The sequence below is a fragment of the Bos mutus genome, chromosome 1 (assembly GCF_027580195.1).
Source record: "Bos mutus isolate GX-2022 chromosome 1, NWIPB_WYAK_1.1, whole genome shotgun sequence".
Taxonomy (NCBI): domain Eukaryota; kingdom Metazoa; phylum Chordata; class Mammalia; order Artiodactyla; family Bovidae; genus Bos; species Bos mutus.
In genome coordinates, this window is record NC_091617.1 from 120,523,217 (window position 1) to 120,595,305 (window position 72,089).

Here is a 72,089-nt window from a genome sequence, read left to right on the forward strand (position 1 = left end):
ATCCCTGGGTCAGGAAGATCTCCTGGAGAAGGAAATGGCAACCCACTCCAGTATTCTGAGTCCATCTAGTATTCCAACCCACTCCAGTATTCTTGCCTGGGAAACCCCATGGACAGAGGAGCCTGCCAGGCTATAGTCCATAGGGTCACAGAAAGTCGGACATGACTTAGTGACTAAAACAACAGCAACAACAATAACCCCTGCAAGGGCAAGGGGTAGACACATGCTGGCTTCTCTAATCTTCTTGCCCTCTAATTCTCCTGGTATCATCCCCTGGCTGAACTCAATTAGGAAGTGATTTATATGGGAGCCTGGGACCACACCACACAGCTCTAAAACAGAGCACGGCCAGGGAGGTTTGAAGGGTAAATTTAGACACACAGGACTATGCACAAGCAAATATCGGAAATAAATTTGACATCAGCAGGTTAAAAGAGAGATGGACTCAGGAAGTACTTTAGTTAGCATTTGTGAAAGAATCAAAAACAGTAAACAGAGCTTGTGAAACAGAAAACAGAAAAAATCACCAAAATGTAGACAAAAATCAGACCAAATTATAAAGACAAATATGTTTACCTTTCCTTCTTTGGACATCTTTTTACCCTTTTGATGACCTTTCTTCCGCTTTCAGTTATTTACTCATTGATTGATTCACTCAACAAATACTTATTGAGCACCTACAGTTTTCCAGGAACTAAGCACACGTAGTCTTTATTATTCTATTCATGTACACACCACGTTTCTTTTCCCTGGACTTCTTTCCTTCTAAACACTCTTCTAGTAAATTCTTGTCCTTCAAGACCCAGTCAACAGATCCTGCCCTAAGGTTTCTAAAATCCCTCTAAACCCAGTTAAGAACTTCCTTCCTATTCACTTCAAACACTGAGTTTGTATGTAATTTAGCACTTGTCACAGCAATTATTGGTCTTATCTTTATTCTCCAACTGAGATAAAAATATTTTGAGAGGAAAGACTATAAAGATCACTTCTTGATCTTTGTCAGAGTTTATTTTACAAAAATATCTGTATATAAGTTTTAGTGAATTTATGCTGATTTTTGGAAAATAAAATGAACTAAACAACGGTCATCTGCCAATTCCTCTGAACTGCTTGACTATAAAAACTGTCAGCGTTTTTTAAGCAATTACATAAAAAAATCTCAAAGTGGAAATTTTTGATTTTGTAACATTGTGATACATTGGACCGAATTTTTCCTTCAAATTTGTCTGTAGTTCCAATGGGGTTTGGGGGTAATTACTTATTAATGGTGACATGTAGCTTCTATGTCTAATTGCCCACTTTTGAATCTTTATACTGTTTACTAAAACCATAAGAATTGATAGCTAACTTAGCTGAAAACCAACTACATGTTTTCTTTTTTGTCTTTGTTTTTAATTTACAAAGACTAATGTAGAGAGATATTAAGAATCAAAAGGACAATTTTTTTTAATATAAAACATTTGTCTTTGTACAAATGGCAACAGATTGAGGGATTATGGTATGAAACATTATAATATGGGGGACATTACTTACTCCTTAATATATCCTATACACTATTTAGCCCCTCTATATTCCTTGCATCATGTTACCCACACTACAGCTTTATGAGTTAATAAATAATTTTCTGAAATACATATATAAACTAAAGTTTACCTAAGAAGTCATAGTTAATATAAAGATTCAATAAGTCAATAAAAATCATAAAATGCACAGTTCAGACTGGGAACTTATTCTTCATTCATAAGCACCAAAACTTTTTGTTTTAAATAAAAGAGGTACTGGGGTGGCTAAAAATTCTAATGTTATAGACCATTTAAATTGTCTCCAGAGAGGCACAAACGTGTCCTTGAGCACACGACTGGGATGCCATATTGCTGGTATAATTTAAATTCCCTTGCTTTGAAACATTTATGCTGGAGCTTTATCATTACAGCTGGGGCATCCTACATGACATGAATATTTTCAAAAAACACCCTGAAATACACATCTTAGTGATCAATTCAGCACTTGCAATTTCCCAAACTTTATTTTAATCAGCAGTTAATGATGTATGGCACTTCTAGTAAGTAAATGAATGTTTGAATTGCTGTAAATTATTTTAATAATTGCTCAGCTAACCATTTAAATTATCAAAGATCTTTACTTGTGCAATGTCATATAAATGCTGGAAATTAAAAATTAATCAACACAATTTACGTAACTAAAAGCTGCCATCTAATGGGATATTTTTCAATAAGACGACAGTAGTAATTATGCTGAAAAATATTCATTCCTGTAGTTTGAACGATTATAGCAATTTCCACCAGGGGATTTCGCAGTCAGATCCTAGTTCTGGGCAACAGTGATTAATATAATGGTTATTAATGAGAAGTCATTTTGATACTTCTAGCAGTGTTTAGGTGTCAATGCCTTGAATGCAATGTGTTTAGCATATTAATAATAAAGACTGCTTTGTACTGAGTAAGTAATTTTATTGATATTTTCCCTTATCTTCTATAATGTAGAAGGTCAATTAGATGTATAGAAACAATGGAACTTTTCAGAGCAGGACTTACCATTTCTCTGTGTTGACATCTTTTAACTACGTTCAAAGTTTATTAAATGTGTAAAGGTAGTACAGTTACAGGAAGAAAGTGGCAGGGTCAGAGGTCACAACCATGACAAGGTGACAATCGCTTGTGGATGCACCCGAGGAGTTGAGTTAGAGTGAGAATTGCCCTTCCGGTTGCCAGTGGAAAATGAAGAGAATAACGCCATCATTAATTATTAGTATCAAATTAACTAAAATGAATAATGACAGAGATTTTGTTGGCTTTCTATCAGACTGAGTATAGATAAGGTACTACAGAGTAATCCCTGAGTATAGATAATCCCTTATCAGATTCCAGATTTTGCATAGGTGCAAAATTGCAGATTAAGAAAAAGATTATATATGTTTTGGGTTCAGTTCAGTTCAGTCGCTCAGTCGTGTCTGACTCTGTGACCCCATGAACTGCAGCACGCTAGGCCTCCCTGTCCAACACCAACTCCCAGAGCCCACCAAACTCATGTCCATTGAGTCGGTGATGCCATCCAACCATCTCATCCTCTATCATCCCCTTCTCCTCCTGCTCTCAATCTTTCCCAGCATCATGGTCTTCTCAAATGAGTCAGCTCTTTGCATCAGGTGGCCAAAGTATTGGAGTTTCAGCTTCAACATCAGTCCTTCCAATGAACACCCAGGACCAATCTCCTTTAGGAATACTGGTTGGATCTCCTCGCAATCCAAGGGACTTTCAAGAGTCTTCTCCAACACCACCTTTCAAACACATCAATTCTTCCATGCTCAGCTTTCTTTATAGTCGAACTCTCACATCCATACCTGACCACTGGAAAAACCATAGCCTTAAAGACAGACCTTTGTTGGAAAAATAATGTCTCTGCTTTTTAATATGCTGTCTAGGTTGGTCATAACTTTCCTTCCAAGGAGTAAGCATCTTTTAATTTCATGACTGCAATCACCATCTGCAGTGATTTTGGAACCCAGAAAAATAAAGTCAATCACTCTTTCCACTGTTTCCCCATCTATTTGCCATGAGGTGATGGGACCATATGCCATGATTTTAGTTTTCTGAATGTTGAGCTTTAAGCCAACTTTTTCACTCTCCTCTTTCACTTTCATCAAGAGGCTCTTTACTTCCTCTTCACTTTCTGCCATAAAGATGGTGTCATCTGCATGAGGTTATTGATACTTCTCCTGGCAATCTTGATTCCAGCTTGTGCTTCTTCCAGCCCAGCATTTCTCATGATGTACTCTGCATATAAGTTACATAAGCAGGGTGACAATATACAGCCTTGATGTACTCCTTTTCCTATTTGGAACCAGTCTGTTGTTCCATGTCCAGTTCCAACTGTTGCTTCCTGACCTGCATACAGGTTTCTCAAGAGGCAGGTCAGGTGATCTGGTATTCCCATCTCTTTCAGAATTTTCCATAGTTTATTGTGATCCACACAGTCAAAGGCTTTGGCATAGTCAATAAAGCAGAAATAGATGTTTTTCTGGAACTCTCATGCTTTTTTGATGATCCAATGGATGTTGGCAACTTGATCTCTGGTTCCTCTGCCTTTTCTAAAACCAGCTTGAACATCTGGAAGTTCATGTATTGCTGAAGCCTGGCTTGGAGAATTTTGAGCATTACTTTACTGGCGTGTAAGATGAGTGTAATTGTGTGGTAGTTTGAGCATTCTTGGCATTTCCTTTCTGTATAACCATATAAATATAGATATATATTTGCAAACTTCCAGTCTGTAACAATATGTATATATTTATATACATCCAAATCTATTGGCCCAGAGTTAGAAAAAAATATTCTTCCACTTTATGGCTCCCTTTCCTAAAATTTTGTCAAACATATTGTTCCCCTATCTATTTGAACTCTATTCTTTGGACACATAATATATAAGAATACAGTAAAACTACATCACAGAGTTTGTGACAGGGAAAAGGATAAAACTTGTGTCATAGAAGTTCTATGATGTGAGGAGACAAACCTACACAGCATATTAAAAAGCAAAGACATTATTTTACCAACAGAGGTCCGTATAGTCAAAGCTATGGTTTTTCGCATACTCATGTATGGATGTGAGAGTTGGATCATAAAGAATGCTAAGTGCCAAAGAGTTGATGCTTTTGAACTGTGGTATTGGAGAAGACTCTTGAGAGTTCCTTAGATGGCAAGGAGATCAAACCTGTCAATCCTAAAGGAAATCAGTCCTGAATATTCATTGGAAGGACTGATGCTGAAGCTGAAGTTCCAATACTTTGGCCACCTGATGCAAAGAACTGACTCATTGAAAAAGACCCTGATGCTGGGAAAGAGAAGGAGGGAGGAGAAGGGAATGACAGAGGACAAGATGGTTGGATGGCATCACTGACTCCGTGGACACGAGTTTGAGCAAGTTCCAGGAGTTGGTGATGGACAGGGAAGCCTGGCATGCTGCAGTACATGGGGTCACAAACAGCTGGACACAACTGAGAGACTGAACTGAACTGAACTGAATGTGAGGAGAAAGATAAACTAGGTATCACTATGGATAAAAAGTATGACCTCATCTAACACACAAATTAGTCCATGAAATATACTTCTAATATTTTATTAAAAATACATAATCTAGGGTTTACCTGGTGGCTCAGTGGTAAAGAATTTACTTGCCAATGCAGGAGACACGAGTTTGATCCCCGGTCTAGGAAGATCCCACATGCCATAGAGCAACTAAGCCCGTATGCTACAACTACCAAGTCCATGCTCTAGATCCCAGGAGCCACAACTAGTGAAACCCATGCACCCTAGAGTCTGTGCTTAGCAATAAGAGAAGCCAGTTCAGTGACAAGCCCATGCACCACAACTATATAGTAACCCCAGTTCACTGGAACTACAGAAAAGCCCATGAAGCAATGAAAACCCAGCACAGTCAAAAATTAAAAATAAATAAATAAAATTTAAAAATACATAATCTAAAGAAACTTCAAATAGATTAACACCACTGGCAAAATCAATGTAATTTATTGCCAATTCCAAATGTAGCATATTAAAAATTATTGTATGAGAGTTACAAGAAGAATTCTTTTGGAGTTTCATAAAACTAGTAGTCTCAATGGTATTATTTCTTCAGGCTGAGAAATTTCTTTATATCAGTATATGGTATTTTCGTTGTTTTCATTCTCTGGGTGTTATTACTGACTGAAAAAATATTTATATATATGAAAACTCAATTTTGTTTATTTTAGCAACTTAAGATCACAGATAATGTTAATTATATCAGGAAGCTTGTATGTGCTTGAAGTGGTTATTTTAACAATCATTTTCTTGAAGTCTCATAGTGCGGTAGAGATCTGACATGGAGTTGCATGTGATCGCTCTTTGATTTCACAATCAATGCCAAGTTCTTCATATAGTGTTAGCAAACAGACTTTCAAGCTTAATTTCTTCTCCCTGGTCTCCTCCTCTTTGTATTTGTATATCAAACATCAAGGTACTATACATGCATCATTTTCTGACACAAGGTGGGTGAAAAACACAAGCACTAACACGACTATTTTCTGACTCTTTCAGAACAGACAAAATAAAGCTAAAAGATAACTGTTCTGTACATATAAGTCAGATATCACAGAGTAGCTTGGGAGCATAAAAGTAACTAAACAGGTAGGTAGGTAGGTAGATAGATATCTCATCCCAACATAAGGGATTAAAAAATTAATGAAAAGTACATTAAAATTTTTTTTGGTTATTTCGAGTAAGAGCAAGTGGCACTGAAAATTCTGTTTTATTATTTTATCATATGGAAATATCACTGTTATCTTCAGGTTTTATGATAAAAGTTAACTCTAACTTAAGCAATGGTTGTACACCATTTTAAATGGCTCTGCATCATTATCAAATTTCTAAGAAAATTTTTGAGATTAATATAATTTTGGCTTTTGAATATTAAAACTAATAAAATTATTGTGACTGTATTCTTTTAATTTAATTGTCCTTTTTTTAGTGTTTTTTCTTTTTAAAATACAAATATTCCACAAAAAACATGCATAAATATTAAATAAAAAGTCCAGTGCAAAATAAAAACTGTACTGTAAAGATACATATTTTCAAGGTTTTTATGATGAGAATCCCACATTAACCATGTGACAAGCACATGCCAGAGATACTTGTAAGAGTAATGACTCACATTTGTGTAGCACTTGACACTATAAACAGAGATATCAAATATACTCATTTCATCTTCATAAGAATTTCAAACCCCTGTTTCATAAATGAGAGGTATGAGAGTAATATAGAGCAGAGCAGTTACATCTTATGATTATGTCAGCCAACGATGCAGGGCATTTGTGCTCTTCTGGAAGAGGGAAGAAGGAAAAATCCATGAAAATCATGAACACCCTTTTTTCCAGTTTCAATAGTTCATTAATATTAAATTTACGAAAATTGTTACTATTGCCTTCGGTTATATGTTTCTAGAATTGGCTCATGATAGCAGTTATCACACTTTATTGCTATTTCTCATTATCTCTCTGCCTGCTGGTACTGTGTTCAGTAAGGACGTGCCTTGCACCCTGCACTTCTGAATACTTTGCAGAGCACAAGACCTTACTGAGGCTATCTGTTGAATGTATGTAATGTCTACATGTCAGTATACACTCAAAGTCACTTGAAAATAATTTTATCTAGTACTTAAGTTTGTGGAACTCTTTTTCTTATTTGTATTTTTTAAAGAACATTTTAAGAATACGTTTATCCTCTAAAGTAGGCTAAAGAGAGAATCACTTAAGGTATTCTCCAATGTTAACTGATACCATTTTAGTTGTGATTGCTTCTTTTATACCTGCTAGCTGCATTTTCCATATTTTATTAATTCTTTTTAAGTGATAAATATCTATTCTAATTTAGGCAAAAAGCATTTACTTTTAGAAACACTGAGTAATATAGTCTCACAGGTAATAATCACATAATGAATTTTTTGTAATTTTGGTAATACCCCTAAAACTGCTTTAATAACTACACATTTGAATATAAATATACCTTTTACTTTTCTCTGCTTATCTTTTAATTTTTTTAAACCTATTTTTTTTGATGAAGGGTAATTGCTGTACAAAATTTTGTTGTTTTCTGTCAAACAACAAGAATCAACCATAGGTATACATATGTTTTTCTTTCTTTTTGCCCTCCTTCCTTTTTTCCTTCTCTCTATGCTTCCTTGCTTCCTTCTTCCCTCCCTGTCTTTATCAGTAAGAAAACAGTTACTGAGCTACTACAATATACTCATTCTTCCAGGAATCTCAGAGACAAGAACAATCCTTACCTGCCTGGAGCTTAGATTCTACTGCTAGTATTAAGCATGAATCAACTTTTAGAAAAATGCTGCAAATATACAAATCTAAAGACCAAGAACGAGTCAGGAATCTCAGTAGCTGCTTTGATAAAATTATAGAATTAATAATATACATAATTTTAACTGAAAGCATCTATGACAGAGTGTTCATGAATTAATTATAATTGAAAACCAGTTGCTCGAGCATAATAAGGGAAAATTCCTTACTTTCTCCTCAAGTGACAATATCTGTAATACATATTTGATTTTTTTTTTTCAATTTAAATACACCCAACACCATAGCATTTGTAAATTTTAAAAGAAAAATCTATCTGTAAAATACTGGTATTGAAATAATTTTCTATGAAATTCTGTCAATGTCAAATCTGAGAAAAGTATTGGAAGAGTAAGTAGATGATGAATCAGATTCTGATTGAGAAAACCAAAACATTCCACATAGCAACGTAACAATCACATACAGATCTATTAATCAGTTTCTTTTCTTTATTAAATCCATATTTCAACTAATAGTTCCAACACCCTCAGAGAAGGGAAAGTTATGTACAAATGATCCCAGTCTGAGAAAAGCTGTGATCTGAATGATAGTGAAAAGTGCACAAGATTACACTGAAATGAACACAGCAGTTGTTCCTCCTTTGTATGTTATTATAAAGAGAACTGGGGGTCAAATTGCATGAATGATAAATGGAAGGTGCTTGAATTGGGTTGGTTCTTTTATGAACATTATACATTGACCTTGGCAGTTTTGACAATTACATCCATCATGTCTAGGAATCCATTCCAACACCCAGCCTGTTCTCTAATGTGACCAAATAAACAGGGTTTGTGAATATAAGAATCAAAGATTGATCTTCTGTGCCATTGCACTGATTAACAGTTTGTTACTTGCTGAAGGTTTTCATTCCATGGATTATGCGAGGATCATAATTCACTATGGTACACCTGTAGGTAGCATGTGAGAATGCTTTAATCTTCACTTATAGGCTTCAAAAGGCTGAATATGAGACTTTTAAGTTTGATAGTCAAAATGAAATAAAACCTTTAAGGAGTTCTTTGCATACTTCTAATGTGCATTTTATTATTTCCATGTTGCTTTAATAGAAACAGCTGGTTGAAGAAGGAAATACACCAAGCTTTTTAATTTTTACACTATTTTCACTTGTGAGTAACCTAAACATCAATTTTCAAGTTTAAAAAAGTTTTTATTCTTCAAATATCTTTGACATGAACAGAATTATGTGTAGGTTAAGAATCAGGTCTTCTTCCCAACCAAAAACATTAAATGCAACATTATTTGAAGTGATAAAATTTTCCCCAGAAAGTTTATTATCGACCCTATAACAGTACCTTAAAAGGCTATGGCAATGTATGTGTTTGTGTGTGAGCACTGGGGAATTCTAAAGTATCTGGTGTTTTCAAATCCAAGAACTTACAAAATAGAGTTATTTAATAAAGACTCAGGTTTCTTTAAAATGATATGGTTATAACTGCTCCATATCATAGCTGGCTGGGTCATCTCACTGGCAAAAGCCTCATATTTGAACTGACAAATAAATTCTCAAAGTCAGGTATGTGGCATGTATTTACAAGCCCTCATTTCACCTTGGTTTCAGATAGATAATCTGGATCATATCAAGCACTCAGTCCAATTGAATGATTTCTAGATTCAATGTAAATTTCATTAATCGGTAAACCTCTTCCAGGATTCAAACCTCTTCTACATGTAGGTGTTTCCTTTATCCCTTTCCTGGTCCAGCTTCCAATCTCTGGATTGCACAGTCCAAGAATCAGTTGTGTCAGGACTCTGGTATAGGAAGCCTGTATAAACTCTTCCTTAGCATCCATCAGTTGCATGCTTCTTTGCCCTGCTGAGCAGATCCTATCTCTGTGTCTGCCCTGGATTTGTGGGACTATTAACATCTCTTCTAAATTCACAGCAAACATAGAAACATGACAGGACTACTTCCAGTGCCCTATCTTCCTTTAGGATACAGTTCTGAATCTACTGCTAGAGATGGAAAGGAGAGTATGTGACTTTCACTCTTCTAAAGTCCCTGTTTCTCATCCTACTTTTCCTGACTCAGAGAGGGTGAGAGAAAGTATCTAAACATCACATTTCCTATAATCAGGCTTTATCTCCTCCAAGTTCTACTACTCTCCAGCACTATTTCCTGTCTAATCTGAGCTAGGAGGGAATTAGTGTGCAAGGTCTTAGACCAAGGGCAATGTCCTTTTTACTTATTAATTTAATAGTTGTCTTTGCTTTCAGGAATGCATCAGTGAACAGGCTAGGGATCTTCCTCTCTGCCCTTTTAATCTTCTCCCATTCATCCCCTTGTCCTCTTCTTGACCTCATGCAGAGATTACTGGTAAAGGCAGTGAAGATAAACAGAATCCACAGCAGGGCTTTCCTGCTGGCTGAGTGGTTCCTTTCCTTTCCTGCCTGTTCAGGAGACATGGGTTTGATCCCTGATCTGCAAAGATCCCACATGAGGTGGAATAACTAAGCTCGTGTACTACAACCTACATGCCACGATTACTGAAGCCCATGTGCCTAGAGCCCATGCTCTGCAAAAAGAGAGGGCACTGAAATGAGAAGCCCACATACCACACCTAGAGAGTAGCCCCCATTCATCACAACTAGAGAAAGCCTGTGCATAGCAACAGAGACCCAGCACAGTAAAAAAATAATTAATTAAATTAAACTTAAAAGTATTCACAACAAAACCTCTAAACTCTATTTAGAATTATGACTTAAAACAGCACATCTATGTAATTACACATTTAATTTACATTACTACTTCATATCATTGCATTACATCTACATTAGATAACATATCAAAAACAAGCTCCAGTTCCTACCCTAAATGCTTTTGATTTAATAGAGCTCCTAACATTATCACTTTCTCAAAATTGTATGAATTGTATGAATTATATGAATTCTCAAAATTGTATATTGTTGCTTCAGAAAGATACCTGTTAACAACTCTCCAGGCTGAAGAATTTTCCTTCTGCCCCATTGTGACTGTGTGCTACACCACTTCAGTAGTGTCTGACTCTTTGTGACCCTATTGACTATAACCTGCCAGGCCCCTCTGTCCATGAGGATTCTCCGGGCAAAAATATTGGAGTGAGTTGCCATGCCCTCCTCCAAAGGATATTCCCAACCAAGGGACGGAACCCGCCTCTCTTAAATTCTGCATTAGCATGCAGATTGCAGATTCTTTACCACTAGCGCCACCTAGGAAGCCCCATTGTGACTTATAGGATCTCATACCTTAGATTTTTTTTTACCTCTTCCAAATAACCATTAAGATTGAACTAGAACTGATAATTACCTCTTTTTGATGATTTCACATATGCCATCAGTTCTCAAGGATTATCTGACTTGTTCATATGAAATTCTTTTCAAAAGCCATCAGTCATAGTATTAGCATATTGTCAACAAAAAACACACCAAATTCAAATAATTAATAATTCAATAAAACTTTGACTAACAGTGATATTATATATAAGTTTTCTACACATGGTTCCTGCTTTAATTCCATAAATTAGGAATATATTCATGCTTTAAAATTATAAAGTATTAGAAGAATAATGCGGAGAAGGCAATGGCATCCTACTCCAGTACTTTTGTCTAGAAAATCCCATGGACGGAGGAGCCTGGTAGGCTGCAGTCCATGGGGTCGCTAGAGTCAGACATGACTGAGCGAATTCATTTTCACTTTTCACTTTCATGCATTGGAGAAGGAAATGGCAACCCATTCCAGTGTTCTTGACTGGAGAATCCCAGGGACGGGGAAGCCTGGTGGGCTACTGTCTATGGGGTCACACAGTCGGACACGACTGAAGCAACTTAGCAGCAGCAGCAGCAGAATAATGATTCTCAATTTTTCTTTCATCTGTTTTTCTTCTAGTGAGTATATTACTAAAAGAACAAAAATAATTGCCTAGTGGAAATAAGAAGAATTAAATAACTTACTGGAAGTGGCACTAGGTATAAATCTCTGAATGTGAATTAAAATTAAATTGGATGAAAGTTGGCCTCAAGCATAGATCATATTATACACAAGATTATTATTGAATACCAGCTGTGATTTTCTTTGAAGTAGCAGGTTTATCTCTTTTTAAAAAGTGAATGTCATTGGTTAATTTGATGCAAAAATTTTTGTGATTTCCAGATAGCTTAAATGTACTCATTAAAAACATTTAAATAATTAAATGGTTCTCTTTCTATTCCAAGTTGATATTATTGAATTAGTGTTCTCATATTGGCTCTTGGCTGGAACACACCCCTGCTCTGTCCCCTCAAGGTCAAGAGTTTTGCAACAACAGCTCTTGTAAAGGGGCAGAATGCAGTTTACAAAGGTTTGACATCATGGCCCGCACTATATCAATAGCAAAGAGATTATAGTATGCACTTGAATAATAAAATCGTTAAATATTCTATAAAATGAATACCATAAATACACACTTAAAGATGGAAGGAAAAACAATTTAATTGGTAAAGGAAATTCAACCCACCATTTTATTCAATGAGTTCAGTTCAGTTCAATCTCTCAGTCATGTCCAACTCTTTGTGACCCCATGAACCACAGCAAGCCAGGCCTCCCTGTCCATCACCAACTCCCGGAGTTCACTCAGACTCATGTTCATTAAGTCGTTGATGCCATCCAGCCATCTCATCCTCTGTTGTCCCCTTCTCCTCCTGCCCTCAATCATTCCCAGCAACAGGGTCTTTTCAAATGAGTAAGCTCTTTGCATCAGGTGGTCAAAGTATTACTTTCAGCTTCAACATCAGTCCTTCCAATGAACACCCAGGACTGATTTCCTTTAGGATGGACTGGTTCAATCTCCTTGCAGTCCAAGGGACTCTCAAGTCTTCTCAACACCACAGTTCAAAGCATCAATTCTTCGGCGCTCTGCTTTCTTTATAGTCCAACTCTCACATCCATACATGACTACTGGAAAAACTATAGCCTTGACTAGACCGAACTTTGTTGACAAAGCGATGTCTCTGCTTTTGAATATGCTGTCTAGGTTGATCATAACTTTCTTTCCAAGGAGTAAGTGTCTTTTAATTTCATGGCTGCAATCACCATCTGCAGTGATTTTGAAGCCCCCCAAAATAAATTCACCCACTGTTTCCCCATGTATTTGCCATGAAGTGTTGGAACTGGATGCCATGATCTTAGTTTTCTGAATGTTGAGCTTTAAGCCAACTTTTTCACTCTCCTTTTTCACTTTGATCAAGAGGCTTTTTAGTTCTTCTTCACTTTCTGCCATAAGGGTGGTGTCATCTGCATATGTGAGGTTATTGATATTTCTCCCAGCAATCTTGATTCCAGCTTGTGCTTCTTCCAGCCCAGCGTTTCTCATGATGTACTCTGCATAGAAGTTAAATAAGCAGGGTGACAATATACAGCACTCCTTTTCCTATTTGGAACCAATCTGCTGTTCCATGTCCAGTTCTAACTGTTGCTTCCTGATCTGAATACAGGTTTCTCAAAAGGCAGGCCAGGTGATCTGGTATTCCCATCTCTTTCAGAATTTTCCAGAGTTTATTGTGATCCACACAGTCAAAGGCTTTGGCATAGTCAATAAAGTAGAAACAGATGTTTTTCTGGGACTCTCTTGTTTTTTTGACGATCCAATTTGATTTCTGGTTTCTCTGCCTTTTTTAAAACCAGCTTGAACATCTGGAAGTTCACGGTTCTTGTATTGCTGAAGCCTGGCTTGGATAATTTTGAGCATTACTTTACTAGTGTGTGAGATGAGTGCAATTGTACGGTAGTTTGAGCATTCTTTGGCATTGCCTTTCTTTGGGATTGGAATGAAAACTGACCTTTTCCAATCCTGTGGCCACTGCTGAGTTTTCCAAATTTGCTGGCATATTGAGTGCAGCACTTTCACAGCATCACCTTTCAGGATTTGAAATAGCTCAACTGGAATTCCATCACCTCCACTAGCTTTGTTCATAGTGATGCTTTCTAAGGCCCACTTGACTTCACATTCCAGAATGTCTGGCTCTAGGTGAGTGATCACACCATCATGATTATCTAGGTCATGAAGATCCTTTTTATATAGTTCTTCTGTGTATTCTTGCCATCTCTTCTTAATATCTTCGGCTTCTGTTAGGTCCCTACCATTTCTGTCCTTTATCAAGCCCATCTTTGCATGAAATGTTCCCTTGGTATCTCCAATTTTCTTGAAGACATCTCTAGTCTTTCCCGTTCTATTGTTTTCCTCTATTTCTTTGCATTGATTGCTGAGGAAGGCTTTCTTATCTCTCCTTGCTATTCTTTGGAACTCTGAATTCAAATGGGTATATCTTTCCTTTTCTCCTTTTTTTTTTTTTTTTTTTTTTAACTTTTAATTTTATTTTATTTTTAAACTTTACATAATTGTATTAGTTTTGCCAAATATCAAAATGAATCCGCCACAGGTATACATGGATTCTCTTCTTTTCACAGCTATTTGTAAGGCCTCCTCAGACAGCCATATTGTTTTTTTTTTTTTTTTTTTGCATTTCTTTTTCTTGGGAATGGTCTTGAATCCTGTCTCCTGTACAATGTCACAAACCTCCATCCATAGTTCATCAGGCACTCTATCAGATCTAGTCCCTTAAATCTATTTCTCACTTCCACTGTATAGTCGTAAGGGATTTGATTATCCATGTCATAATGAGTGTACTACTGAAAGGATAACTCAGTTCTTCTCTTGATCCATAATAATGTCTTTCTTAAGGTGTTAGTAAATATTTTTTCCATGCAAAATGACCCATAATGATGATAAATTCTTTATCCAACATTCAAATAAAGAAATAGAACCTAATGTGAGACTATTAACTTGTCTGAAAATACTGAGAGACTGAATGTTGAGGACCAAGGTAGCGTGTTTATAAGGGATTCTCAAGGTTAGTTTTGACGTTAGTGACCCTTACTTAGGCTGAAGACTTCATACCAAAATCCTCCAGAGTTGTACCACCAAAAAAGTTGACACAATTTAAATATGAATTTCATGTCCCATCCAAATCCATCCTATCACAATGAACTTTTGCTCTGTCATAGAGTCATGGTGCTTCTCTTATTTTATCCTCCATTTTAGACTACTTCACATGGGAAATCATAGCTATTTGGTCCTTCTAGTATTCTCTTGGCCAGAATCTCCCATTACAGCTGTACTCTTTAGATTTCTGTCAGAAATTCTATGGCATCAATATCTCCTCCTTCAATTAAAAATAAATAAATTTAACTTTTTTAAAAAAGATCACCTGTACCTGCCCAAGAAGCTAACATTGAAACTCATATTTGTGACACAGTATATTTTCACATAAAATATATTTCACATAAAAAAATTTGCTCTGAGCTCCAAATTCCACATGGCTTCTATATCACTGTGGGCTTCCCTTGTGGCTCAGTTGGTAAAGAATCTGCCTGCAATCCAGGAGACCTGGGTTCAATCCCTAGGTTAGAAGTATCCCCTGAAGAAGGGAAAGGCTACCCACTCGTGTTTTGGCCTGGAGAATTTCATGGACTGTACAGTCCATGGGGTCACATAGAGTCAGACATGACTAAGCAACTTTCATTTTTCTGTATCACTGAAAATTACCTGAACTACATCTAATGAGTAAGTTGTTGTTGTTCAGTTGATCAGTTGTGTTCAACTCTTTGTGACCCCATGGACTGTAGCACGCCAGGCTTCCCTGTCCTTCACAATCTCCTGGAAGTTATTCAAACTCATGTCCATTGAGTTGGTAATGCCATCCAACCATCTCATCCTCTGAAATCCCCTTCTCTTCCTGCCTTCAATCTTTTCCAACATCAGGGTCTTTTCTAATGAGTCAGCTCTTCACATCAGGTGGCCAAAGTTTTCATAATAAGGCCAAAGTTTCAGCTTCAGTGTCAGTCCTTCCAATGAATACTCAGGATTGATTTCCTTTAGAATTGACTGGTTTGATCTCCTTGCAGTCCAAGGGACTCTGAAGAGTCTTCTCCAAAACCACACTTCAAAAGCCAGTAAGTATTCATCCTTAAATTCCAGGAGACTTTTCAGAATTCTTTTTACAACTTCCAGGCAAATGTATGAAAGTATCTAGCCCCCAAAGGAAATTTCATCTCCCTCAACTAAGATTTTCAGTTGTCAGTCTCCTATTACAGCAACCAGCAAAACCTACTTATGAAAAACGTATGTAAGAGAATACAGTATTTTATTTCTTTTGTGAAGGCTTCTTATTGATTGGTCCTGAGGGTACAAGAATGGGTGATATTTATACCCTACTCTCTAGAAGTCATAATAGAAAAGAGTAAAGCAGATTGTAAAAGTTTATTTCAAATATTTAAGTGATATAATGGAGACATGGGAAAGGCACCCTAAGAGTCTAGACAAGAAAGGATCCTATCGTGCTTAAAGGAATTTGTGGTAACATAGCAGAGATACAGTGAGCAGGTATTTGAAGGAAGATGATGACTTTTGAAGATGATGACTTTTGCCAAACAAGGAGTGAAGAGCATCTATGCACTGGGCAGAGGCAAAAGTGTGGAGATGTAAACAAGCAGGTTTACAATGGGATTAGCACAAACAGGGTGAGACGGAAACCTATGTATGAGAGACAGAAGAGTGGTGGGAATCAATCATTACCACATAGATCCCAAGATACAGATCACTAAGATTATAGAGTATTTATCCAAAACAGACATCTAAGGGGTTTTAAAACTGAAAAAAGATGTAATAATGTGAGTATTCTGACAGAAATGTGCAGGATGAATCCAGTAGGGGGAAACAAGATGATCTGTTTCTATAATCCAAGTAGGAGATATTCACAGCTATTACTAAAGTAATTAGTAGTCAAAATACAGCAGATGTTAGGAAACAAACTTATGGTTACCAAGGAGGAAAGGGGAAAGACACAGACTGGGAAATTGGGATTGACATATGCAGCCTACTATATGTAAAATTGGAGAAGGCAATGGCAACCCACTCCAGTACTCTTGCCTGGAAAATCCCATGGATGGAGGAGCCTGGAAGGCTGCAGTCCATGGGGTTGCTGAGGGTCGGACATGACTGAGCAACTTGACTTTCACTTTTCACTTTCATGCATTGGAGAAGGAAATGGCAACCCACCCTAGTGTTCTTGCCTGGAGAATCCCAGGGACGGGGGAGCCTGGTGGGTTGCCGTCTATGGGGTTGCACAGAGTCAGACACGACTGAAGCGACTTAGCAGCAGCAGCGTATATAAAACAGATAACTAATAGGAACCTGCAGTTTAGCACAGGGAACTCTAGTCAATACTCTGTAATGACTTACATGGGAATCAAATCTAAAAACAAGAGTATATGTATATGTATTTGTATAACTGATTTACTTTGCTGTATAGCAGGAACTAACACAACATTGCAGATCAACTATATACACTATATATATGTGTGTATATATATATATATATATACACACACACACATATATATTCCAACAAAATTAATAAAAACACACAATTAGTAGATTATGGAACAGGATCAACAGAAATTTAGAACTAATTTTATCTGGGAAATGAAAGAAATGAATGAATTCAGTATTACTCAGAATGTTTGTAGTGAGGTGTGGTGGTTTACTTGCTAAGTTGTATCCAACTCTTGTGACCCCATGGACTGTAGCCCACTAGGGTCCTCTGTCCATGGGATTTTCCAGGCAAGACTACTGGAGTTGGTTGCCACCTCCTTCTCTAGGGAACCTTTCCAACCCAGGGATAAGACCTGGGTCAGAACCTGTAAATAATAATTTTGCCAAAAGAGGAGAGTGAAAAAGTTGGCTTAAAGCTCAACATTCAGAAAACAAAGATCATGGCATCCGGTCCCATCACTTCATGGGAAATATTTGGGGAAACAGTGGAAACAGTGTCAGACTATTTTGGGGGGCTCCAAAATCACTGCAGATGGTGATTGCAGCCATGAAATGAAAAGACACTTACTCCTTGGAAGGAAAGTTATGACCAACCTAGATAGCATATTGAAAAGCAGAGACATTACTTTGCCAACAAAGGTCCGTCTAGTCAAGGCTACGGTTTTTCCAGTGGTCATATATGGATGTGAGAGTTAGACTGTGAAGAAAGCTGAGTGCTGAAGAATTGATTCTTTTGAACTGTGGTGTTAGAGAAGACTCTTGAGAGTCCCTTGGACTGCAAGGAGATCCAACCAGTCCATTCTAAAGGAGATCATTCCTAGGTGTTCTTTGGAAGGACTGATGCTAAAGCTGAAACTCCAGTACTTTGGCCACCTTATGCGAAGAGTTGACTCACTGGAAAAGACTCTCATGCTGGGAGGGATTGGGGGCAGGAGGAGAAGGGGATGAGAGAGGATGAGATGGCTGGATGGCATCACTGACTCGATGGACGTGATTCTGAGTGAACTCCGGGAGTTGGTGATGGACAGGGAGGCCTGGCGTGCTGTGATTCATGGGGTCGCAAAGAGTTGGACAGGACTGAGTGACTGAACTGAACTGAACAAAGGAGAACACAGCTGAGGGAAGGAAATGAAAGAATGAAGATAAAGAGATAGATATTGTAAAACATCCAGGTAAAGATACATATCCAGTACATAGTTGGAATATTTTCATGAGTTTATTTTCAATATTGCACATTACAGATATTAGAAAAATATAATACTAAGTTGGAATTTAAATGCTTACTTATGGTTTCCACATAAAATACTCTGCATAAACCAACATGTGTAAATTACTCATGACAGTTGGTATACCACTTCAAATAGTAAAACATCTGAAAAGTTTATATTTAGAGTTACTCTTTCCTTAAAAGGACATTATATTTTCTAAAGTTTTGTTCCATAGAACAATGGTAACTTTATAAGCGTCCAGGGCAATTGGTAAGCAGTTAGAAGATTGTCTTGAATCAAGTAAAAAGTCCCAGAAATTCTGATCCGTTTGCCCTAAATATAAGATTAATAAAATAATCCTAAGCAACTATATAATGTCATCAACATTGTCCATACTGGTCAAGTTCTTTACATTTTATGTCTTTGCTAAATTTATGTCAATTTCCTAATGGGTAATATGACAGTGAAGCCATAATATAGAGGTTCTATGAGTCAAGACGAGCTAAGTTACATTGTGGTAAAATACGAGTATTCCTAAATCTTAGTTGCTTAAGCACAGTTAAATATATTCTCTCACCCACACAAAGTCCATTTGGGGACAATAGATATTGTTCTCCCTTTGAGAACATATAAATAAAAATTCAAGCCAACCCCTATGATAATCTGAAATTTGCCATCTCAATATGTGTAGCTTTCTATGTTTCCTCTGTGGGAAAAAGAAAGAGCAAAAAGAAACACTGTAATAGGTACTGAACAGAAGTGACTCATCTCTTCCACTTATCTTCCTGTTGCACATGGTCACGTGACAAGATCACATGGTCATAACCCAACTACGACAGGTTTTGGAAAATATAGAGCTGCACGTGGATGTTTAATAAGCATTATTTGTGTCTGTCATAGAGACAATCACAGGTGAACACAGGGTTGAATGCTTCAATAATCCCTTAATTGTCACTTATAGGAACTAGAGAGTATCAGAAATCTGAGCTCTTTAGTCACCAGAGATTCAGTCCATTCTTTTAGAGACACTTGTAAAAGAGCATCAGGTGATAAGACTCCAAAGGAGAAAGAATGAAGAATCCAACTTGTTCACATTTTATCATTTCCAAATATTACATTCATGGGATTTTTAGAATGAGAAAGAGAGTATTTAATCTGCTCATTTAAGTATGAAGGAAACTTTAGTTCACAAGAAAAAAAATGAAGAACTTACCCTGTGTCACAAAGTAATTTAGTGGAAGAGACGAAATGAGCACCAGTGATCGTTTTCACTACACAGGATCCCCTTAGAAGAGCCACTGATTCTCTATCTGAAAACACAAAATTCTAGCATTAGTAGAAATTACACCCAAGACTATCTGGCATCAGTTAGTTCAGTTCAGTTTAGTCGCTCAGTCGTGTCCGACTCTTTGCGACCCCATGGACTGCAGCAGGCCAGGCCTCCCTGTCCATCACCAGCTTCTGGAGTTTACTTAAACTCATGTCCATTGAGTCAGTGATGCCATCCAACCATCTCATCCTCTGTCATCCCATCTCCTCCTGCCTTCAATCTTTCTCAGCATCAGGGTCTTTTCCAGTGAGTCAGTTCTTTGCATCACCTGGCCAAAGTATTGGAGTTTCAGCTTCAACATCATCCTTCCAATGAATATTCAGGACTGATTTCCTTTAGGATGGACTGGTTGGATCTCCTTGCAGTCCAAGAGACTCTAAGAGTCTTCTCCAACACCACAGTTCAAAAGCATCAATTCTTTGGTGCTCAGCTTTCTTTATAGTCCAACTCTCACATCCATACATGACTACTGGAAAAACCATAGGCTTGACTAGACGGACCTTTGTTGGCAAAGGATGTGAGAGCTGGACTCTGTTGTTCCATGTGCAGTTCTAACTGTTGCTTCCTGACCTGCATACAGATTTCTCAAGAGGCAGGTCAGGTGATTTGGTATTCCCATCTTTAAGAATTTTCTGGCATCACAATATATAAAAATTTGCTTTTTATATCATTATTGTTCGAGTTGACATTCATGGTTATTTCCTAAAACATTTATTGAGGAAGAAGAATCAAAGAATTAAATAACCCAATTACTCTTACATGCAACTGATCAACTCTGATAGTCCAGTAAATGTTATTCATGAATTAGACTTGAATATTGGATCTCTAAATACTTCCTCTGACACTTAAATAATAAATTCACCTAATTATTTATGCATTTAATGACTCATGTGGCAATCATTTGTGTGTATGTACGTGTCAATCTCTTAATCCTTACAAATAAAGAATAAGACAGATAGCTCCCCCAGAATTTTACTTTATGATGATGAAGTCAGAGCCAATAATATGCTGAGAAGAACTTGAACCATGAAATCAAGAGACTCTCATTCTAACCCTGCTTCTATCACTGACCTTTAATCAAATTCCACAATTTGCTTTGAGTTGGATTCCTCTACAGAAGGAAAGATGAGTGGACCTGGAGAACTCCATCCTGAACAAATAGCCTTAGCACTCCACCCTACAGTTCCCATTCTCAATTCCTGGACATCATATTCTGTTCCATCTTTTAAACACTACTCTCTTTATTTGAGTTAATTCTAATAAATGTTTATACAAGTCAGAGATTTTTGACACAAATAAAAATAAAACACTTGATTTTAATGGTTTCCTACTAAGAAAAAAGTAAATATAGCAAAATACAAGGAAAAATCAGTTTCTTTCTCTCTCCCTCCTTCCTTCTCTCCTTCTTTCCCTCTTTTCCTTTCTTCCTTCTTCCATGTGTCTTTTTCCCCTTTCTCTGTCTCCCTGTCTCTCTTTCCCTCTATCATTTATTCGTCATCTTGTTTCACTACTGACATCAAGTGTGCTTTTGAAAGTACATGGAATTTAATTTGTATAAAAGACCATGAGAAAGCAAAACAACTTAGGATTTCCATTAAATCATTGTGAAACATCACTTGCAGAAAAACTTACTTCTAGAATTTCCCTTAGGATATAACTTGGGACAAGTTCAGTGACTTAGACACAATGATGTGCTTTTTACCTTGCTTTTAACATCAAAAAATGTGGTATATTTACACAATGGAATTCTATTCAGCCACCTAAAATAATTATATTAAAATATTTTATAGCTTGTAAAATACTCGACTTGTTTGGTAGTTAAAATATTAATATTAGAAGCATTATATGCAATTTGATAACATTTTAAACATATATATATATATACACACACACACACATACCTGAAAAGAGAAACATCAAAACTTTAATAGTGTAAATTTCTAGATGAGAGATTAAATTTACTTTTAATTTTTGTTTTTTGTACATTTATATTAGAAATATGCAATATACCTGCAATTGAAAAAAACTAACTCAAATATCAAAATGGAGCTTTACAAAAATATGCTATAGATTTAATGTTGGAATAATATTTATAGAACTGTGACATAAAATACACATCATAAAGCAAAAAATATAGCAACTAAAAATTTATTGAACTCTCCTAGAAAAGTGGAAAAAAAAAAAAAAACTCTTAGAAAAGATTTCTCAAAAGAAATACTACTGGCACCTTCGGTGGTATGATTCTTCCAGGGGCTGAACTATCCCAGAAATTATGGGACATGTAGCACTCCCGGTTCCCACTCACCAAATGCCAGTAAGTTTTACTCGCTCAGTCTGATTCTTTGCAACCCCATGGACTGTAGCCCACCAGGCTCCTCTGTCCATGGGATTCTCCAGGCAAGAATACTGGAATGGGCTGCCATGTCCTCCTCCAGGGGATCTTCCCGACCGAGGGACTGAACCCAGGTCTCCTGCTGCTGCTGCTACTGCTAAGTCGCTTCAGTCGTGTCCGACTCTATTCGACCCCATAGACGGCAGCCTACCAGGCTCCCCCGTCCCTGGGATTCTCCAGGCAAGAACACTGGAGTGGGTTGCCATTTCCTTCTCCAATGCATGAAAGTGAAAAGTGAAAGTGAAGTCGCTCAGTCAAGTCTGACTCTTAGCGACCCCATGGACTGCAGCCTATCAGGCTCCTCTGTCCATGGGATTTTCCAGGCAAAAGTACTGGAGTGGGGTGCCATTGCCTTCTCCTGCATCGCCGGCAAATTCTTTACCACCTGAGCCACCAGGGAAGCTCTCCCAAATGCCAGTAGCAGACTCCAATCACTGAGACTGAATACAATGCCCTCAGGGCTTCCTTGGTGGCTCAGTGGTAAAGAATCCGCCTGCCGTTGCAGGAGGCATGGATTGGATTCCTGATCCGGGAAATCTCACATGCCCATGCACCCCAACTATTGAGCCTGTGCTCTAGAGCCCAGGAGCTGCAACTACTGAGCCCATACGCCACAACTACTGAAGCCTGTGCATCCTGGAGCCCATGCTCCGCAAAATGAGAAACCACTGTAATGAGAAACCCACACGAGTAGAGAGCAGCCCCTGCTTGACACAACTAGAGAGAAGCCCGTGCAGCAGTGAAGACCCAAAATACATAAATAAAATTATTTTTAAAATGCCCTCACTATTTCTAAATGCTCAAGGGTTAAGAGCCATGGCTAGAAGATGACTGTACCAATGAAAGACAGCCAACTGGCCATATTTATGAACAGGTTTGCCAGTAAGCTGCCCACATAACATGGTAGTAGATATTATATATAAAAGATAACTCCCAACTGATTTTTTTTTCTGTCCAGGGTCCTTGGGTTAGAGCATGATTCCAGGAAAACTGATACATGCCTACTATCCTTACTCTCCATTAGTTCTGAGCCTTAGGTTTTAATTAAATTGCTTCCCACAATTCCCTCTATGACCTTGGAGGTCACTTTACTTCACTCTCCTAGTATCACTTGGCTGAATCTTTTCCAAATTAGGCTAATGAAAATTCCAGCTCTAAAATTCCAATGTTAATTGATTTATAGACTCATTCATGAATATATTCATAATTTTTACCAGGAGCTATAAAGAGGCAAAATAAGCAATAACCTGTACTCTCAAAGTCACATAAGAGGTTATGAATTCTAAGAGAGTTCATTGAGTAAATTCTTAACTGTCTGTCTGCCATTGATATCAGATTAAAAAATGGTTGATAAGCAGAGATTCTAATTTTAAGAAAATTGGACTCAGAGATGTGGGAGAAAAAAGTTCCGAGTGATAGAAAAAACATGATACATTCAAATCGACTAGTTTAGAACAAATTGAACTTTCAAAAACTGGAATCTTTAATGACAATCCATTTACTAACCTGCATTGCCCTAGATGTCTTCATATTAGTGTCCTCATCATATGAGGGCTTGGTATTTCTATGACTATACTCAACACCGTTATTTTTAAAATGCTTTCCTTTCTCACTAAACTGTAAGTGCTGAGAGAGAAGCTTGGCTGTGGATGGAATATGATTATCTAACTTCTTATCTCAACAGCTTTTAGGTGCTTTTTCTTGCCAAACATCTTGACTGTTTCATTGCATCTGACTTTTTATGTATAATCTATTACCTCCTCATTTACCCCTACTTTCTACTTTATTTTAGGATTCTTTGTACAGGCATTGATAGTGAAGAACTGCTGAGACAGTGAAGCAAGTCTCCTGTGTAAAAATAGTAGCAATATGTCAGCCATGATTCCTTCATTCATGTTGGTTCTCTCAGTGGGCATTCCTGGTCTGTGCTGTTTCACATGGAGGACTATTGCTGGTTCTACCCTACTGGAAACTTGAGAGCAGTACAATCTTGTTAAATTCTTCTCCACTTCTCTCTCCCCTAAAAAGAAGTTCACAGCTTGTTGCTAATACCTTTTTATTTTTTTTTTTTTTTCAATGTTTAGTCATTAAGTAGTGTCCATCTCTTGACTCTTTTGTGACCCCATAGACTGTAGCCTGCCAGGCTCCTCTGTCCATGAGATTCTCCAGGCAAGAATACTGGAGTGGGTTGCCATTTCCTTCTCCAATGCATGAAAGTGAAAAGTGAAAGTGAAGTTGCTCAGTCGTGTCCGACTCCTAGACACCCCATGGACTGCAGCCTACCAGGCTCCTCCATCCATGGGATTCTCCAGGCAAGAGTACTGGAGTGGGGTGCCATTGCCTTCTCCGAGTCACCTGGGAAGCCCCCATTTAATTTTACTGAAAATGTTACTATGATTCCTTTTTAAACTTCAGACAAAGTGCTTTGTCATACCAAAATAGTATATTTCATCTTGAGGTCAGAAGCACTTTTACTTACAAAGATTTTTTGTTATTTATTTTACTTTCATAAGTAGAATAAATTTTTCTTATTAAATAAGTAAAGTTTTATTTACTAAAGGAATTTATGTATGATGGATTTTAAAAATTAGAAAATCTTTATATAATAAGGACAATATTTATATATAAGTTCTATTACTTCTATCACAAAATCTCACTTTTATCACATTAAATTTTTTTTTAATCGACCCTTTAAAATAAAAATTTTGGTCTTATAAAGACGTCTTAGGATATATCAATCAGTGATTTTTATGAAAGGTATGCATTTTTTCAGGTAGCTTATTCTCAAATAAATGGCAACCCACTCCAGTACTTTTGCCTGGAAAATCCCATGGACGGAGGAGCATGGTAGTCTACGGTCCATGGTGTCTCAAATAGTCAGACACGACTGAGCGACTTCACTTCACTTCACTTCATTCTCAAATAAAACTACTCACATAGTTATTGGAATTTGAAGTAAATGGAAGAATAATTTGATGTTGCTTTTGGGGAATTTACAAAAGAGTTTCTGGGTAAGTTTTGAGACATCAGAATAACTCAGAAAATCAAAAATAGAGAATCTATCTGAGTGAACTGCTCACATTAGTCTTGACTTCTCCATGTTAGTTAGAAGGACAGAAAGGTATCACAAAGAGACAGCAGACAGCAAATATCCACATTCCCATTAGCATCCCACTCATTGTCCAATTATGCAATTTGCTTTGCATAAGATAAGTGTTATGCTTTTAAAAAGACACCATATCAAAAAGTGTGCACAGAAGATATAGAAAAGTAACACAGGAGATATTAAAATAAACAGAAAAACTATGTATTCCATAGAATGCTTACACTCATTTGTAGCAACCAAAGACAAGGACATTGAACTATCTTTTCCCCCAACAACTTGCAGCCTTAGTTTTAGGAATGCAGCTGAGTGAAACAGAATTTGATGTTCAGGCTGCATTCCTCAGTGTAACATGGGCAGAGAGCACCCCCTATTTTCTCCTGATTAAATAGCACCCCTGGCCAGGAAGAAAGGAGATACTGGCTCCATGTGGATATTTTGCTCAGAAAATCAGAAGGGATTTGTCTATAAGGTTCATTACCTCTTGGCCTCTATTGGCAATAACCCATATTCAGGAGGCCAGCATTGTGACACCCTCAAAGGAACTCCCTGAAGGAGGCAAAGTCCAGAAGGAGAATACCTGCTCTGAAGTTTCCCACCTTCCCTGAACTGAATCTGCACAGCCACCCCAGGAGGGGAGAATGCAGCTTTGAAAAATAACACCTTTGTTATTCCAAGTGTTAGAGATGAAGCTGAGTTTTCAGATGGCCTCAAGGTTTGTGCACCCTTCACCAAACACAGATGGAAACTGGACTCTTTGAACTGCTTTGAAAATCTGTTACTAAGTATTGCTGTGGGTCTGTGAAGCAGCCATTGCTAACTTCTGACTGCCTGCAATTTTTATGGCTGTGTGATGACAAGGGATAAAATAGCTTCATTTTAGAAATAAATGGCTTATATGCCAGGGAGGGAAAACCCACCGATTAAGCAAGATTTAATCTTAACTATGGTAATTCAAAATGGTGGTCCTTAAAAACTGGCTGCAATATTTGCATTATAAATAACATTTGCGTTATATAACATGCTGCTAATATTAACCCATTTACACTGTTCTCCTAAATATTTTGACGTTTTATGGTTTCAGTACTTTTTTCTGAAGACATTAAGATATATAAAGATGGATATCATCTATTTATATATCAAAGATTGGCATTACAGTTTTTCGAACTTTGTAAATTCCATCAGAATATATTGACTCTTTGAATCTAAATCAGAAACACTTGCTGTCGTAAGTCAATGTCATGCTCTGGGTTACATAGTGGTTCCATGAAAAATAGTTTATATGTTTAACACCACAGTTTTCATTAGCCTATATTAGGAACAACCATTCCATATAAACCACTGCAAACTGACAATCTTGAATCACATTTAAGCCAGTAGAATTTACAATGTACCATCCATCAAAGTCTGTTACACATGCAGCATATAACAAGTTAGGTTGTTCTTGTTTTTTCCCTTCAAAGAAAACTGAGCTACTGAGAGAAGGAATCTAGACATTTCTACAAACTAGTGGAAGGCTGTGAGAACTACAGCTGCTTGTTCTTGAGGATAAAACAAGGTTTGCCCACACAACACACAGCATTAAACTCTTATGTTCTCAATGTAGTTTTATTATGATTTTATAAACACTAAAAGTTGCACAAGTACACCCAGTATGTGTTCATGTCTGGACCAAAAATCAACTATCCCTTAAGTTAGCAATGCCACATTCAGCAGGTTTTAAGGTTGCTATGGAGACATTAACTTAGCTGTTTTATGTACAACATTTTTTATGGTAGGAGTTTAACTATGTCAACAGAGGTACTTATGATATATATTTAATAAGAACACATGTTTTAGCCACAGCAGGCTGTCTCCTTAGAGCCCAGCAAGGAGAGCTGTGTGACCCCTAGCCCACCTCAGGATGCCCACCAGCAGGACTGAGCAGACTCAGTAATCTCTTCCCTGGACTTACTGAATATACTTTTTCCTTCAAAAACAACAACAACAACAAAACTTGATGTACATTTAAAGAGACCAGGAATCTGAGCCTCCTTGCAACCTCCACACCCCAGGGTTCACCGAGTAACTGTAAAATTCTGGCATGCACAATCTTTATTTCTAATTCTTTATTTCATCCTTCCTACCACAGGTACTACTTACAAGTGAGAGGAAGAAACCTCACATCATGAGAATTTACAATCTCTCTATCTTCCTTGAATTTAAAATGCTGTGTAATTCAAAGGTAGCACTGAAATTTCAATGATGTTTCAAGAAAGGGCTTGTGGAACCATTACCAGTATCTGATAAAAACTACCTGATGGAAGAAAAAGAAAGATAATTAGGAACTAAACAGAAGAAAGGGCAGGAATGAAAGAAAGCCTTGTCACCTGGTTTTCTTCCAATCTATTATTTTGTTGATGAGGAAGCCAAAGAAGATGTGTAAGAAAAACCTCATTCCCATTCTTGAGATAAAACAAAACAAAACCAAAAATTGAATGGAAAAATAAATTATATGACTGCCTTGCTGGTGTCCCTTTTTTAAGAGTATTCTTAAAAAATACTCTCAGAAAGAGTAAGGGCAAGAATCATGATACAGAGATGGACAGCATCTTCAAGTGACTAGACTTGCATAATAACTTGAAGTCACTCTAAATTCAATCTAGTTTCATTATTTTAGAACTGAAAATTGTGCCGAGGGCTAGAAGTAAAATGATTAAAGCAGAGTCTTTGCCAGAGCCACCCTGTGTGATGATGCTGCTTGTGAACAGCATCAAGCCCGGGATGGAAGTGGGGCTGTAATAAGGCCACTTTCTGCTCACCAAGCCACAGCCTCACAATGCGCTGCCTACCAGCAGAAATGGGATGGAGAATACATTAAAAAAATATATATATCCTCATACAAACAAGGGACACCTTTTTAAATGTACACACTGTCACTCCACAGATGCTCTCTGGCCTCAGTGTGGCTCAAAGAATACTGACTGGTTATGTCAGGCCCCAAAGCTGCATTAATTTTTCATGTAAGAGGCAAGCTGCCAGCAGTTGTATATAACTTTTTAATCTAAGTCCTCAAAAGAAAGAGAAGTCTTTTTCAGGACCAACATGATGTGCTCCCCAAGCTTCCCCCCTACCATCTCCCCTTACTCTCCCTCATGCCTCCTCTGCTCACTGGTCCCAGGGGTCATTGCACTTGCTCGAGCCTAGAACATTCCCTCTACATGGCTGCCCTGTGTTTCATTTCCTCGCTCCGTGCAGGTGCTCAACCATCTCCTTACCAGAAAAGCCTTGCTGGCAGGTCTATCTAACACGGAGCAACCTCTCTGCTAATCCCCAAGCACTTTGGAATGGTGGTTTCCTTACGGTTCCTAATTTTTCTTCATTTAACGTACCATTCCCTACCTACCTTACATATTTAATTAGTGGTCTATTTGTAGTCTGTCTCCCAAAACACGAATCTAAGCTTCAGAAAGCAGAAATGTTTGCTTATTTTGTTTTTTGCATTATCTCTACCTCTGCCAACTCTGGGATGTCACCTGTGATCTAATCTGTCATCAGCCCATCTGGGTAGACTTGTCTTAGGGTTTACCCCCTTCATCTCCTCTCCAGATATATTAAATAAAATTCAACATGTACTAAAAGGAACTCCACTCCCATCATTTAATCAACATTTAAAAATTTAAGTACTGTATTCTTTTCTGAAAAAAAATTGAATAAATTATGTAAAATGTGAAAAAGTTCCATACAAAGTGATTTATGGTGATACAGGAGCTTATTCCTGTCTACCTCAAAAATCAAGGTTCTTATTGTCCCTGCAGCAGTTAGGAATTCTCTTAGGTGACACATAATAGCACCATTATGCAATGGGAAATACGTATCAGGAACTACCTTTTCCTCTAGAAAGAACTTTTGAAGCTGACAGTCTAAGACAAACACAGCCCTTCAACAATACCTTCATTACTTCAGTTACTTTTACTTTTATTCTCCTCATTCTTGTCTGTACCTTTCATCTTCATGGTGATAACATAATGTATTCCCCATCATTCTCCATCACTGAGATCATGTTTTAGGCAGGAAAGTTAAGTTGTGGTGAGGTAAAAAATACAATCCAGTAAAGTCTGACCATTTTTAAAGAAGATTTTCCAGAATTTTGTCCAGAAACACCTACTTATATCCCACCAGGAGCCAGAAAAGTGTAACTTTTCGAGGAATGAAATTCTACCTCCTTTTAAATCAGGTTTTGGTGGTAAGAAAGAAACAATGAATACTGAGAAGAGAACTCATACATAATCCCTCATTGTTCCTACAAGAGGGTGGTAGATATCAGATTATCAACCAAAAGGTCTGCTAAAGTGAAAAAGGAGAATGTTTTCTCCATAAAAATCTTCTCAAAAAAAAATTCAACCTTCATTTGGTCTTATTACACAATGTAATTTTTATAGCAGTGTCATACACAAAGGATTATTCTAAATCATTAATAAAAAGACAAATATAACAGAAAAAAAAGGGCCAAGGGATATGACACTTGCCCAAAATAGCCAATAGAAAGCAAAAGATGCTCAACCTCACTTATGTGCAGGAAATGCAAATTACAACAATGAGATATTATTTCACATCTTCAGTTTGGCAGAAGTAAAAAGCCTGGATAATATCAAACATCTGCAAAAAGGTAAGAAAATGGCAGCTCCTATATCACTGAAGAGTGTAAATCAATACAGTAATTTTGAGAGCAATTTGGTGATGCTTAGTGAAGCTGAGAAGGAAATGGCAGCCCACTCTAGTATTCTTGCCTGGAGAACTCCCAGGACAGAGGAGACTGGCAGACTACAGTCCATGGGGTTGCAGAGAGTCAGAAACAATTGTGCGACTCACAAACACACACACACAGTGAAGCTGAAGATGCTAGCATTCTGCCAATGGCAAATATCCCAGAATGCCCTTGCACATTGAACCCAAAAAGATGTGCGTACATATGTAGATTTTATTATTGTTTGTGATGCCAATTCGCTAGTTTGAGTGGGCAGGGCTTTACTACACCCATTTTATGGTTTGCTCCTTCCGGTGATGAATGCAAAGGAGGAGGATACTGAGATATTACACATTTCGACTTGGAATGGTCCTAATATCTTAATACATATGGAACCAATTCTCCACATATCAAACACTGCTGACAGAGGGGACATTCACAAATAGCCCTTTTGGGGTCTACACTTCTATCTTGTAATGGAGTCAAGAATAAATATACTCTGATTTTGTTACAGCTTTGCAATCTGCCACTTTTGTGACACTTGCTGCTGCTGCTGCTGCTGCTAAGTCGCTTCAGTCATGTCCGACTCTGTGTGACCCCAGAGACGACAGCCCACCAGGCTCCCCCATCCCTGGGATTCTCCAGGCAAGAACACTGGAGTGGGTTAGGCCTACTTAATCTCTACCTCATCACAGAATGAAAACCTGGTGGAGATAAACTAAATATTTACTAAACATTAAAACTGACTTCAGGAGTGACATCAGCAACATGGTCAAACAATAAAAACTTGGCAGCCATCCACAGACAAAAATGCCTTGGAGGGAGCTCTGGGATCCAGGACCATATGCCCACGAATCCAGGAGGAGTCCTGCCTACCCCTGCACCTGGTAATGAACATAAAGAACTCAGTCCTGGCTGCAGCCCCTCTTGGCCACAGTCTGGGAGCCCATGGAGAACACTGTCTTAGACAACCACACATAAATGAGAGAGTTTTTTTGGAAGGGAAAATCTTTAGCTGAGCAGTTTCAACACACTTTTGGAGTGGAAAAAAAAAAAAAAGAGTTTGAATTCTCTGGAGAGAGTAAGAGAAATTGACTTTACCTATGTCACTTCTCCCCCAAGGCAGCACAACTCAGGGCCAGGAGAGATCTTCTTGGCCCATGATTTCTCCCGCAGGGGAACTGAGAGTGTGTGAGTGAGTGCTCAGGATTCCCACTTATGCAGGAAGCTGCCAAAAGAGATCTTCTTCTCTCTCGCCCTCTCCCAAGAACGGACTCATGAGCTACATTACTGCAAACTGGAAAGAAGCTGAGAGAGCAGCAGATGAGACTCTTGGAAGGCACTAAAGGGAATCAGATCCTACTGTGTCACAGACTCCATCAAGAAGTCCACCCAAAAGCACTGAGGATACTTCCCCTACAGGGTCTCACAGTCAGTCCATGGGCACCAGAGCACTCTACGTACCCTCAACTCTGTGGCTGGCTCCCTGAATGGACTCCCTATGGCGGTGACACTGAGTTTTGGAAGATGCCTAGTGAGCACATGAAAAAGTTGGTCCAAATCGGCAGGACAAGGAGAGATCTCAAACTTTAGCTTTATCTCTGCCCTTGGCAAAGCAAGAGAGAAACTGTCAGCACCTGGTTGAGTGCATGGCTAGATTGATAAAAAGGCATACAAGATACAAGCTTAAAAATTCTTCCCTAAGAGGGAGCAAGAAATGTGGAGCAGGTATATCCACAAAAGGTCTGAGAATGTCACAGAATACTAGGAGGCAGAGCAAGATTTTAGCAGAGCAGTTTCAGCACAGTGTTGGAACAAAAAAATGAGTCTGAATTAACTGGAGAGAGTAAAAGAAACACTTTACTTACATCACCTCTCCCCCATGGCACCACAGCTCAGGGCCAGAAGAGACCTTCTTGTTCCATGATTCCTCCCATAGGGGAACTGAGAGCAAGTGAGGAATTTTTCAATCAAAAGGCACTGAATAGATGGATGGGTAAAAAATAAGTAAATAAATCTTAAATTTTTATGGAGTCACTGAGAACTCAAGATGGAAAAGCAATACTGAGAATGAAGAACAAAATTGGTATCATTATGCTTACTGATTTCAAACTATAATTTAAAGCTATAGACACACATACCAATGGAACAGAATCAAAAGCCCAGAAATAAACTCTCAACCTCTATCTGACAAGGGGGTCAAGCAATGTTGAAAAAACTGGATACTTACAAGCAGAAGAATGAAGTCGGACGCCTATCTTACACCACTCACAAAAATTAACTCAAGACGGATAAAAGACTTAAACATAAGACCTAAACCTCCTAGAAGAAAACATAGGGAGAAGCTCCTTTACATCCTGACAATGACTTTTTTTTTTTGGATATGGCACTAAAAGCACAAGTAACGATAGCAAAATAAATAAATGGACTACATCAAATTAAAAAGCTTCATTACAGCAAAGGAAACAATCAACAAAATAAAAAGGCAAACTAGTGAATGGGGAAAATATTTGCAAAGCATATATCTAATAAAGGACTAATAATCAAAATATATAAAGAATGCATATAATACTATTTACTCAATAGTACAAATAATATCCATTTAAAAATGTGCAGAGGACGGACTTCTCTGGTAGTCCAGGGAGGGTTAAGGCTCTGCATTTCCAATAAAAGGGGTGTGGGACTGATACTTGGTCAGGGAACTAAGAATCTACATATCATGCAGTGAAAGTGAAAGTCATTCAGTTGTGTCCAACTCTTTGCAACCCCGTGGACTGTAGCCCCCCAGGCTCCTCTGTCCATGGGGCTTCTCCAGGCAAGGACACTGCCATGCCCTCCTCCAGGGGATCTTCTCAACCCAGGGACCGAACCCAGGTCTCCCTCACTGCAGGTGGATTCTTTTACCAACTGAGCCATTAGGGAAGTACAGCCAAGGGAAAAAAAAAATGTTTTAAATGGACAGATAAACTGAATAGACACTTTTCCAAAGAAGATATATTAATGGCCAGCAGGTACCTGAAAAGAGATTAAACATCTAATCATCAGAGAAGTGCAAATCAACACAATAATATGTCACTTCACATCTATTAGAATTAATTTTATCAAAAGAAGATAAGACAACATGTGAAGAAAAGGTAATCTTTACGCACTATTGGTAGCAGTATAAATTGGTATATCTACCCTGAAAAATAGTATGCTGCTGCTACTGCTGCTAAGTCACTTCAGTCGTGTCCGACTCTGTGCGACCCCATAGATAGCATCCCACCAGGCTCCCCTGTCCTGGGATTCTCCAGGCAAGAACACTGGAGTGGGTTGCCATTTCCTTCTCCAATGCATGAAAGTGAAAAGTGAAAGTGAAGTCGCTAAGTCATGTCCAACTCTTTGCGACCCCGTGGACTGCAGCCTACCAGGCTTCTCTGCCCATGGGATTTTCCAGGCAAGAGTACTGGAGTGGGTTGCTATTGAAAAATAGTATAGAGGTACTTCAAAATTAAAAATAGAATTATCCTATAATCTAGAAATTCTACTTCTGGGCAGGCACCTAAAGGAAATAAAATTGTTATACTGAAGAGAAATTTGTACCCCCATGTTCTTGCAGAATTACTCACAGCAGCCAATATAGAAACAACCTAAATATCTGTCTATAGATGAATGGATAAAGAAGATATGGGTTTTGTGTGTATGAAAAAATATTATTAAATATTTAGCCAGGAGAAAAAAGGGAATCCTGCCACTTGTGACAACATGGCTAGCCCTACAGAGCATTACTCTAGATGCAATAAATCAAACAAAGATAAACATCGTACGATATTACTTATATGTGGAATTTCAAAAAGTTATATTCATGGAAAGAGAGTAAAATGTTGGCTGCCAGGGGCTGGGAGATGGTGAAAATAAGAGATGTTGGTCAAAGGGTCTAAACTTTCAATGATAAGATGTTAATAAATAGGTTCTGGGGATCTAATGTATAACTATAATTTACAATTCTGCACTATATATGTGAAAGTTGTTAGGAGAATAGGTCTTAAATATTCTTACAATAAACAAGAAATTAAAATTCTCTGATGTGATGGAAGTGTTAACACCATGGTGGTAAACATTTTCTAGTGTGTAAGTATATCAAATCATCACAGTGTACACAGTAAACATATAAAATGTTATATGTCAATTATATCTCAACAGACTTAGAATACAACACTGGCTTCTAATCAAGGAGTCAAACATTGCCCTAAATATCCTGGCCTAAAAAAGAAAAGCAGTACCAATAAGCAAATATGCAAAGAATATATAATGATGTGATAAATATATAATCTTTATATTCATGATTTGGTCTTTAACAAGTCATATTATTTTGAAAATTATGAAGAAAATATATTTCCACTTAAAAGTATTTGTTCAGTCGTTCAGTCATGTCCGACTCTTTGAGATCCCATGGACTGCAGTGCGCCAGGCCTCCCTGTCCATCACCAACTCCCGGGGTTCACCCAAACCCATGTCCATAGAGTCGGTGATGCCATCCAACCATCTCATCTTCTGTTGTCCCCTTCTCCTCCTGCCCTCAATCTTTCCCAGCATCAGGGTCTTTTCCAATGAGTCAGCTTTTCACATCAAGTGGCCAAAGTATTTGAGCTTCAACTTCAGCACCAGTCTTTGCAATGAATATTCAGGGTTGATTTCCTTTAGGATTGACTGGTTTGACCTCCTTGCAGTCCAAGAGACTCCCCCAGCACCATAGTTAGAAAACAGCAATCCTTCAGCTCTCAGCCTTCTTTATAGTCGAACTCTCATATCCATACATGACTACTGGAAAAACCATAGCTTTGGCTATATGGACCTTTGTTGGCAAAGTGATGTCTCTGCTTTTTAATATGCTGTCTAGGTTGGTCATGGTTTTTCTTCCAGGGAGTAAGCATCTTTTAATTTCATGGCTGCAGTCACCATCTGCAGTGATTTTGGAGCTCAAAAAAACAGTCTGTCTCTGTTTCCATTTTTCCCCATTTATTTGCAATGAAGTGATGGGAGCAGATGGCATGATCTTAGTTTTTTGAATGTTGAGTTTTAAACCAGCTTTTTCACTTTCATCAAGAGACTCTTTAGCACCTCTTCGCTTTCTGCCATTAGGGTCACTTGTCATCTACATATCTGAGGTTACTGATTATTTCTCCTGGCAAGCTTGATTTCAGCTTGTGCTTCACCTAGCCTGGCATTTCACATGATTTACTCTACATATAATTAAATAAGCAGGGTTACAAGATACAGCCTTGACATACTCCTTTCCCCATTTTGAACCACTCCACTGTTCCATGTCTGGAAGTTAAAAGTATATGTGAGTACTTTGATGCAGTGATCACTGTGTCATTGAAGTCATCTTTAAGAACAGTAATTCCATTCTTTCAGAACAATTAAGAACAAATTCAGGAGTGCTATGTGACAAATTCCTGTTTGACTAGAGAGAGTTTCACAGTGATTTCTTACTCCCTTTCTAAGAGTTTCAGTTTCTGGTTCTGAAGAGACTGGGTTAAAAAAAAAAAAAAGCTTGATATTTCTTAATAAATCTGTCACATTCAAATTGCTAATTTTCCTTAAGGGTTATTTTTCCTTCTATTTTGTCATTTCAGCTCTTGTGTAATTTCTCATGATTTTAGAAATTGCATATACTTCTACCATAATACAAGCAATGGATACATATCTATGTGTGTGTATGTGTGTATATATAAGTAAAAGTTTCACACAATTTCTTCTAGTGAATTTGATGTGGTAAAATATATAATAAAAGTATTATGAGAAAATAAATTGAAACTATTTTGTAATATTGTGAGCACATGAAAAATGTACTACATTTTAATTGAGAAGTTACACCTCTTAAATCATTAATTTGTTATTTTTTTTAGTTCACATCAATATTTAGCATATTTTCTTTCTCAGGGGATGTTTTGTTTTCTCTTTCATGCTCCACAGGCTTCTATTAAAACTAAAATATGCCAACAGATCACTAAAGAGTCATTTATCAAAGCATTCCTTCGCTCTTAGTATTTGTGACTGGTGACCTTTAATGCAAAGTGAACAGATTATATATTACCCAAGTTATAGTTCTTCATTCAGTGCTACCTAGTAGAGACATCCATATTTTAAAGGCATACTAAAAATATATAAAACCTATACATACAATATTTTAATTTTCATGTAACTTTCATTCTAATGAAAATTTGGAATTATATATTTCTAAATATTACATAAAGATTCAGAGATTAGTTTAAATTACTTCTTTCACTATCTTCCCAAAATACAATGGGGGAAAATAATATGAAAAAATATATATATATGTGAATCATTGCTGTACAGCAGAGATTAACACAACATTGCAAATTAACTATACTTCAATAATTTCTTTTTTTTTAATGGCAGAAATGACGTGTGTTTTCTCCAATTCTGGTTTATAAAAAGCACAGTTTCTGTCTTGTTTGCTACTTATCTCTCTCTTCCTTGGATTTGGGTAAGTCATGTCCCAAACATCTCTGTGGTGACTGCATCTGTGGCTGATGCCTTCCCCCATGAAACTCTAAATCAGAAACGTACAGCAAATCTAATCCCAGATTCGTGACCCTCAGATATTGTGTTAGACAATAAATGTTTATTGTTTCAAGCTGTTGTGTTTTAGGCTGATTCGTTCTATAGTCATAGATAACTAATATAGCACCTAAGCACAGCAGCAGAGACACAGAAAAAACAGTGGACACTAAACTTTTATTTTCAGACTCAGTAATAAAAGTTTTTCCTTAAATGTATATAAGTGGGAAAACTTTCCACCAATAAACTCCAAGACATATTTAACATGTATTTTACATGTATCATGCAATTTAGACTGCCATTAAGCAATTCATCAATATAAGTCCTCTCTTCCTGGCTTAATATTCACTAAGCAGCCCTCTGATTGATTTGACTTTCCAAGAAGTCTGACTACAAAGAGAAACTTCACTCATCATGCTGGCATGAGTATTCAGATCACTGGGGAAGCTGCTCTCCCTACTAAATTAAATTGGCAATCTGATTTTAGGCATTTATATTAAGAGACTAGTTACTATGAACCTGCCACTGTGAGAGCCTGCTTTTGATGGGCTGTGAAACTTGGGATTCCAAGCCTAAAAGAATAGAGCCAGATCATCAATGCACAAAACTCAGTGTATTTACAAAAGCACTGTCTTCTTGAGAGGATAGACCGTAGTCCTTCTACAGATGAAACTTCCCTTAAAATCAACATTTCTTTGTGAGAGTACCTCGTGGCTTAATAACAACATGAGAAAAGAAATTCCCTGTCACTGAAATCAAGTGAGAATTCACATCATTGTCACATTTCATATCATGGAAGCTCCATGAGGAAAGAGATTCTGTCCTGTTCATTTACTGATACATTTTGTGCCAGGTGCAGTAGGTACTCAGTAAATTTTCATGCTGCTAAGTCACTTCAGTTGTGTCCGACTCTGTGCGACCCCATAGACAGCAGCCCACCAGGCTCTGCCGTCCCTGGGATTCTCCAGGCAGGAACACTGGAGTGAGTTGCCATTTCCTTCTCCAATGCATGAAAGTGAAAAGGGAAAGTGAAGTCGCTCAGTCATGTCTGACTCTTCGTGACCCCATGGACTGCAGCCTACCAGGCTCCTCTGTCCATGGGATTCTCCAGGCAAGAGTACTGGAGTGGGGTGCCACTGTCCTCTCTGAGTAAATTTTCATAAATAAACATAAATTTAGATACTATGCAAACATTCTTGTGTGTTTCACGACTGAGTTCTCTCTCTCATTTCTCATGGAAGCCATTGAATATCTTTAATTTTCTCATATATCCAAAAGTGAAAAATGTATTAGTAAATTACTTATTTCCTAATTCAACATTAAAATGTAAATCTCAAGGGATGATCTTTCCGCCTCCTGCCACAAAATTCATAACAATTTTTATCAACAATAAGTCATATTAACATGTCCAAAAGACCATACCATAATCACACATACATATGTACCTAAGTTGGTTAAAAGTGGTACATTTTTTCTTTCTTCTAATATTTCAACTGAGTTATAATTAACACACAATATTATATTAGTTTCAGGTTTACAGCAGAGTGATTCAATATTTCAGGCATAATGATCACCATAATACAACCAGCTACCATCCATCATCAAACTGTTACAGTATTACTGATGACATTTCCTATGTGCACATTACACCCCCATGACTTATTTACTTTATAGCTGGAAGTTTATACCTTTTAACCTCTTTCACCTAGTTCATCAGTCCCCCCACTTCCCTTCTCTCTGGCAACTACCAGTTAGTCTTCTGTATCTATGTCTGCTTCTGTTTTGTTTTATTCATTTGTTATTTTTTTTTTAGATTCCACTTATTAATGAGCTCACACCATATTTGTTTATCTCTGTCTGATTTATTTCACTTAGAATAATACCCTCCAGGACAATCCATGTAATTTGAAAAGATGAAAGTTCCTCTTCCTTCATTGCACCACTATTTACAGTAGCCAAGATATGGAACCTAAGTGTTCATCAACAGATGACTGGATAAAAATGTTGTGCATATATATGTATACAATGGACTATTATTCAGCAGTAATAAAGAATGAAATCTTGCCATTTGGAGCAACATGCATCAACCTAGAGGATGTTAAGTTAAGTGATTTGTTCTTAATATTATTGGAAAATCTACAATGTCACCATGTAGGACAATAATAACTTGAGCTTTATAAGTGTATATGTAAAGACATTATATCTCTAGTCTCCTCTACCACAAATTTTAATAAAAAAATGCATCACAAATTACATAGCACTGTTTCTAGGTTTTAGAATAATATTCTGGCTAATTAATTTCTAGGTCAAGAGTACAACGTTATGAATGGTATTATCCTATTATTCTCAGGAAGGTTTGACTACCTTACAATTTTACCACTTTTTTTTGTTTGTTTGTTTTTGGTCAAGCCACACAGCTTGCAGGATCTTAGTTCCCCCACCAGGGACTGAACCTGGGCCTGGCAGTGAAAGCGCAGAGTCCTAACCACTGGACTGCCAGAAAATTCCCTTTACTACTATTTTATGAGAAATTCTATATCTATTTCTATTAGATATTATAAATGCTGGCTAATTTCTTAGAAGAAAATTGCTTCTGGCATGAATCCTTTATTTCAGTTCAGTCACTCAGTTGTGTCCAACTCTTTGTGACCCCATGAATCGTAGCACGCCAGGCCTCCCTGTCCATCACCACCTCCCGGAGTTCACTCAGACTCATGTCCATCGAGTCGGTGATGCCATCCAGCCATCTCATCTTCTGTCATCCCCTTCTCCTCCTGCCCCCAATCCCTCTCAGCATCAGAGTCTTTTCCAATGAGTCAACTCTTCGCATGAGGTGGCCAAAGTACTGGAATTTCAGCTTTAGCATCATTCCTTCCAAAGAACACCCAGGGCTGATCTCCTTCAGAATGGACTGGTTGGATCTCCTTGCAGTCCAAGGGACTCTCAAGAGTCTTCTCCAATACCACAGTTCAAAAGCCTCAATTCTTTGGCGCTCAGCTTTCTTCACAGTCCAACTCTTACATCCATACATGACCACTGGAAAAATCATAGCCTTGACTAGACAGACCTTTATTGGCAAAATAATGTCTCTGCTTTTCAATATGCTATCTAGGTTGGTCATAACTTTTCTTCCAAGGAGTAAGAGTCTTTTAATTTCATGGCTGCAGTTACCACCTGCAGTGATTTTGCTTTATTTAATATTTCTCAAATATTTTGCATATTTTTCAATTAAATGTGAGATTGGCCACTTTTTTGTGTTTAATCCATTTGAATATTTTGCCAGTAATAGGTCTGTTTAAGATTTAAAAATATATTTTTCTACTCATCTCTTATTGATATGTGTGAACTCATTTCATAAAATTTTTAATTTTAAAAATACTCTATTACTCATCTGATATGTGTATATTTCTAGTTTTTGCTAGCTTTATTACTGTTTGATATATAATCTATAACAAATCTGTGAAGCTATAAAATATATAAATAAAATGATCACCCATCTTCACAACTATCTTCCATCTACCCATGAGGCCTAAAAAATGATTTGGGGAAAATAGACTCCTAAGGTATCCTGTGTTCCTTTGTATGGATGCTGTTGTAAATGTACTGTTTTTTAAAAATTCTACATTCTAGCTTGGTTTCTAATGACCTCATTCTTTTGCTAAATTCACTGTCTAAAATAAGTAGTTTATATTTTTTAGAATTTTTCTATCCTACACACCATGCTATATGTGAATATTAAGAGTTTTATTTCCTGTATTCTAGGCTTTGCATTTTTCTTCTTGCTTCATTGCAATAGCTATGACATCTAGGACAATGACAAACAAACACAGTAAGCCTGGATGTCCTTGCCTTAGTCTCTGAGTGAAACTTTAATATTTACAACCAATTAGCATGCTATTTGCTGTATTTTGAGTAGATGTCTTTAAAGTAATTTAAGCTTATTTTTAGGCTTCCCTGGTTGTTCTGACTATAAAGAATCTGCCTGCAATGCAGGAAACCCAGGTTCAATCTCTAAATTGGGACGATCCCCTGAAGAAGGGAATTGCTACCCACTCCAGTATTATTGCCTGGAAAATCCCACAGACAGAGGAGACAGGTGGGCTACAGTTCATGCGATTGCAAAGAGTGGACAGGACTGAGCAACTTTTGGTTTCAAGTTTATTTTTAGCTTACAAAGTTTTGTTTTTTTTAATCATACAACACTGTTATATTTTACTAAATGCTATTTCTTCATTTACTGAAAAAAATTACTTGATTTTTCTCACTTTCTTTGTTACAGTGGGGAATTACACTAGATGATCTTAAAATGCCTAAACTCAACTCAGATATCTTGGGATAACCCCAACTTGTTCCTCAAGTCTAATATTTTTATACATTGCTTGATGAATTTGATCAGTTTGGTTTGAATCATCACATCCTTGTTTATGGGAGATATTTTTTAAATTTCTTTTCAGGTTTTTTTCATCAAAATTTTGCATAAACAAAGGTAGACAATTTTCCCTTTTTTCCTATTCTTTTAAATGTTATTTCTATTATAAAAACTTCATATGTTCAATTGTAAATCACTAAAAATTTTTTTAATACAGAGGTAAGCATACATGTGAAGGATTTAATTAAAGATCCAATATCTTTGATAGGTATAGGCCTATTCAGATTTTCTATCTCTTTCTATATTGGTTTTGGTAACTTCTGGTTTTAAAGGAAACTGTTTATATAATTCATGTTGTAAAATTTACTAGAAAGCATTTGTTCATAATTGCAGCTTTGTTATCTTTTTAAATTACTACAGAAACTTCTACTACTGCTTCCTTTTTCATTTCTGACATTGGTAAATTTTCTTTCCTCTTTCCCTGGATAGAGGTTGTTAATACATTTTAATGGCTTCAAGGATGATACTCTTGACTTGGTTGATTATCTCAATTGTACGTTTATTTTCTTTTATACTATCTTGTTTCATTATTTTCTTTCTATTTTTAAATTGATTTTTCTTCTAATTTCTTGAGATATATTTAGAAATTGATTTTCAGCCTTCATTTTTGCCTAACAGATGCACCAACTACATTATTCTGTTTGTGCTTAGATGCAGAAAAATACAAGAGAACACTATTTCCACACAGTGATAAAGAAAAGCCAGAAAATCCCCAAACTATATCTATATCTATATCTATATCTATATATATAAGCAGTAAGAGTTGAGGTTGTTAGAATAGGAAAAAAGGAGTCCAAAATGGCGGTGGCTAAAAGACAAAGAAGGAAAAAGCCCGCAAAAATAGAACAAAGAAAGGTCCGAGGACCAGAGTGAGGATGTTAGGCAAAACAAACAGCCCTCCTGGCTAGCCTAGTTTACATAGGGCAGGCTCAGGAGGAGAAAAATTGTATAAAAAGAGGAGCCAAATCTGAGCCCGGGGCTTCTCTTCCAGTCTTTTGGTCAGCCCTCCCTCATGCCTCAAGAATGTATTTTCCTTTGCTTGCCAATAAAACAGCTATAACACTGGTCCATCCGTCACTTCAAATTTTTGCAGGGGCAAGACACAACGAGGAAATAACAAACTCCTCCAACAAGGTCAAAAGGCAACCAGATGACCTGAGTTTCAAAGGGTTATACAGGCCTTTTAGGAGATACAGACACAAACTGTTTTACCTTTTTCAGAGCACTGGAAGAAGACAGCCACCACTCAAGAGTAAGAAGAAAACGAACAATTTCACAAATTCATAGTAGCCGGAATAATGTGATACTTTAGACTCCAAGGGAACCCAAAACAGAAGCGGAGCCTATACTCACCTAAATCACTTTTCCCAGCCTCTAAACCCAGAGCTCCAGGGCACAGAGGTGGAGACCTCTGGGAGTCCCCCTAGCCAGCCCGCCTGTAACTCCGTCCACTTCCGGGAACCTGTTCTCAGCCAGCAAGTCTTCACCTGTGCAAAGAACTCTCACCTGCTAGGGTTCAAAAGAGCTACTTACTGTGATGAAGGGGTGGAAAGGCAACACCCTTGACCCTGTTTTGGGAAAAGGGGAACTGCTGCGGGAAAGCTGAGAGGTAAAAGCTGTCTGCACTTCAAGTGGGAAGCAGGAGTATCCATCTGCCCACACCCAAGAGCCTGAACACAGAAACAGTAATCCCTCCCACTACGAGGCCCAGGCATAATGCTATTGAGGGAAGTAAAGCAGAAGCCCCTACTGAGCCTGGAGGTAAGGTAGGAAACCTGACTGAGCACGGGATACAGACCACACTCATGCAAAGCACCTGCGCTGTCACCAGGACGCCACGGAGCTCTGTCCAGCACACCTAGAGGGAAATTTAGAGAGGAGGGGTTTACATTAGAAAATTTAAAAAGGTTTCAAATCAATGAATTCAGCTTCCTTCTTAAAAAATAAGTAAATAAAAATAAAACAGAGAAAGAAAAGCAAATAAGCCTAGCAAGAGAAAGAGAGGAATAATGAATATACAGGCAGAAATCAATGAAATAGTAAACAGGAGGGGAAAAAGAGAAATTCAATGAAATCCAAGACTAGCTCTTGGAAGCAATCAATAAAATTGAAAAATCTCTGGTCAGACTAACCAAGAAAAAAAAAGAGAGAAGACAAAATTACAGTTTTAGGAGTAAAAGCAGAGAGAGAGAGAGTGTGTGTGTGGGTGTGTACCTGTATGCATGCTAAGGCACTTCAGTTGTGTTCGACTCTGCAACCGTATGGAGGTCACTACAAATTCTACAGATAATAAAGGATATGAGGTAATACACAGCTGTATTTAAATACATTCAATGACCAGCAAAACTCACTCAAAAAAATGGATATACGATGTAAACTATGTACAAATATATTTCTCAGGTTCTTGAACTCATAGTTCTTTCCATATCTACTTCTAAATTCTAAATTCTTTCAGATATATTTTAAATAACAGAAACAGAAATAAGACAACGTGATTCTGGATAAATAAAAAATGCTAATCAAAAAACAATGATTTTATGAAATAAATGCACAATGTCAAAGGCAGATATTAAATTCAAGACACATGGGGCTTCTAAATAGGAAGTCTTTGAATAACTATAAAACAACACATTTATGTAAGGATAGAGTAACTGATTTGCAGTCCTGGGAAGAGCAGACAGGAATAAATCATATCAAGAATGTAAGCATTTTCTTGGAGAAGAACACAATTTACTAGATATATTGCTGGGAAAGTAAGTTCTCCTGAGGTGGCTGCACTAATGTTCATTTATCCAAACAATTAAAATAAATTTTAAACTATTTTTAAGAAAATTATTTTCAAAGCAAAAACTCATTAAGCATACTAGTTTCATGTTGTTGCACTGGAATAATCTGCCACAAATTTAATGCCTTAAAACAACATACATATTTTCTCTTACAGTTCTGGAAGCTAGAAGTCTGAAGTCAGCTTTACTGGGTCAAAGTCAAGGTGCTGACAAATTGCATTTCCTTCTGAAGGCTGTAAGGGACAATCCATTTCTTTGTTTTTTCAGCTTCTGGAAGTCATCTACATACCTTGGCTGGTGACTCCTTCCCTCACACCACTCCAGCTTCTTACTTCCATCACCTGTTTCCTACTTCTGACCTTCCTGCACCCCTCTTATAAGACTCATATGATTATACGTATGGCCCATTGAGATTATCCAGGATGGCTAGGAATTGAGTTATGTCCCCCCAAATTCACATGTCAATTGAGTTCTCAACCCTCATACCTTAGAACATGACTTTATTTAGAAATCAGGCCACTGAATCATTAAGGTGAGATCATTAAGGGAGGCCCTAATGCAACATGATTGATGACATATTATAAAGAGAGGAACTTTGGACACAGAGACAAAACACCCTGAGCACAGGGAAAACACCATGTGAAGATCAAGGAAATGATTGGGGTGATGCTTCTTCAAATCATGGGACACCTGATTGCCAGCAAACCACCAGAAGCTAGCGAGGAAGCATGGGACAGATTATGCCTCACAGTCCACAGAAGGAACCAATTCTGCCAACACCTTAATCTCCAACTGCCAGACTTCAGGACTCTGAGACAAAGAACATCTGTTTTTAAGAAACCCAGTTTGTGGTACTTTGTTACATTAGCCTTAGAAAACTAATACAACAATAATTTCCCATTTCAAATCCTTAATCATATTTGCAAATTATTTTGCCATATATGGTAACATTCATAAATTCCAGGGATTAGGGTGTAGGTATCCTTGGAGAGTCTTTATTCAGCATGCTTACTGACAGACCATTTTAAATACTGGATGATATGGGTTAAATAAAACATTCCTTTCTCTCAAGATTCACTATTTATAGCTAGAAATCCAAGTGTCAAGTGGATTATTTGCAGGGACTTCTATGGACCTGGCATTGTGCCTGATATTTTAAAGAGGAAAATGAAGCTTGAGTGAAGTACATTTTCAGTATCACAAAACTATTCCTAAAATTATCCCTTGCCAAAAACAAGTGATGCTTTGGCTTAATCTATTTTCCAGATTCACTACATTGAATGAACAAATTAATTTCAGAATAATGGGGTAACTTATTTGATTGCATTTCAGTAATAATAGTCACTTATAACTAACACTGTATCTCAATAAGTCATTCAGAATTCTGCATAGAAAGTAAAATCATTTATTGTTTTATTATATTATTACATAATTCTAGTATTCCCAGATATATACAATCTTTGCAATTGTTCATAGCGATGCTTCCTAAGGCCCATTTGTCTTCACATTCCAGGATGTCTGGCTCTAGGTGAGTGATCACACCATCATGATTATCTGGGTCATGATCTTTTTTGTACAGTTTTTCTGTGTATTCTTGCCACCTCTTCTTAATGTTCTGCTTCTGTTAGGTCCGTACCATTTCTGTCCTTTATCGAGCCCATCTTTGCATGAAATATTCCCTTGGTATCTCTAATTTTCTTGAAGAGATCTCTAGTTTTTCTCATTCTGTTGTTTTCCTCTATTTCTTTTCATTGATCACTGAGGAAGGCTTTCTTATCTCTCCTTGATATTCTTTGGAACTTTGTATTCAGATGGGAATATCTTTCCTTTTCTCCTTTGCTTTTCACTTCTCTTCTTTTCACAGCTATTGGTAAGGCCTCCTCAGACAGCCATTTTGCTTTTTTGCATTTCTTTTCCATGGGGATGGTCTTGATTCCTGCCTCTGTACAATGTCATGAACCTCTGTCCATAGTTCATCAGGTACTCTATCTATCAGATCTAGTCCATTAAATCTATTTCTCACTTCCTCTGTACAATCATAAGGGATTTGATTTAGGTCATACCTGAATGGTCTAGTGGTTTTCCCTACTTTCTTCAATTTCAGTCTGAATTTGGCAATAAGGAGTTCATGATATGAGCCACAGTCATCTCCTGGTCTTGTTTTTGCTGACTGTATAGAGCTTTTCCATTTTTGGACGCAAAGAATATAATCAATCTGATTTCAGTGTTGATCATCTGGTGATGTCCATGACCAGTGAAATCTTCTACAAAAAATTTGTGCTTGATTTCATGTACTCCCCCTTTACCAAAATCACATATATGCTGTCCTTCCCCCTGCCTTTTTGGAGCAGTTTCTCAGAGCTATCTGAAGTGCTGTTTCCCTGGCTGCAGTCCTCATTTTCCCCAAACAAAACTTAACTTGCAGCTCTGACATTGTGAATTTTTTTTAAGTCAACAGAGATATATGCCTAAAGGTAGGTTTATTTCTACTTCTCTGCCAGACCTGCATCCCTAAAAACAGCTTCAATTTTGCCCCTGACCTATTGAAAAGTCAGTGCTTCTTCAGAGGTAGAGTACAAGACGGACTCAGACAGAACCTAGTGATCTGACAAGAGGCCCATCAGCAGGTGAAGGGAGTATAGATTTCCCTTCATTCCCCATATGGACTTTAAGCTAAGAAGTTATTTTGTTCCTCAGTGAGGAAGAAACATATATTCAAGTCAGAATTTCTCACATTTAAAATTCAGGTTTCCTCTGAGTAAAAATAAAAATCTTGTACTACTGTTAATGATATCTGAATTCTTCAGAAATCAGTACTGTGGAGCCCTATACCAAGGTCACAGGAAAAAAATCACCAGAATTAACCAAGCCCCATAGCAACTGTTGCCATGAGCTTCCAAATCTAAATGAGCCAGTTCTTCAACTCCATATTAGGTAAAATACCCTGTTACCCACCCTATAGCATTCTACCAATCACCTAATGCTACCCTTCCAGCAGGAATTTCCTCTGTCTTGAGGCTATAAAAATTGGTGACTAGCCCTAGACTCTCCCTTGGGCTGGCCTGCTGTTCTAACAGCATATCCCACTCTAATAAATTCTATTCTCTCATTCTGCCTCATGTCTGGAAATTCTTTTCCAATACACACACAGACCAAGGCATGTACCAAAATCAATGCAAAGATAATTTTCAAAAGTAACACAGCATATCTTTAATTTTGAATATGAAGATTTTAACTGGCTGATTAAACTCTGAATAATGGAGCACAGCCTTACCTTAACTGATATCAAAACCAAGTCTATTGTGCTTCAGTTTGTAAATGATCTCAGTGTCAGTGGCATGTTAACAAACCTAGTTGGGTAATTTGAATATGCAATTTAAAATGAGGCTTGTACTCCAGGTTGTCTTCAAGTTGCTTCCCTAAGGGAATGCAAACAGGGAGGAAACAGGGCTGGAAGTGAACTTCCTCATCCTCACCGAGAACCACAGCCCTATATTATTTGTTATTATATTATTATTAGTCCATACTATTATTATTAAAGATAACATACATATTATTATCTTTTGCATTTAGCAAATGATATATTAATATGTTTAGTTTGTGTTGTGTTTGGAGCTAGTTATTCTCAAATACAGTATATTGTTCAATAAGCAAATCAATCAGTGGGATGCTTCCATGTTTCTGTAGCAGTTGGAGATGGCTGGCATCTCCTCTGATTGGTCAGTGCCCAGTCTGGAACGGTCAGTGCTTTATCAAAATGCTGTTAAATATTTTTAAAGTTGTCTTTGCCCAGAATATTTAGGCAGATCAATGAAGCTTAAAATAAAGAATAGAAATAATTCAAAATTTGTACAGGAATTTTGAAAATGGTAAAAGTGACATTTAAAAACCATGTGGCTAGATGAACTATTGAATATGTACTGCTGAGGCAAATGATCTGTCTTTTTAAAAATAAAACAGTGAAACTAAATATTGCTTATGGCTTACAAAACTCCACACAAATAAATACTTCTACTGTGAACAATGAAACTAACTATTAGGGGAAACAAGAACTGAAACCACCCACCCTGGCCAGGTACCATAGTAACCATTTGCATGAGCTATTTTACAACAAGAGGTCCTGGTAAGAAACAGGGAACTAACAAGCCACCACCAACTGGAAACGTTTAGGAAAGGTCAAAAGAAGAGGCCACGTGTCCCACCACCTCCCAGAATCCTCCACACTAGAATCCTTCTTGGCTGAGAGATGTGTGCATCACTAGGAATGATGCTGAGACAGAATAATTGGCCAGAGATAACCCAGAAACCAATCACATCACCTTAAAAACCTGAGACTGCGAGCCACCTGGCAGAGCAGTCCTTTTGGGTTCCCTTAACCTCTGCCTCTCCACCTGGGTACCCTTTCCCAATAAAGTCTCTTAATTTTTCAGCACGTGTGTCTCCTCAGACAATTCGTTTCCCAGTGTTAGACAACAGTCCCCTGTCAGGCCTTGGAAGGGGTCCTCCTTCCTGAAACAAAACAATAAATGTACACCAGAGGAAAGGATGATACATCTTATTAATAATCTCAGGGCTAGATAAGGCTAATCTAAGTTTATCACAGACTGCTGCTGCTAAGTCACTTCAGTCATGTACAACTCTGTGCGACCCCATAGATGGCAGCCCTAGGATTCTCCAGGCAAGAACACTGGAGTGGGTTGCCATTTCCTCTCCAATTTATCACAGACTACAGAAGCTATAAAAGAAAATATCAAGTCTGACTAAATTTTTTTCATAAAGAAAAATAAAATACTACATACAAAGACAGAAGAAAATTTATTAAATGTTTGGACTAATACTAAAATAAAAATAGCATCTGCAAATCAAAATTGAATAAAATTATAAAGACAAATAACCTGGTGTACACAATATAAAAAGGAAATGGAGAAACTAAAATTAACAATAGTTATATTGGAAAATTGTTAGATTTCAAATAATTATTCTTTTGTCATGACAAGTTTAAAGAGAGACATTATTGGAAAATGTGTGGTAGATATTTTTAAAACTTTTGGAAGTGTGTTAATTTTTCAGAGGTCAATTTGGACATGTTTATCAAAATTTTAAATGCTTAACCCAGCTTTTTCCATTTTAAAAAAATAAATAATAAGAAAAAAATAAAAATTTCTGGAAGATATTCTGCAACAGGCATGTATGTATGCACACATACACACAGTTGTTTGTGGAAGGGAACATGAAAGAAGCCTAAGTGTCAGTGAACTAGGGACTAGTTAAATAAGTCATGATAAATCAATGTAATATTTTATTTTGTTGCCAAGAGAAAGAATAGGTAATCTGTATATATTTTCAGAAAAGGTAATAAAAATAATTTAGGTGGAAGACAAAAACAAATAATTAATGTTGCATGATCCATTTTTAGTAAAAATATGTTTACATGTATATATTGTTAACAGTGGAAGATTCAATATTTTTACTTTATTCATGACCCTGTTTTATGACATATTTGTTTATAAAAACTGAGAGTAACTTCTATTTTAAAAATTCTTTAAATTTTTTTAAAGACTATAAGATCTAGCAACACACTGGTCTTTATTCAAATCCTATTTCCCACACAGATTAACTATGAAACCTTTGACAAATTACTTATTTCTAAGTTTCTTTGGAGTTTGGAGGAGTTTGGGGGAGGATGAAATGTAATAATATACTTAAAGTGCTTATCCTAGATCCTGACATAAAGTATTCAAAAAATGATAGCTGTTATTATACTGTTATCACCAATTCCATGTTGCTGCTATAAAATCTAAAGGTAGAAATATTATTCCAAGTTTTCTATAAGCAAATAAATGAACAGAGGAACCCAAATTACAATTGCAGTTAATATTTTGAGACACTAAACAATATCTGTATGGTTTATTGGATAGTTTCTTAACTAAGCTTATTTCTAATGAGTTTCTCTCCATATTCTTAACAGATTTGAGGTAGACTTTATAAAATCATTAAATTTTTAAATAATTATCCATTATCTAGGGAACTGAAATAGGCAAACTAAAGAATTATGACAACAAAAGTTTTCATTTCATTCACACTGAAATTGTTTAAATTTACTATGTGATCAGTTGTTCAGTTGTGTCTGACTTTTTGTGACCTCATGTACTGTAGCCCGGCTCCTCTATCCATGGGATTTTCCAGGCAAGAATACTGAAGTGGGTTGCATTTCCTTCTCTAAATTTGCTATAAAGAAATAAATCACTAGATAATGGCCAACTCTGTTTTACTTTTGGATGAATTGAAACAATTGAAGTAGTCACTAGCTATATTGGCACACAAAGAAACAAAGTAAGATTCTCTCTCAACATCTATATCTAAGATACTACTTATTAAAATTGTTGAAAATAATTTCTATAAAAAGGAAGTTAGTATGCATTCTCTATGCCTCTTGTTACAAAAACTGATCGATCTCTAACTGCACAAACACCCTAACCAGGATTTTGGAGAAATTAAAACCCTCAAAATTTTCTCATTTGGAATTTTAAAGTTTAAGAAATTTTTGGCAAAATAAACAAGGGAATGGCTACCCACTCCAGTATTCTTGGGACTTCCCTGGTGGCCCAGACAGTAAAGAATTCACCTGCAATTCAGGAGACATGGGCTCAATCCCTGGGTTGGAGGATCCCCTGGAGAAGGCAACATCTACTCACTCCAGTATTCTTGCCTGGAGAATTCCATGGACAGAGGAGCACGGAGGGCTAGAGTCCATGGGATTGCAAAGAGTTGGACACGACTGAGCAACTAACACTTTCACTTTGGCAAAATAAACACTTTCCCTGATGGAAAAAAGCTGTTTTAAATTCCATCCCTGTCCCATTATGCTGCTAAAATACCTATGAATTTCAAGTGCAATATAATTGGCATTATAATAAATGATCTAGCAAAGTGTTATGGAACAGTAAAGAACACAGAGATATTATGTTCCATTGTTACTATGAATAGAACCACTCAGACACCAATTAACATCCCATTGCTATGATTACTTGTTATTGTTCTTGTTGCTCCAATCAAACTCACATATTTTTAGTTCATATTTTGATTCAAAAAGTTACGCTATAAAAGATTTACCATGAATGGAAACAAATGTGAAATAAACAAAGCTAATCAAGTTTATAACCAGCGAGAATAATAGGAAAGGAAAATTAAATTTCTTTGCTTCAAGGAAAATCTTTTAGGAAACACTTGTTGAATAAACATTAAAGAAAGTTTCTACATGTTTCCTTACAGAATTGATACCTGGCTTATATTTTTCATACGTATTTCCTTTAATTTTTAATATATCCCAACTACTGTCTTCATATTGTCTTAATATTGTGTGTTGGTGGTTGGAGGGAGGGAAAAAATACATTTACCAAATATTTAAATAGAGCTCTTAATGTTTAAAGCATGTAGTGATAAGATAATACCACTTATCAGTGGCAAATAAGTTTCAAAAGCAAGCAAAGTGACAATTTATGTGTAACACAAAGAAACACTGAAAATTTTGGTGGCACAGTAACATTAAATAAACAATGTCTTGACATTCATGACATTATAATGATTTAATCTAAAGAGTTATGTCTTTTAAAGATATTATTTTTAATATATCTCTGCTATTCCCCACACTCTAAAATATGCGGTAGGAATTATTTTCTATGCAAGTATTTCAGATCCTTTTGGAACTGGATTTGAACTTTGAAATGCATCCGTGATGATTTATTGATTACTTTTAAGTCCTATGTAAGAAAAAAAAGATGATTAAGTGGAAGTTTGTCTCCAGTAATAATTTTTTGGTACCCCAGCTGACAAGTTTACACATTTCAGCTTTTAGAATGTTTGCGGGCATCCCCAGGATGCCTCTCCAGAGTGGAGGAGAGTTTAGACTGACTCTAGGGTATTAGCACATGATGAAGGTAATATGTTTCCTGAGCTGAGGCTCACAAACAAAGCAGTTAAATCCCCATCACAAATGGCCAAATTGGGACTCATTACACTTTTCATAGGCCTGAATCTTTTTGTTTCTGAGTCTCTTAAACATTTATATAGGGCAATGAAATTTTCACAGAATCGGAGCCAGTTCTTTTAATGAAGAATGAGATACATTGCTTTGAAAAGTACAGTTTTCTTCTAAAAGTAGGAATATAATTTGAGGAGTAAACAACGAAGGGAGGAATGAAGAATTGACACTGCCTCCTCTGCTCCTGGTTACAGCAGGGACTTTCCTCTTGAAACGCTGCTTATTTTGCCAAAGTTTTCATTTACTTATCAATTTTACACACTAAAGCCTACTGTATGCAGGCTTTGTGTGAAGAGTTGAGATAAGAAAGTGAGTATGACATGATATCAACTTACGAGGAGTTTAGCCTAACAGAAGAGAATAAATATAAGCATTGTTAATAACAATATTATAAATATTGCCATAAGATTATATTGTAGATGTGCTGGACAGGGAGGCCTGGCGTGCTGCGATTCATGGGGTCGCAAAGAGTCGGACACGACTGAGCGACTGATCTGATCTGATCTGATCTGATTGTTATAAAACAGTGTGATAGGATCTATAAAAAATAAGTAAAATGTACCTAACATTGTGGGGAGAGAGATAAATGGGCTGTTCAGTATTTAGACTGGGATGAATGGGAAGGCTGAGACAGAAGGAGGTGAAAATTTCCAGGTATAAAAGATGAGTTTTTTTCTGAAATTGGTTTTAAAGTTTGACATACTATGTGCAGCAAACATAATTTTCTAAGTGGGTACTAATGCTATGACCTTTCCTATCTAATTTCCAACTTACTAGGCCAAAAGCCTACCTCTAAATGGGAAAAGAAATGCCTACAGAAACATCAAAACAAAGATGTTAAACTTTTAATAAATTAAAAATAATGTAAAATTGTAGATACATATTCATTATATATCATCTTTATAGACAGATCCATAGAGATAGTGAGAAAGAAAAAATGAAACTAGGAGAAAAAGAAAGAGAAGAAGGAGAAAGAGATAAATTTAGGAAGCCCTACTGGAAACTGAGTTGTCAGAGCTGGAAATGAATTCTGTCCAGTCAGTGATGAGTCTCTATAGTAGAGTATGTGCATTATGCTAACAGTGCTCTAAGGTCAAGAGCTATACTAACTCTGATAAACTTAAGTTGGATGTTTAAAGCAGAGCTAAAAACTATTACTTATTGAAAACTTACATGCAAACTCTCTTGCAAAAATATCCTACATATGGTATCTTATTTAATCCTCAAAAATCCTTATGAAACAAGTTGTATTCTTTTACAAAAAATGATATGGAAAGCCTCAGTTACTTGCCCTAAGATAAAATGAATTATTAAGGGTAAGGAATCAGAGGTGATTTAAAAAGAAGGTACTACATCATGGGAAAGCACAGCTCATGCAAGGGACAGCAAAGTTTGTATAACTAGAACTTAGAATCTAGGACTGAAGAGGAATAAAAGGGAAACTGGGGAGGGGATATTCTGTAAACAACCTTGCATTTCATGCCAAGAAGTTTTGACTTCAGAATCTATTCGAAAACTTGTGCTCATCTAGGTCAGAATACAGGGTCTACCAAAATGAACTTTTTATCTGCTTAATGTCATGAACATGAATCTACCTAATCATCAGATTCTTCTTCTTCTATTGTCTACTATCTCATTAGTTCCTTCCCTCTTCTACATTCCAGACTAATCTGGTAGTTTAAGACTATCATTTTACCTGGATTCTGTAACCTTTTTCAGATAGAAAATGTTAACTTAATATTGCAGACAAAATTGGGAACTACTGTTCTATATGCACCCAATATTTCTTTCTCTAGTTACTAAAGACCAAATGTTTCTTGTCCTAAAGGCAATCTTTCACTTTCTTCTTTTTATTTCATCCTCATTTGCCTATATTGTCACCCAGCTTATTTAACTTCTATGCAGAGTACATCATGAGAAACGCTGGACTGGAAGAAGCACAAGCTGGAATCAAGATTGCTGGGAGAAATATCAATAACCTCAGATATGCAGATGACACCACCCTTATGGCAGAAAGTGAAGAGGAACTAAAAAGCCTCTTGATGAAAGTGAAAGTGGAGAGTGAAAAAGTTGGCTTAAAGCTCAACATTCAGAAAATGAAGATCATGGCATCCAGTCCCATCACTTCATGGGAAATATTTGGGGAAACAGTGGAAACAGTGTCAGACTTTATTTTGGGGGGCTCCAAAATCACTGCAGATGGTGACTGCAGCCATGAAATTAAAAGATGCTTACTCCTTGGAAGGAAAGTTATGACCAACCTAGATAGCATATTCAAAAGCAGAGACATTACTTTGCCAACAAAGGTCCATCTAGTCAAGGCTATGGTTTTTCCTGTGGTCATGTATGGATGTGAAAGTTGGACTGTGAAGAAGGCTGAGTGCTGAAGAATTGATGCTTTTAAACTGTGGTGTTGGAGAAGACTCTTGAGAGTCCCTTGGACTGCAAGGAGATCCAACCAGTCCATTCTGAAGGAGATCAGCCCTGGGATTTCTTTGGAGGGAATGATGCTGAAGCTGAAACTCCAGTACTTTGGCCACCTCATGCGAAGAGTTGACTCATTGGAAAAGACTCTAATGCTGGGAGGGATTGGGGGCAGGAGGAGAAGGGGATGACAGAGGATGAGATGGCTGGATGGCATCACTGACTCAATGGACGTGAGTCTGAGTGAACTCTGGGAGTTGGTGATGGACAGGGAGGCCTGGTGTGCTGCGATTCATGGGGTCACAAAGAGTCGGACACGACTGAGCGACCGAACTGAACTGAAGGAAATGTATATTATTGATGAGTCTATTAAACATACTTTCTTTGGTATACACACGCTTGTTTTCATCTACTCAAGATCCCAATTTAAATATCACTCATTAAACCCCTCATAGTCCCAACTCCAGTACTCTTGCCTGGAAAATCCCATGGACAGAGGAGCCTGGTGGGCTGCAGTCCATGGGGTCGCTAAGAGTCTGACAGGACTGAGCGACTTCACTTTCATTTTTCACTTTCATACATTGGAGAAGGAAACGGCAACCCACTCCAGTGTTCTTGCCTGGAGAATCCCAGGGACGGGAGAGCCTGGTGGGCTACCGTGTATGGGATCGCACAGAGTCGGACACGACTGAAGCGACTTAGCAGCAGCAGCAGCAGCAGCCCTATTTCAGGACCAAACCTAAACCCTTCTCACAAAACTTTTTAAGAGTTTTGCCTTGGTTTTCTCATAGTCCACTTCCCAACTCCCGCAAGTCTTGCTTCTACTCCTGTATATCTATTGCCTTAGATTGTAAATTATACCCAGTGGACATAGTTCATTATTTATCTAATTTAAACTCTTGGAAGCATCATCCACTACTGACCTCTCTTTTCTTTTTGAAATACTCTCTACTCAATTCCTCTGGCACTATAAACTCCTAGTTTTCTTTGCACCTCCATGATGGCTTTTTCTGTCTCCTTATATCATCCTTCTCTTGGAATTCCACAGTGCTCTCTTTTCTTTTATCCTCTATTATCATTCCCTGGGCATTTTCAACCATGCCCATGACTTCAATTATGATCTATACTGCAGCAAGCTGTTATCTTCAATATACATTTCACCACTGTGTTTCAGACATATTCAGTTCCCTCCTTGACATTTCATAGAATTTTGAATGCACCACAAACATATGTCCAAAAATTCACTCGATAGTTTTTCTTTAATTTTACCACTTCAGTAATTTGCATGATCACTTATCCAGTTATTTAAGACAAAAACCTAATACCCAAGCAAGGGATAGACCATACATGACTCCATTCACAGTCAAGAGAAATGTGAAAAAAAAAAAAAATATATATATATATAATGATGCAGTATTAAAACATGTGTGTATAAAATTAACTGCATTACATACTGCATTACTGTAATAATTTCATAGTCACCTTCTGCTCCTATTGGGGTAAGCACAAATGTTGCAACTATCCATTTAAAATGCTGTGTGGCTCTGATCTTTTCCATGTGAGCACATCATCTCTTCGATAAATTGCTTATCTTAGTACAAAGTGATCTCTTGTAGTTCTTATGTATTTCTCACAATCTTTAGTGCAATACTGTGAACCTTAAATAATATCATGGGATTTATATGACATACCACTAGCGATGCTGAAAGTTCTCCCAAGAAGCAGAGAAAAGTCATGACTTAATAAGAAATAGTTGAATTGCTTGATATATACCATAGATTGAGGTCTGCGGCTGCAGATGCCCTCCATTTCAGGATAAATGAACCCAACATAGGGATGACTGTTAAAAAAAAAAAAAAAAATCATGAAGCCATCACTGTAGCTATACCAGCAGGCACAAAAACCTTGCACTTTTTTGTGAAATACCTTTTTATCATCTTATTGAAAATGCAACTTTTATGTGGGTGCAGGATTGCTATAAGAAAGGCATACCCATAGACACTAATATGATTCAAGGGAAAAGGAAGTCATTATATGACAACTTCAAGCAAAAGGAAGGTAAAAGATCTAAATCTGGAGAATTTAATGTCAGCAGAGGATGGTTTGATAATTTTAGAAAGAGGTTGGGCTTTAAAAATATCAAGATAAGAGGAGAAGCAGATTCTGCCAACCAAGTGGCAGCAGACATGTTCCCAGATGCCATGAAGAAAATTGTTAAGAAAAAAGGATATCTGCCCAGACAGGATTTTAGTGCAGAGAAAAGTACCCCATTCCGGAAAAATAATTCCACACAAACGTTTATTAGTTACAAAGAAAAGCACATACAAATTAAAGCAGGAAGGGATCAGCTAACTCTGTTTTTTACAGATGTAGTTGGGTTTATGATATGGGTCGCTCTTACCTAAAATCTGCTAAGCCATGAGACTTGAAAGGAAAAGATAAATACCAGCTGCCAGTCCTTTGGTTGTACGAGAAGGTCTGGACAGGAGAACACTTTCCTTCATTAGTTTAATTGATCATTAGTTCATCAATTCAGGAAGTACCCTGCCAGTAAGTGACTGCATTTTAGATTTGGCATGCTAACTCTTAGTTGTAGCATGTGGGATTAATTCCCTGACCAAGGATCTAATCCAGGCCCCCTGTATCGGGTATAGGGAATCTTAGCCACTGGACCACCAGGGAAGTCCCACTACTGCCTTTTAAAGTTCTTTTGATATTGGACAATGCCCCTGGCAACCCAGAATTTTACAGGTTCAACAATGAAAACATCGAAGTGGTCTGCATATCTCTAAACACAAGGTCTCTAATTCAGCCTCTAGATTAGGGGATCATAGACCCATTACATTACATAGGCTCATTACAAATGGTACCTTATGGAAAGGATTGTCATGCAAAGGAAAAGAATACAGAGAACATCGTAAAAGGATGGAAGGATTATACTACTGAAGATGTGTCCTTGTTTTAGAAAAAGTGACGAAAGCCATCAAGCTTGAAACAATAAATTTCTTCTAGATAAAACTGCATCCAGATGTTATGCATGACTTCAAGGATTTACAACAGTGCCAAACAAGGAAATCATGAAAGAGACTGTGGATACAGCAGAACAGGTACAAGAGGAAGGGTTTCAAGATACGGATCTTGGAGAAATTCAAGAGCTAACAGACATCATAGCCGAGGAATTAAAAGAAGATGACTTGATGGAGATGAGTGCTTCTAAACAAGGACCAGATGATGATGATGAAGACATAGGAGAAGCTATGCCAGAAAACAAACTGACATTAGACAACCTGGCAGAAAGATTCCAGTTATTCAAGACTGCTTCTGACTTCTTTTATGACATGCACCCTTCTGAATTATATGAGGACTGAAACTAAGGCAAATGGGGAAGAAAGATTGGGACATAGAGACATTTTAGAAAAATGTAAAGGCAAAAAGCCAGGCAGAAATTATGATGTATTTCCATAAAGTTACACCAAGTGTGCCTTTTCCCCCCTCTGCTTGCCTATCTACCTCCTTGAACTCTTCCATCTCTGCCACCCCAAAGACAGAAAGACCAACCCCTCCTCTTCCTTCATCTCAGCCTACTTAATAAAAAGATGACATCACCAGATGGTCAAAACCAAAATCATATTGATTATATTATTTGTAGCCAAAGATGGAGGGGCTCTATACAGTCAGCAAAATCAACTGGGAGCTGACTGTGGTTCAATGATGAAATCCTTAATGCCAAATTCAGACCTAAATTGAAGAAAGTAGGGAAATCCGCTAGACCATTCAGGTATGACCTAAATCAAATCCCTTATGATTATACACTTGAAGTGACAAATAGATTCAAGGGATTAGATGTGATAGAGTGCCTGAAGAACTATGGACAGGAGTTTGTGACATTGTACAGGAGGCTGTGATCAAAATCATCCCAAAGAAAAAGAAATGCAAAAGGGCAAAACGGTTGTTGGAGGAGGCCTTACAAATAGCTGAGAAGAAAACAGAAGCAAACGGCAAAGAAAGGGAAGGAAACATATATTCATCTGAATGCAGGGTTCCAAAGAATACCTGTGGCAGATTCATTTTGATATTTGGCAAAACTAATACAATTATGTAAAGTTTAAAAATAAAATTAAATTAAATTAAAAAAAAACAAACAAAGAATAGTAAGGAGAGACAAGAAAACCTTCCTCAGTGATCAGTGCAAAGAAATAGAGGAAAACAATACAATGCGAAAGACTAGAGATCTCTTCAAGAAAATTAGATACCAAGGGAACATTTCATGCAAAGATAAGCACAATAAAGGACAGAAGTGGTATGGACCTAACAGAAGCAGAATCTATTAAGAAGAGGTGGCATGAATACACAGAAGTACTATACAAAAAAAGATCTTCATGACACAGATAACCATGATGGTGTGATCACTCACCTAGAGCCAGACATCCTGGAATGTTAAGTCCAGTGGGGCTTAGGAAGTGCCACTATGAATAAAGCTGGCGGAGGTGATGGGATTCCAGTTGAGCTATTTCAAATCCTAAAAGATGATGCTGTGAAAGTGCTGCATGGAATATGCCAGCAGATTTGGAAAACTCAGCAATGGCCACAGGATTGGAAAAGGTCAGTTTTCATTTCAATCCCAGATCACACCACCTTTATGGCAGAAAGCGAAGAACTAAAGAGCCTCTTGATGAAAGTGAAAGAGGAGAGTGAAAAACCTGTCTTAAAATTCAACATTCCAAAAAGTAAGATCATGGCATCCGGTCCCATCACTTTATGTCAAATCAATGGGGAAACAATGGAAACAGTGAGAGACTTTATTTTCTTGGGCTCCAAAATCACTGCAGATGGTTACAGCAGCTATGTAATTAAAAGACACTTGCTCCTTGAAAAGAAAAGCTATGACAAACCTATATAGCCTATTAAAAAGCAGAGACATGACTTTGCCAATAAAAGTCATCTAGTCATAGCTATGGCTTTTCCAGTAGTCACATATGGATGGGAGATTTGGACCATAAGGAAAGCTGAGCACCAAAGAATTGATGCTCTTGAACTATGGTGTTGGAGAAGACTCTTGAGAGTCTCCTGGACTGCAAGGAGATCAATCAAGTCAATCCTAAAGGAAATCAGTCCTGAATATTCATTGGAAGGACTGATGCTGAAGATGAAGCTCCAATACTTTGGCCACCTGATGCGAAAAATTGACTTCTTAAAAAAAACGTGATGCTGGGAAAGACTGAAAGCAGAAGAAGGGGACGACAGAGTATGAGATGGTTGGATAGTATCACCAACTTGATGGACATGAGTTTTAGCAAGCTCCAGAGTTGGTGAAGGACAGGGAAGCCTGCATCCTGCAGTCTATGGGGTCGCAAAGAGTTGGACACAACTGAGCAACTGATCTGAACTATGAGATATACGAGACACATCACAAATACTTAATATTAATGTCTCTAACTTTTCTCCAGAGCAAGAGGAAAGACAAACATTAAACAGAAGTAGAGTAGTGGCTAATAATTGATGGAAGCTATCAACTCACAGATTCAAGATATATAAAACCCCTAAGCTGGATGCTGCTGCTGCTGCTAAGTCACTTTAGTCGTGTCCGACTCTGTGTGATCACATAGACGGCAGCCCACCAGGCTCCCCCGTCCCTGGGATTCTCCAGGCAAGAACACTGGAGTGGGTTGCCATTTCCTTCTCCAATGCATGAAAGTGAAAAGTGAAAGTGAAGTTGCTCAGTTGTGCCCAACTCTTAGCAACCCCCTGGACTGCAGCCTGCCAGGATCCTCCATCCATGGGATTTTCCAGGCAAGAGTACTGGAGTGGGGTGCCACTGCCTTCTCCAGAGCTGGATAAACACATGCAAACCATAAATAGGCTAATCATCATACCATTCTAAAACAATGGGAAAAATGTAAAAGCAGAGAGAAGAGACTCACCACCTTGAATGACAAGAATAAAATAGATGGCTCACTTCTTATAAGAAATTATGTAAGTCAGAAAACAACTAAATTTATTTTAAAGAGCAAAAGGGAAAAGATTAATCTATTCTCAGTGAAAATACAATTCAAAATGCAGGGAAAATAAAAACATTATAAAAAAACAAAAACTGAGGATATTTGTTGCCCAAAAGATTGGAAAGTTGTTCAGATCAACAGAATATATTCTCAGTTAGAAATGCAGAGATGAAGAGGAAATGTTAAACTCATCAGAAAGGGTAAATATATACGAAAATATACTACCCAAAAAATGAGTACAATATATTGTGGAGTTTAAATATATGTAAAATCATAGCTCAATGGTGAAGAATCTGCCTGCTGATGCAGGAGACACAAGAGATGTGAGTTCGATCCCTGGCTCAGGAAGATCACCTGGAGTAGGAAATGGCAAACTAATCCAGTAATCTTTCCTGGAAAATCCCATGGACAGAGGAGCCTGGTGGGCTATAAGCCATAGGGATATAAAGAGTCAGACATGACTGAGTACGCATGACAATAATCATACACGCAACAATAACACAAAAGATAGGAATAGAAGTATGTTAAAAGGTTCTTGTACTCAAGCAGTATTGGGAAATAGTAAAAGTATTAGTTTGTTTTATGTGCATCTGAGACAATGACACATGTTGAAACCTCGGGTAACCACATAACGCACAGAAAGGTAACATATAATTGAAAATTCCACAGAAGGTGAAAATAAAATGATTTTATATATATATATATTCATTAACCCGAAAGAAGATGAGTTAAAAAATTAAACATATAAAAGATAATCAGATTGAATAATAAGATATTAGATTCAAATAGGCACAACTATGTAAAAATTGCATTAAAAGTAAACCCTCTATGTGAAGACTGAGGTTGTCAGATTGAGCATTAAAAAAAAAAACAAAAAACCTGCAAATTGCTATAAGATACACATTAAGTACAGTGACACACAAAGTTTAAAATTAAAGGGATGAAAGAAAACAAATGACCACATACACCTAAAGATGTAACTATCGTAACAAATTTACATCTAAAAATGTATTTATTTTAATATCAAAGTAGATTTTAAGGTCAGATATCGACCTTATTTATTGGAAATTAAGTGAGGAAATTCCTAATAATAACCTAACAAGTCAATGAAGCAGGAAGATACAAACATACAAAATCCTTGGCATACAAAAGTTGAATAATGGATTATGTTAAGAAAAAATAATAACATATATATAACCTTAAGAAAACATAGAAATGAAAAATCAGCATACAAGAAATTCATAAGTGAAAACTTCTAAATAAAAATTAGAAAATATTTTGAATTGAATTACAATATCATATGCCCAAACTATACTGCTTCCCTGGAAGCTCAGCTGGTAAAGAATCCATCTGCAATGCAGGAGACTCTGGTTCAATTCCTGGGTCATGAAGATCCCTGGAGAAAGGATAGGCTACCCACTCCAGTATTCTTGGGCTTCCCTGGTGGCTCAGCTGGTAAAGAATCCACCTGCAATGCAAGAGACCTGGGTCCAATCCCTGGGTTGGGAGGATACCCTGGAGAAGGGGATGGCTACCCACTCTAGAATTATGGCTTGAAGAATTCCATGGATGATAGTCCATGGCCTTGCAAAGAGTCGGACATGACTGAGCAACTTTTCCTTCACATGCCAAAACTATGTTGTGACACTAAACCATGCTTAGCAGGAAATCTATTGGCTTATATGTCAATTTTTTAAAAAGCAGAAAATGCAATACTATAAACTTTTAACTAAAAAAATTAGAAATACAAGAGAAAAATCAAGCTTATGAAAGTTAGAAAAAAAGAAATACTAAAGATATCAATTAATAGAAAATAGGTGTCAATAGAGAAAATTAGCAAAGCCAAAAATTGGTTATTAAAAATTTAATAAAATTGGTATCTCATAGCAGAATGGACCAAAGCATAAGACTGGAAAAACACAATTTACAAATGTTAAGAATTAAAAGAGAAGCAACTCAACATATCCTGAAGTTTTGATAAAGATAATAAAAGCACATTTTGAAAAACAATATTAATATAATCATTAATTTTAAAATATGTTATTAAAAATTACAGGATAAAAATAATAATAACCTTAAATGCATTAACAATAATTGTTAAAAATTTTCCTACCAGAAAAAGGTTCACACAATATCACTAGTGATATCTTAAAAATATCAAGGAAAGAAACAATACCAGTCTCACATACACCCTTCCAGAGAACAGAAAAAAGAGAATACTTCCTAACTCTTATAAAGTGAGTATACCTTATTGACAAAACCTCAAAGGACATTCTGCTGCTGCTGCTGCTAAGTCGCGTCAGTCATGTCCGACTTTGTGCGACCCCATAGACGGCAGCCCAATAGGCTCTGCCATCCCTGGGATTCTCCAGGCAAGAACACTGGAGTGGGTTGCCATTTCCTTCTCCAATGCATTAAAGTGAAAAGTGAGAGTGAAGTCACTCGGTCGTGTCTGACTCTCAGTGACCCCATGGACTGTAGCCTACCAGGCTGCTCTGTCCATGGGATTCTCCAGACAAGAGTACTGGAGTGGGGTGCCATTGCCTTCTCCACAAAGGACATTATAAGAAAGAATATTTAAAGATTCACTCCTCCAAGAAATACATCTGTAAAAGACTTTAAAATCAACAAAAATTCAAAAATTGGACCCATAATTAGTAAATGGATAATATATTAGTAGGGATTAAGGTTAGAAATATATTATTCAAAAATCAAGGAAATTCACCACAAAATTATTGGTAAAAAGAAAATCATATGATAAACTACATAAATGCATAAAAAATCTGAAACAACTTTTGATAGAGAAAATTCATAGTCAACTAGAAAAATGAATAAGAAGTATCTACAAAAATCTTATAGAAAATATTTCATTTTTCTCACAATATTAGTGATGCCTATTATCATCAATGTACTCTATGGACTAAATATTCATTGGAAGGATTGTAGCTGAAGCTCCAATACTCTGGCCACCTGATATGAAGAGCCAAGGAGCCTGCCATGCTACTGTTTATGAGGTCACAACAGTTGGACATTACTTAGTGACTGAACAACAACTGTATGACCTAGATGGTGAAAAAAGTAAGGATGGAGGAAAGGAAGGGAAGGAGGGAGGGAGGAAGAAAGAAAGGGACAGTGTAAACATTGGTGAAGAAAAAATAAAGCTGTCATTATTAGTAAATGATATGATTACATACTTAGAAACTTAAAAGAATTCACAAGTCATCAGAATTTATAAGTAGGTTAAGCACTACTAGGCTTCCCTGGTGGCTCAGACGGTAAAGTGTCTGCCTGCAATGTGGGAGACCCGGGTTCAATCCCTGGGTTGGGAAGATCCCCTGGAGAAGGAAATGGCAACCCACTCTAGTACTCTTGCCTGGAAAATCCCATGGACTGAGAAGCCTGGTAGGCTACAGTCCATGGGGTCGCAAAGAGCCGGACACGACTGAGCAACTTCACTTAAGCACTACTACTATTGCTGCTGTTGTTCGGTTGCTCAGTCGTGTCTCTTTGCAACCCCATGGACTGTAGCCCATCAGATCCTCTGTCCATGGATTTCCCAGGCAAGAATACTGGAATGGGTTGCCATTTCCACTTAAAACAGCATAAAATATCAAATATACCTAGCAAAGATGTGTAAGATCTCTATAATGAAATTATAAAACATCACTGAGAGAAATAAAAAGGGCTTAAATTAGTGGAACAGAATACATGTTTTCATACAGTAAGATGATATACAAAAATATCATTCTCACTGAAAATTAATCTATTAATTCAAAGTGAAGAGGAACTAAAAAGCCTCTTGATAAAAGTGAAAATGGAGAGTGAAAAAGTTGGCTTAAAGCTCAACATTCAGAAAACGAAGATCATGGCATCTGGTCCCATCACTTCATGGGAAATAGATGGGGAAACAGTGGAAACAGTGTCAGACTTTATTTTTGGGGGCTCCAAAATCACTGCAGATGGTGACTGCAGCCATGAAATTAAAAGACGCTTGCTCCTTGGAAGGAAAGTTATGACCAGCTTAGACAGCATATTAAAAAGTAGAGACATTATTTTGCCAACAAAGGTCCGTCTAGTCAAGGCTATGGTTTTTCCCATGGTTGTGTATGGATGTGAGAGTTGGACTGTGAAGAAGGCTGAGCACCAAAGAATTGATGCTTTTGAACTGTGGTGTTGGAGAAGACTCTTGAGAGTCCCTTGGACTGCAAGGAGATCCAACCAGTCCATTCTAAAGGAGATCAGTCCTGGGTGTTCTTTGGAAGGACTGATGCTAAAGCTGAAACTCCAGTACTTTGGCCACCTCATGCGAAGAGTTGACTCATTGGAAAAGACTCTGATGCTGGGAGGGATTGGGGGCAGGAGGAGAAGGGGACCACAGAGGATGAGATGGCTGGATGGCATCACTGACTCGATGGACGTGAGTCTGGGTGAACTCTGGGAGTTGGTGATGGACAGGGAGGCCTGGCGTGCCAAGATTCATGGGGTCGCAAAGAGTCAGACACGACTGAGCGACTGAACTGAACTGAACTGAAAGTTAATGAAAAATTCTATTAATTTGAGAACTTTATTTTTGTAAAATTTATCATTGTAATTCTAAGTTTTATGTGAAAATACAATAGGCCTAGAAATGCCCTAGAATAACAATGGGGTGATCAAAGAAGATGCACAAAGCTGATGGACATATATAAACGATATATCCATAAGAAAGCTATTGTAATTCAAGCAGATGATGTATTTAGACCAAAAAGTTAAAAACCTACAAATGAAAGAGGATAGAGATTAAACAGAGATTCACACATATCACTTCATTTATGACAAAAATTCAGTTGCAATGTTATGAAGAAAAGAATAATCTTAATAAGTGGTATTAAGTCAAAAGAGTATTCATATAAGAAAATACATATCTTGACCCCCATCTCACTCTATTATATGAAAATTATTCCCTATTATTTGCTGAACCAGATGTAAAAAAAAAGCAATAGGGTTTTAGAGAGTAAAACATAAGAAAGCATAGTTGTGACACTGAAGCATTAAAAATTCCTTAAATAGCACCAAAATTACTAACAGTAATTTTAAAATGATAATTTAGACAACATTAATGTTAAAAATTTCTGTTCATCAAAAGAAACCACAGAAAATATAAAATGACAACTTAAGATCTAAAGCTATTAAGGAAATTGAATTAATAATTAATAACTTCTCAAATCAGAAAGCACCAGAGATTGGTACACTCATGAATTCTACCAAAAAATTTAATGAAGAAATTATACCAGTTCCCTACACTCTCAGAGGATAGAGTCAGAGGGAATACTTCCTAATTCATCTGAAGAGGTCAACATTTCCCTAACACCTACAGGCACCTAACAACTAAAGGCATTACCAAAAAAAGAATACTAGAGACCAATCTCTCATCAGCTGTGTCCAACTCTCTGTGACCCCATGGACTGTATATAGCCCACCAGGCTCCTTGATCCGTGGAATTTTCTAGGCAAGAGTACTGGAATGGGTTGCCATTTCCTTCTCCAGGGGATCTTCCCGATCCAGGAATTGAACCTGGGTCTCCCACATTGTGGGCAGTTGCTTTATCGTCTGAGTCACAAGGAAATCCCTAGAGTCAGAGGGAATACTTCCTAATTCATCTGAAGAGGTCAACATTTCCCTAACACCAAAATAAAGGCATTACCAAAAAAAGAATACCAGAGACCAATCTCTCATGAACAGATGTTAAATTCTTCAACAAAATGTTAGCAGACTGACTCCAATAATATATAAAAAATATACATCAAGTAGACTGTATCCCAGATATTCAAATCTGGTTCAACATTTGAAAATCAACTATTATAATCCATCACATTAAGTTGCTAAAGAAGAAAAATTACATGATCATATCAACATACATAGGAAAAGTTGCTGACAAAATGCAGTACCCATTTATAATAAAAATTCTCATAAAAAAGACATGGAGGGGAATTTTCCCAACTTGTTTAAGAATATCTACAAAAAGGTACAGCTAACATCCTAACATCATATTTATTAATAAGAAACTTGAAGCTTTCCCACTAATACCAGGTACAAGGTAAGGATGTTATTGTCACGTTTTCAACATCATACTTGAGGTTCTAGCTAATGCAATAAAACAAGAAAAGGGAACAAAAGGTATACAGATTGGGAAGGAAGAAATAAAGCTATCCTTGTTCATAGAGGACATAATTATGTATACAGAAAATCTGAATGAATTGAACAACAAAAAAAATCTCCTGGAACTAATAAGTGAATATACCACAGTTGCAGGATACAAAGCTGGTATACAAAAGGTCAGTGGTTGGCAGGAGGTGAAGGTGGGAAAGGGATAAATAGGTACAGTACAGAAAAATTTTAGGGCATCAAAAATACTCTGTATGATATTTTAATGTTAGAAACTCATCATTATACATTTGTCCAAACCCATAGAATTTATAGCACAGAGTGAACCATAATGTAAACTATTAATATTGAGCAATTATGATGTATCGATTCAGTATCAAGTGTAACAAATATACCATTCTGATGGTTGACACTGATAATGGTAAAGGCTATGCAGGTGTGGGGGTAAAGAGTGTGTGGGAAATCTCTGTTTTTCTCCTCAATTTTGCTGTGAACTTAAAACTGCTCCCAAAAAGTCAGTTTTTTTTTTTTAAGGCAAATGACACAGAGTAAAAGATATCACCAATACATATATGCAACAAAGAATTCATAGCCAGAGTATATAAAGAACTCTTAAAACCCAATATGAAGAAAGACAAATTAATGAACAGTTCTCAAAATAGCTAAATAGCCAGTTCACAGAATAAGACATTCACATAATCAATAAATGTATGAAAAGGTACTCAACCTCATTAAACATCAGGGACAATTCTGCAAAGATCAGTGAAACATCACTGCACACCCTCTATAATATCTTAAATCTCAAAGACAGAATACACCAAGTATTGCTAAAAACTGAGTTAAATGAAGTTTCACGCATTGCTGGTGAGAGTGGAATTTGGTTCAGCTACTTCAAAAAACTATTTAACATGATCTATGAGAGCTAAGCCGGAGGAGGCAATGGCACCCCACTCCAGTACTCTTGCCTGGAAAATCCCATGGACGGAGGGGCCTGGTGGGCTGCAGTCCATGGGGTCGCTAGGAGTCCGACACAACTGAACGACTTCAGTTTCACTTTTCACTTTCGTGCATTGGAGAAGGAAATGGCAACCCACTCCAGTGTTCTTGCCTGGAGAATCCCAGGGACGGGGAGCCTGGTGGGCTGCCGTCTATGGGGTCGCACAGAGTTGGACACGACTGAAGCAACTTAGCAGCAGCATGAGAGCTAAGCACATACCTTTTTTATGATCCAGCAAGTTCACCCCTATAAATAGCAACAAAAAACATCAGCGTTGTCTAAGGAAATATTAGTCAAGTCAGAATGGGACATATCAATACTTAGATTCTGAACAGCTGTTAGTGGCCAGAAGACGAACTTTCCTTAGGGAAAGAAAGCAATGTAGCTCTTCATTTTTATTAGTTTGTAGGAAGGACAATAAAAGAATTCCAGGTAATGGAGAATTTTTCAATACCATCTTCCCTTGTATATCAACTACAGCATTTATATATGCCAAGCTTCCCACAGGCTGCTTACAGCTTGTCTGAGCCCAGCAGGACTATTAGTGCTGTTCCATTACTACAAGATGCATGGCTCTTCTAACTGATGACTCTAGCCATGAGCCTGATTAAACTTTCTTAGAATTGTGCTGCAGTTTGAGACTCTTCCAATCAAACCACATTTCTTTCCTCCTGTCTTCATAGGTGTCAGACAAAAGGAAATACAGAAAATAGAAAGTTGTCTCAACAGAAACTAGAGTCCCTTAATGACAAAGACTTGATGGTCAAAAGACACACATTAAGTTCCCCAAGGTTACTACTACTAACAGAAGGAATAAAATTGCTGTGTCAAAAAATTTAATCAGATATGACTAAGACTCAGATTTTGTGTATTAGATTCATAGAGCTTGATCACAGTACATGAGATTCATCAAGAGAAGTCCCACTCAAGTTAAGCACCTTGGTCAGTCCCAAGGAACAAATTTGGGTATGCACATTTTGGTAGGACCTCCAGGGAAAAGTGTCAATAGCTCCAAGACATTTAGTTAGAGTATAGCTGATAACTTGTATCTGAGGGAGATCAATCTTATATAGATGGTCTCTCTTTACAAATGCAAAGACAGTATTTATAAAAGCAAAACCACAGACAAGGTGTAGTCTAGAGAGTTTTGATAAGTCTAATTTTTCTACACCTTAGGCAAACTGACTGGCTGAAAGCTACCAAGATGTCTGTTTGTTCTTATACAAACAGGCTGAAAGTGTGTTGGGGGTGGCCAGTTTGCTTTTTCATGGGCTTTATAGGCTTCCTGAGAAATTCTGTGAGTTATGAGATAGCTACTAGTGCCTTCTGTTGAGGTATCCACCTTAATGAGGCCATGCCTTCATCATTTTCTCAGCATGTTTCTCACTAATAAATTAATAAATTGATCTCATTGTTACTAAATTTTACTCAGAAAAATAAACAAGAACTATGTGATGGATGGTGATGTTTATATGTGGGGAAAATATTTTAAATGGATAGTCATAGACATTATCTCTGTGGAGAGGAGGTGATTTTTGAGTTGAGTCTTTAGTGATTAGATGAATCAGTCAAGCAAAGAGTGGAAAGACAAATCCTCTAGGCCAAGGATTTGATATTAAAATCCATTTGTCTTTTTAGGGGGACAAAAAGAAAGGCAAATTTCTAGGTCTCTAAACTTGATGAACAGGTTTAGAGAAGTAAGGCACAATAAAAGATTTTCACTTTTAATGGAAATGGGAAACCACTTCAGTTCAGTTCAGTTGCTCAGTTGTGTCCAACTCTTTGCGACCCCATGAATCGCAGCACGCCAGGCCTCCCTGTCCATCACCAACTCCCGGAGTTCACTCAGACTCACGTCCATCGAGTAAGTGATGCCATCCAGCCATCTCATCCTGTCTTGCCTTTCCCCTCCTGCCCCCAATCTCTCCCAGCATCAGAGTCTTTTCCAATGAGTCAACTCTTTGCATGAGGTGGCCAAAGTACTGGAGTTTCAGCTTTAGCATCAGTCCTTCCAAAAACACCCAGGGCCGATCTCCTTCAGAATGGACTGGTTGGATCTCCTTGCAGTCCAAGGGACTCTCAAGAGTTTTCTCCAACACCCAGTTCAAAAGTATCAATTCTTCGGCGCTCAGCTTTCTTCACAGTCTAACTCTCACATCCATACATGACCACTGGAAAAACCATAGCCTTGACTAGACAGACCTTTGTTGGCAAAGTAATGTCTCTGCTTTTCAATATGCTATCTAGGTTGGTCATAACTTTCCTTCCAAAGAGTAAGCGTCTTTTAATTTCATAGCTGCAGTCACCATCTACAGTGATTTTGGAGCCCCCCAAAAAGAAAGTCTGACACTGTTTCCACTGTTTCCGCATCTATTTCCCATGAAGTGATGGAACCAGATGCCATGATCTTCATTTTCTGAATGTTGAGTTTTAAGCCAATTTTTTCACTCTCCTCTTTCACCTTCATCAAGAGGCTTTTTAGTTCCTCTTCACTTTCTGCCATAAGGTTGGTGTCATCTGCATATCTGAGGTTATTGATATTTCTCCCGTAAATCTTGATTCCAGCTTGTGCTTCTTCCAGCCAAGCTTTTCTCATGATGTACTCTGCACTAGAAGGCATTATGAAGTGCAGTTACATGATTTGCTGCATGTTTTAAAAAGAAAACTCTGGCTGTACAGTAGATAATGAATTGTGGGTGGGAGTGAGTGGAAGCAGGGATGTAGGGGATTATAATTGATTATATCATAGGAAATGGAAAACAGACATGAACATCATGATATTTTTGGAGACAAGAGTGTTGGGTACTGCCAGGGTCCAGCCCCAGCAGGATCCAAGGGTACCCTCAGGATGGATGGCATCGGTGAATGAATGACACAGGGGGCCAAGCTTCAGTGAGCAAGGCCCGTAACTTTATTTTCAAAAGGAGCTTTTATACCCTGACTTGTACATAGAGGGAAATGAAAGATGCAAGGTCATACAGAGTCAGCCCAAACACTCCAGCAGTTTTGCCCTTATCAAAACCAGGATTTTTTTCTGTATGCCTTTCCATAAACAAGGGTCTTATGCTATGTACATTATCTTCTAGCCTGGAGGCCTGTTGACATTTTATGACCTTTTTTTGATAAAGGTTGATCAACCAGAAAACTTGTTTTTCCTTGAAATGTTTTTTCTTTATATTTCTAATCTGTGTCAGCCTCAGAAAGTACTAAACAGAGTTACATTCTCATGGAGCAAAGGTGCAGTGGGTCACAACAAAGAAAGAACTTATTAGCTCAAAGGTCTGATGTGGTTAATACCAAGGCTACTACTTGTTTTTCTTACATTCAAACTACATTAACTAATGCACTCCCAGGTGCACAATGGATAAGGGATATGGGAAATTGGCAGCAAGCATTGGCCCAATAATGAAGCCCTTTGCCAGTACTATTCTAATAATTTTTCACCCCTTAAAGGGCTCTATGCCCATTAGGACTTTTAGAATGTTTAGGCTTCCCGTGCCTTTCATGGCTGGGAACTTGTGAACAATCATGTGTGTTAGTTGTAAGAGTAAGGAAAAACCTGTCAAGCAAGCTAGAATGCCTACAGAGGGGTTAGAATAGAAATATTCCTTTCATGCCCAGGAAACTTATCAACTTAGAGCTCTAAGTTGATTTTCTCCAGAGAAAGGTGGTCGGGGATAGCTCCTTGCTAATATCAGAAGAGTGGTTGAAAGGCATAATATAGTAAACAGTAGACAGACAGATTTTTGGTTTCAGGGTAGAGGCTCGAGCAGGTCCAGGGAATCCCTCAAGTCCTGATCCGCCTTTGCCTGTCAGGTCTTCTCTGCATGACCTTTGTCATGGGTGGGATCTCCCGTGGTAGCTCCTGGCAAGGTACACTGTAGACTTTGTACACGTGAGGTGAAAGAAGGGAATGAACACTGACTCAGGTTTTTAGCATGAACAAATGGGTGGATATGATTCCATCAGCTGCTATTGGGAAGATTAGCTAAGGAATTCTCTAACATAATGGAACAGTGAGGTTTATGCTGCCCTGTGACATCCCAGTGAAAATGTCAAATGAATTGCTGTAACTCTAGAGTTCAGGATTGATATATGTGCCAAGGACACGTATTTGGAATGATCAGATATGGACAGTATTTTAAAGTCACAGAACAACATGAAATCTCTCAAGAAAAGGGTTATTTATTTTTTTTTTTTTTAAAGCAACACTTAGAGTATTAAGGTACTGCAAAATTTAGAGACATATTAAAGGAGGACAACTTACAAAAAGGGACTCAGAAGTCAAGAGAAGAAAGGAAAAGTTGAATGAGGACAGAAAGAATTAATCATTGCACTTAATGATATGGTATAGTTATTGGTCACCTTAACTAAAGCAGTTTCAATGAGATGGTGGGAATGGAAGCCCACATGCTCCATTGTAATAGGAGAGAAGACCTAGAATGTTGCTTTACATGTAGGTTGTTGGAAAAATGTTTTGATAAAAGTTGTTCATTAAGTTTTCCTATAAAATTGCTTAAATCCTGCAAAATGTTCTTAATGAATTATTTCATAAGTCACTGGGTATTGGTGGAGAGTGCAAAGCTCCACACTATAAAAGACAGAGGAAAAGTTTACTTAAATATCCACATACTCCACAGGACTTGGCTGTACGTCCATGAAATTCTAATAAATGGAC